The following is a 72,089-nucleotide window of genomic DNA, read 5'->3' on the forward strand; positions in this document are numbered from 1 at the left end:
GCAAAAGCATCTGTGAAAGAGGGGGTATACATATATCAGCTGAATGATTATGCTGGTGAAGTTGTAAGCGGCAATTTCTACACAGAGGAGTTACAAAAGGTGATCAACGATCCCCAGCGTCTTTATAGGGTTGAGAAAATTATTCAGAGTAAAGGTAAGGGGTATAAGAAACAGCACCTGGTAAAATGGCACGGTTGGCCTGAGAAATCCAACAGTTGGGTCAACGGGGCCTCTCTAGAGGATCTAAAAAGCAGAGACGATCCCTGAGAAGAAGAAGAAGATGGAAAACACCGGCTTTTATATCACCTTGCCCAGTAACGCCTCTTTAGATATATTCCCCAAAAACGAAATATCGGATTATTCTGTTAAACTGGCTAAACCCGTTAATTTACAAGGTCCGTGGGAAGCGGGGTTGATGGAGATTCAGTACCCCCATACCTGGGACACCCTGGACAAAAGAGATTCCTGGTATACCATCAGACGTGGAGAACCTGCTGAATTGATAAATGTGGGTTTTTCTCACGGCTTCTACCCCACAATACAGGCGCTGCTAGATACTATCAACAAATCAATCGCGAGTCTTGAGCGCTATGCAGATATACACCTGTTTCTAAATAATTCACGCCGTAAAGTATTTGTAAGATCACCCGATCTTACCGTGGAGTTTATATGTAGCGGGAAACTCTCGATGGTGTTGGGGAACGTTCAGCATATAAAAAATAATACTAAAAATACGGACAAAACATGTGCAGAGATTGATGGTGGATTTTACAGCCTCATGATCTACATCGATATAGTAGAATACCAAAGGGTTGGTGACTCATACGCCCCCCTGATGCGGACCGCACAAGTCAAGGGTGAAAATAACGGCATTGTTAATATACAATACATGAAGCCTGATTATATTCCTGTTTCTAAGTGTCATTTTGATACCATCAACATCAAGATAAGGGACGATCAGGGAGATCTGGTCTCATTTAAATACGGGAAGGTCCTGGTGAAACTACACCTGCGCCCTAGACGCGAGAGAGACAATTAGAACATGGTAATCATGAAGAATTACGGGGAGCCGCACGCTTATAGGGATTATTACCGCAGACAGGCCGGTTATGGAAATCAGCCCTACTTCCAAGGTGCGCCTGTGATGTATGGTGAGGGGCTAGGAAGTATTTTTAGAAGTCTTTTTCGGAGAGCCATGCCCTTCCTGCGCAAAGGGTTTGAATTAGCCAAGCCGCATATGAAAACAGCTGCTACAAACATTGCTAAGGATGTTGTGTCTACTGCAACAACCTCCATCGCAAATCGTTTCAACCAACCAGCACAAGAGGACTCTGGTCTGGTTTACGTGGGTAAAAGTCCTGCAAAAAGAAAAAGGCGAGCTTCGCGCCGGCGGGGGCCTCCGAAGCCGCATAAAAAACGAAGAACAACAACCAAAGCCGCGCACAAGAGAAAACGCACGTCAAAGAACAGACGGGTCAAGCGAAATAAAAACAGACCCGGCATCAATATTTTCTAAAAGATGGCCTTTATCCACTGTGCCTCGGGGGAATGTGTGAAATCGGAACTAGATCTGTTTGTCGTGCCCCCGACACAGACAAGCATCGAAAACAGTTTTTTCATGGAAGTTGCGCCCCTCGCGGCACTATCCCCATTAGCCCCCATCGAGTTTTACATATCGGGCTCAACAGAGACGTACCTGGATTTGAATGACACCTTGCTCTACCTAACCTGCAGAATAACAAAAGAGGATGGGACGGCTATCGGTGCAGTGGCAAAGGTGGCCATGATTGCCTATCCGGTGGCCACCCTTTTCAACCAGGTGGACATCACTCTAGGTGATCGCATGATTACACAGAGCGACAATATGTATGCCTATAGAGCGTATATTGAAAGTGTTCTGAACTACAGCAATGACACTTTGGACACCCAGCTGACTGCAGGGCTTTTTTATAAGGACACGGCAGGGCATATGGAGGATTATGCTCTAAATGGAAAAAACAAGGGCTTTATAAAGAGATCAGCGTATGCAAGAGGTAGCAGAAACTTTGCTTTACTAGGGCGTCTACACTCGGATCTGTTTTTCCAGGAGAAGCTGATGGTGAATGGTGTTGATCTGAAAATTAAACTCTCGCGAAATAAAGATGCTTTCTGTTTGAACAGTGATGATGCCGAAGCCTACAAACTGGTAATATTATCAGCGAGTTTATTCATTAAAAGGGTCAACGTGTCACCGACGGTCAGAATCGTGCATGCTGATGCTCTACAAGTATCTAACTTGAAATACCCTGTGGAGAGGACCTCCTTGAAAATCTTCAGTGTACCAGCGGGCAGCCGTGTCGCCAGTCAAGATAACTTATTCTTGGGACAGCTACCTAAAATAATCATTATTGTCTTTGTGGATAACACCGCTTTTTCAGGGGATTACGCAAGCAATCCTTTTAATTTTAAACATTACAACATTAACTACGCCGCCCTTTTTAAGGATGGGGTCGTCATCCCCGCCAAATCCTACAGCCCTAGTTTTCAACAGAAAAATACAATTAGGGAGTATCTGGGACTAGTCTCCATCAGCGGCAAGCACATGCACGATAAAGGATTTGTGATACCACGTGACGACTATGATGGTGGCTACACCTTGCTGGCTTTTGATTTGAGACCCGATAATGCATCATCAGGACATTATAGTCTGATTAGGAATGGTAATTTACGACTTGAGGTCCGGTTTGCTGCAAATTTACCAAGTACTGTGAATCTCATTATTATGGCCTTATTTGACTCTGTCATAGAACTCAACAACCAGCGACAGGTGCTGTAAGATATGTAATGGATACCTACCAGATCATGCGTTTCCTGCGAAAAGACAAACATGCTGTGAAAACATTTCGAGGCGTGTATTTGTGTGATAACATTCCCCGGGGTATACCGGGGGAGCTGCCCATCAGCTTTGTTGTGAACACCGACCCCAGGCATCAAGAAGGAACACATTGGATAGCTATGTTTATAGACACTGTTGCAATAACTGTTTTTGATAGTCTGGGGTGTTTCCCAAGCCACCCTATATATGACGGAGATCTACTGGACTATGTTAAACATATAGCACCCATAGTACATTATAATAGAGCCCAGGTGCAGCATTCTGAAGCCATGACATGTGGGCAGCATGCTTGTTACTTTGTATCTAAAATGTCTGAAAAACAGACACTGCGGGCTGTTATGCAAACCTACTCTCTTGATCTCAGGCAGAATGATCGGATGGTGACGGATTTTGTGAACAAACGTAAATATAGCCGGCCACCTGTAAATGTATATAGTTTTTGCCAGAAATGTAAGTGTGTTAATAATCAGTAGATATGTGTACAGGGCTATATAAAAACATCTTGTACTTTTAAACAACTGTCTCCTTCTTACTTGTGTCATGTTTAATATATATATATTTTTTTAAACAAACAAAATGTTGTACTAGCCATGCTTGAAATAATTAGACGCAAAATGTATGGTTGGTATAAATAATAATGTTATTTTATTACAAACAGAACCTTTGTTTATACAGGCTATAGTGGGTATAGATATAAAGACATTTACATAAACACGTATTTTATTACAAACAGCGCATTTGTTTAATAAACAGGTGTGCGTATACTTATAAAAACAGATACATAAACCATATACATATACATATGACAAAGGTTAAAAACTGTTCTTAAAATTAAGAGAAAAAACAGTTACACACTAAACCAGGCCTCGCGTTTGGGTTTATTTTTCTTTCTTCTTCTCTTTACGGAAATATCTAGGGACTCAACATCCTCGGACGTGGTTTTAACACCAGTGTCTTTCAATGTCTCAAGCAGCTCGCGATGCCCCATGTTTCACACTAAAGTGGCAGGAATGTTTAAGTCTGCAGCAGATTGCATGAACAGATCCCAGCCTCTAGGCTTTTTGTGTCTTCCAAAGGCCTGTGGGTTGGTAATGCTGCGAACTAAATCATGGACATTTGAACCTTTGACAGGAGTACCTTTATATACAAACTCCCCCTTTGCGTTCCAGGGTACCAGTCCCTGCTCACCGGTCATCTTGTTGAACAATAATTCCGCATTCTTACGATAACGGGGGTTAATGGTATTCAGGATTTCAGAGACCAGGGGATCAGAAACGGGGTGTCCGGGATTTGTGTTGCCGAGACTCGTAGACTCTTCAGGGGGCATGTACAATGTTAGTTTGTTCTTCTCACTGTTGGCTTGTCTAAAATGTGTTAAGTATTTCTGGAGAATAGATGAATAGAGGGTAGCTTTGTCGTAGTCTGATAAATCATTCCTGCGTAGGACATCTTGCATTTCAGAATCGATCCGGAGGGTTGCTGATTTTTGAATATCAGGCTCTTCCCGGTTATGGGTGCTCAGCCCATCCAGCTGACGCTTGTCAACCAGATACATCTTCTGACTGTGCTCCATTAACCACTCCCTAGAAGCCGGGTGATCAGAGGCAATGCAAGGCCTAGAAGCGCTCCTATGAAACCTCCGGATTGTTTTAAAAGTTTTCTTTTAACTTTTATGGATGCCCGCTTGTTACCCAGTTTCTTGAGTATTAGCTTCTTCTTTTTTAAGACATCTAGTTGACGGCCAGATAGCGGTACGTTCCCCCTGACGGTATTGAAGGCAATCTCGGCTATAGCCGATACTAGATCATCAGAAGCCGAGCACAGAATGGCCCTGCGTTGCTGGGGCGGTGCCGTTACTAGCATTTTAAGGAGAGCATAGTTCTGACGTATACGTGCCGTCATGATGGTCGGTCGCTGGTACTAATGAGGTCTGCTTTGCACCTCACCAGGTTTTTCTAAAGGGCTTCTGTATGTAGACGACCAGTAAATCCGGATGTAAAATACCCGTGCGCAATCGGTAGTCCTCTAAGGTGTTTGTCTTTAAATCCACCAATAAGTAGCCATAAGGTTTACGGGTCGCGTCTTCAAAGGCCTCCATGAAAAATTGGCTGTTACCTGGATACATCTGGCGTGCTAGAACCGAGAGTTGTTGTTTATCTCTGGGGTTCTTAAACAGAATGATATAACTGGCGTTTAGAGTTATTGAGTGGTTGCCCTTGCCCTTGTAGAATAAATTCTGTACAATGTAGCAGATACTAAGGCTCCTATGGTGTGAGTATTGGGTAAAAGCCTTTTCCAACTCGGCGCTCTGACCGCCCTCCATCATGAGATCGTCTACGATAATCATGTTAATAAGGTTTGGTGGTAGCAAACGATCATCATTCAGAGTCTCTGGTAACCCCTCCACAAACTTCAGATGCGGTATTTTAGAGGCTAGTTCGTTATACAAGTTCTGCCAGCTTGAATAAAACCAGATCACATTATCAGGTGGGGCCGACATGGTGGTGCAGGCATTTTCTAGGAGCTCTTTAATAAAATAACTTTTACCGCAGCTGGAAGGACCCGCTAGCACGCATGAAAAATGGTGTTGAAGGCGCGTGTCCATCATGCGCGATGGTTCCTTTTCAGTAACCGTAGGGTAATGTTTTGTAGTCGTTTGTGAGCACCCTTTTATCAAACACCACCCTCAAAGTCTTCTGCAATGTCTGGGTGCTGATCTCCCAGCGTTTTTTCTCCCGCACTATGGATGGCTGCTGCACCACAATAGATTTGATGGTGTTTTCTAAAGTGTACTCGCGCACCAGCTCTTTCAAACTGTCAAAATTGATCTTCAAGCTGTTGCTGACGTTCAAAGTGATGCCTTTCACTTTCATACAGACAGCCCCTGAGGATGTGCGATAAGAATATGTTTTGGGCCCTGCAGAAACAAACTCTGTAATGTGCTCACCAGCTGCTAATTCACTTGTTAGATTACCCAGATAATCACCCAGTGGGGGATTCTCCTGGCCGGGGGCGCTAACAAAAATGACCGAATCGGTGTCGTGGTACAGACACCTCTCCTGAAGAGCATCCATGACTGTATAAAGTTCCAGACGGGCATGAGCCGTTGTGAAACAGGCGATGAATATGTTTATATTATTGGAACACGTAGGGTACTCCTCCGCGTATTTCCAACAGAGGCATGCCGTTTCCTCATCTATAAACTGCAGACTTGAAATGTCATAACCTGCGTCAAAAAGATAGGCTGTCAACTTGTCAGGGTCGGTTATAATAGATGTGTTTGGTAAATTTGTTCTCTGAGCAAATTTACCCCATAAGGAATTTAAGCACAGCTTGGCTAGCTGCCATCTGGAAGGGTTATTCTCGATGAATTCTGGTCTTAAACGGATACCCTGATGTGTGTAATAGACATCTATGTACTTCTGGCGGGCTGCGGGGTCATCGCAACCCTCGGGGTATCCTGAAGATTCTTGCTTGCTCTGCAGGAACATACGAATGTACTCACAAAAGAGTTCTACCGTAATGTTCTCAAAGTGCCATATTTCATGAATCTTCCCCAGACGGTACCCTTTCTGCAAGGCTACTTCTAACTCGACGGTACACCAGGTACCCGTGATCGAGCGTTCCTCATCGCTATGTGTGCATTTTTCAGTCTGTTTTGACTCTGCACAAGCCATGCACAATGGGAACATGAGCTTACCAGAAATACTCTGAGGGAGGACCGGAAAATAAAGCTTCTTGGGGGGGTACACCTGGCATTTGATCATTCCAAAATACTGCTTAATATCCCCAAAATGTTCATAGATGATCCGTGGGTGTCCTAAAGGATAGGGTTTTGAATGATTGATAAAGGGGTAGAGGCTGGTGAAGTCTAAGTAGTGTACCTTCTCACCAGGGGCTGTTTCGTGGTAGAGCTTGATGGCATTAGTCCTACCTCCAAAAAGAGCATCACGCGGTTCTAGGGGTTCTGGTAAATTCTTATGCTTGAGAAAACTCTTTAAATCAGAATCTTTTTTCAACATTTCGGTCCACTCATGCTCCCAAAGCGTAATAACGCGCAGACCCCTGGTCTCAAGAAAATTATTTTTTAAAAGAGTTCTCCTGTAAAGATGATCATACGTACACGCGGTCAAGGTGTTATAGTCATCTTTCTTATAACATTGTGGACACCCGTGATAAAAACACCCATTAAACTCATAGGCCATCTGCACACCGTTTAAAGAAGCATAGCCGTCTAGAAAATAGGGGCTGATCTTTTTCACTCCTCCCCGCAGGGCATGCTGTATAGGTGTCTTGATGTGTTCAGACATATACATTAGCCACTGGATGGATGGTGTGGAAAATCGTTTCTGGCGGCCATGATACTTCTGGGGGTATGAGGGCTATTGTTTCAGACTTTAGAAACAGTTGCTTGTATATATGCATACACATGCTAGCCAGGGTGATGAATGTAAAGGGATCTACATATGTAACAAAATTTATCTTCATCTCTGGGTTTTCAGGATCATCGATAGTGTGGACCTGTCGGGTCATGTCTATGATGCCGTCTCGAAAACTGTTGCAGGCTGTTCTCAAAATATTGATGTCTTAGGTTTTTAGTTCTCTCTTAAAATCAAAAACCTGTGTTCGGGCCTCCGTATACCATTTAAGAAACGCCTCCTTGTCATCAGGCATCATGTATTCCGACCCATAACACTCCATAGGGGGGATGGCTCCCACATAATTCTGATTCTGAACCGTATTGAAGAAATGGGGGAAATACCCTTTGGACCCAGGGAAACCAAAAGCCTTAGGAAGTTTGCTTAATTTCATGGGTAGAAAATTCAAACTGTCGATAAAACGGATTTTAAGGTCTGTCACCGCAAGGAGTTTCAACTTTGCACCCTGAGTTATCAGCTTGACGTCGACTCATCGTAGCCCTGACTGTTGTGTGCCAGAAAGCTATACCCGTGGAATTTTTTTGTCAGAAATGTTGTAATGAAGCGGCTGACGCAGTCAATTTGCGCGAATGACCAGCTGTCATTACGAGTGAGATGCTTGGCATAGATATAGTTGGGTATGTGTATGCCGGTCTCCTGCATGCACTCCATATCAAAGATTATGTAATTCTCGGTTTTGACTATTTCTTTTGGGTGTGTCATATAACACTGGTGCTCATCCACAGAGACCATTTCTACATCACAGCGGGGACATATCCGTCCCTTACATTCATGACTGGTCTTTATAAAACGGCCGCAGGAACTGCAGTCTGTTTTAAGATGACATACGACTGTACCTTGAGCCGCCTTTTCAACGTGCTGTTGAAGACAGTCTTTGGATCGGGCAAATGTTTTACACCGGGGACATTTAAAACCTGATTCACTGGTCACCACGGAACCGTCTCTCTGACACATGTTGCAGTGTAAGTGGCATCTGTGAGCGGTTTTATTGCTGTATATGTGACAACAATGCAGGCATAAATTGCGAGCCCCTAGGAAACTCTGAAGGTTTAAGATTCCATAATAGTGCTGCTCGTGGTGTAAAATATATATAGTGTTCTTATTCACATTGTCACCTGCCGGGAAGTATTTCCAAACCCTGTCCTCATTATACAGGATTTTGATAGGCACACCAAAGTGATCCTCAAATAAACGCAGATCATTAAAACCAACCATATCATCAGGCGGTATACCAAATAGCTGTGAACCTCCATAGCTCTTGCCTGAATGTATCCATCCGTAATGGTTCTAGGCTCTAGCAGGACTATAATGCTTGCAGCCATACATATGTTCAGGTCCCCGTAATTAAAATCCAAGAGCCATCATTTCTTCTTGGAAACCACCATACTGTAAAGGGTTTTCTTCAGGGGTCTGTACACACCACCCTCTCTAGCCCTGACAACCACTGACACGAGTCTCAAGGGCTCGGTTACGACCAGTTCTGCCTTACTTTGTAGCAATTTTCCAATGTTTTCTAGAAACTGCAAAACATCAAAGGTCTGCCGAAACGACCGCCTGGTGAAAAGAGGCCTGTTTAAAACAGTGCTGTCTAGGCGTATCTGGACAAAATCGTTAGGCCCAACCGTTTCAAGAATCTGAGAGATGAGCCTTTCAGTAGTTTTTGTGATCACTAAGAGACCTTGACCGGTTGATCTTAACCTATCCAGATTTATAAAGCGGAACACCTCATAGTGTTCAATGCTTCGAAACTTTGGTAGATCTCGCTGGTATGTGCCCATACTCTGCAAGAAAACCGTGTCAGTTTCATCCTGAGGGGGTGTGTTTTGGGGTTGAGCCTCTAAATCTTTAAGGGCTCGCTGCATGATTATCATTTTAGCTTTTCTTCGGCGTTTGAGAAACATTTTCCGCTGCCTGAGGGTTTGAAGCCATTTTAAACGGCGTGCTGGTAAATCTTTTAAAGAGAGACCTCGATTTTTAACAGGGTTTGTGTTTTCCAACACTGGCCGCAGTGTCTCGAGCGCTGCTGTACCCAGCCCGGGGTCCACCCCTAATCTTAAAGGCTCTGGGGATTCTGCAAAACCAGGCCGGGGCTGTATATACTTTTGTAGCGCCGATTTCTTTTCAAGTTTGTTTTTAAGAGTTGGTGGTGTGTTCTTTTTCATCATTTTATTGGCTACGGTGTTCACCTGGTTTTTAGAATCCCTAGCAAAAAGGGCGTGTTTGGCCTTAGACACGCACTTACGCATGTCGACTAGATCTTTTTAACCAAACAGGTGTCTCAAGCGCCAGGCCTGGCGTCATAATCTAGAGCTGTTATGTGGGCCTGATAAGTGTTTTTCCTTTCGCAGTTTTTTGAACCGGGGGTCCGAAATAACTCTTTTACAACGTGACCCTTTTTAGAAGCACGGATATTTACAAAACTGTTGGCTGTATGGAGATTCACAGGTGTTTGAGTGTTTAAGGGCTGTATATTAGAATCTGTACAATAAATGACGGGTGTACGTCGTTGCTGGTTTATGCCGTTGGGCCCCCTGTAGGACAGATCAAGGGGTTTCGGGGGATAGCCTGTTTCACGGATGACCGCAGCATATTCGCAGTTTTGAGACCCTATTTTTATGGGGGAATCTGAAATTATTATAATAGGAGCCGTCTCTGGGCCGACCCTGGTGTTAGGTTGAACACCCCCACCTTCTATAGCTTCAGAAGTACTAATAGCAACCGCAGTGTTGGGGACCGTAGGTGTGTATGCCTGGGGGGGTGTTATATCTACACAGCCGGGGGGCCACGGGAGCTGATGACCAGAGCCTATGCGGGTGGGGATTGTTGGAGAGTACACAGGAGGCGGCGTGATCTCACCCCAAACGCTGGCCCCCTGTGGGTGACTATCATAGACTATGCGGTTGGGGATCGTTGGGGAGTACAAATGAGGGGGTGGGCTCAAACCACAGCTGGGGGTCCACGGACGTGGGCTAACCACCCCTCTGTCTAAAAGGTTTTCGGAGCCCACTACCGGGAGACCCGGGCCCGGTGTAAGCGCACCCCCTGTCTGTGTCTCCTGGGGAGATACAGCATTCACATGTGCTACAGGTATGAGTGATTCAATAGGAAGTGGTATATGGTTGTTGGGAACAATAATACATTGGGGGTTAAGGGGTACTACAATGTTTGCAACCCCTTGAGACACCCGCCCCCTTTTAAGCGATAAGCCCCTCTTTTTATTTAAAATGAACTTGTTTGCAGACCCTTGAGACACCCGCCCCCTTTTAAGCGATAAGCCCCTCTTTTTATTTAAAATGAACTTGTTTGCAGACTCTTGAGACACCCGCCCCCTTTTAACTGATAAGTCCCGCTTTTTATTTAAAAGGCGCTTTACCCATCTAACACATCATTACAAACAGCGACTTTATACAACAGCGGTGTAGGCGTCTGACCTGCAACTGGCGGGGTTCGAGCTGTCGGGGTCACAGAGGGTGGCTGCGCTATAACTTCTTTCTCAACCGTAACGCGCGCCCCTAAAATAAAAGAAAAAACAGTTTCAGTTTTATATTAAAGACCAAGTAATACTTTACAGTACATTGTTCAGGTAAAACTCAAGGTTTACGAGCCCCTTTAAAATATTAAAAGAAACTGTTTGGTAGAAAATTAGGTCGGCGCAGCACTCTAGAAGAACATGAGCGGGCCGTTATGGGGGTTTACAAAGACACGCTGAAATATTAACAACCCCTGTTAAGGAAAACAAAAACAAAAAAAAGAAAGGAGGGGTTCTCCGTGATGCATACTTACATTCTGGACCCTTGGTAGGGTGCTTCCTTTTTAATGACGTGTTAGCCGCAGGTGCTGGGTATCTGGCGTGGGCCCTGGGGGTGGCATCAGAGGTTGATGGTCCAGCAGACTGGGGAACTGACGGGGACCGTGCAGGCGTTGGTCCTACAAGAGGTGTATCTGCAATAAAAACCAAAGAAAACATTTACCACCAGGTTCTACATCAAAGAGTCACATGGCAGACCTATGCTTCAAATACATAATCATGTTTTACACTAAAGACTCAATTTGTGGAAAGCATCAGGACTCCTATAAAAACAGGGTTCGACCTTTAATGAACATATCTAAAGTGAAAGTAATAATTACCTGCTACAAGAACCGATGCCTCTCGCACATCTGCAGAAGCGGCGCCCGCATGGATCACCGCTAGAAAATAAGGAAACAACATATGTTATTGTAATTACCCAATATTAAATAACTATAATCATCTTATGTTAATGCCATAAAACTACATTATGTATATTAATAACAGTTACTAGTAGCATCTGTATTAAAAGTACACACCGTCGGTATCCATACTAGGAATTCCGTATTCTGCCAAGAGGTCGATAAGTGCTTCGGAATTTATACAGGCGTCTTCCAAGGAGGCATCCCATGCAGCATAGCCATCTGCTGGAAGCAATAAATAAAATAAATAGATAAATAAATAAGCCTCGGGTCTCCCATACTGCAAATGCCCAATCCTTGGGGGTAACAGCCATCCACACGTACAAGAAGCACAACAACCCCTGCTTGGGGTCCTTACTAGCTGAGGACCCCTTGGGGGTCAACGCGCTGGTGTACTTCACTATGTGCCTAGTAGTTTTGACCATCATTGTTAAATAAATAATCTTCAAATGTACAATATGACACACATTTTATCAAAAACCTTATCCCTGGTGTGTAGTTCAAACCTTGTCACAAAAGGCATGAATTATCATTTACTCCTGGGACCCCTGTGGGGCATTTTGATGGGCTACCTCCCAATGCAGCTTATAGTCCTGGACAGTGTTGCTGAATAATTATTCTTTAAAATGTATAATCTGTATCACATTTTATCAATAACAGTCTCCTTAGGGCCTGTTCAAATAGTGTCACAAAAGAAATGAAATGCCCATCTGCAGTTGGGGGCACTTTTTCAGTTGGTGCTGAGACAATTTTACACCCTGGGCTTGCCCCAGGCATGTCAGGGCTTGTAGTGTTGCACTTGGGTGTTAGATAAGCATGTTTTAAACTACAGAAGGAACCGGCTGATAATTACATCTGTGGTTTCCTTCTGTAATTTAAAGCATAATTATTTAACAATACAGGCTGGTGCTGTGTGGGATCCTTATTTGCAGGGCTGCTGTCACCTCATGTTGTCACCTGCACATACCTTCCCCACGTTATCTTTTTTTTTTTTAAATGGGCTTCTGCTGGACTGACCCAAGATGGATCAGTTTGCCCTGCTCAAGAGGTCAGGACCCATTAACGCTCACAAAAGGACGCATATGCCGATGCCAGACCCCCAGGCAGTAACATTTAGTCAAGGCTAATTAAATGATACGGCCTGGGGGTCTGGCGTCGGCATCTGAGCCTTTGTTCACCCGAACTCAGTATCAAGAGCCCGGCGGCAAGCCGCAGGGGCCTCTTGATGCTGAGTTCGTGTTCGTATTTTATACAGACACACACCTTTTATTCAATGAAATACAGACGTGTATCTGGGTCAGGATGTCCCTGTTTGCAGCTCGATGCAGATACAAATCTGTATTTCATTAAATAAAAGTCGTGTGTCTGGCCCCAGTTTGCCGTGCTTCTAATGCAGATAAACATCAGATCCCGAAAACCCAGATGGCATCCCGCACAGTCCTGAGGGATCGGGTTGCATCTGGGGCTGCAGGGACCTGTGGCCACAGCCGCCTCTGCTGCAACCACCCCCCCCTACGGAATATGCGGGATGGCATCTGGGGCATAAGTATGCTTTTAAAACACAGGGGGCATGCCGCCTGTATTTTAAAAGCATACTTATGGTTGTATGTTTAAAAAAGGGAAATGCCCCCTTTTACATGTGTGCCTCTGTGGATGAGATGAACACACACCTTACCACGGCAACACGTGTTTGAAAAAGACTTTCATTTCAAAATCTGCATTTTGTGTGTGTTCTCTTGATCGAATCGACGGATTACATATGCATATACCTTACCTTAAACAACCCCATTGGAAAATAAACATACTCATCAGAAATGTCTCAAGCCATGCTTTCTTTAAAAGCATGTCAAACTTGGCTGGTCATCCTGCTTGGGTTTTTTTTTTGCCCCCTGTATTTATTTTGCTGAATGGATGCCTGCCTCGCATTGTTAATTTACTTTTCAATTTCAATCCAATCTCGCTCTGTGCCATCTCTTTCCCCATCATCCTGTCAGTTTCACGCCCTGCATAAAACCATTGGGCCATCTTTCATGGTGTTAGCCACTTTACTGATTATGTTTGCAACACTACCAAAACATGCCCTTTTCAGCCTGTAAGATAGCTCAGCGGGTTGAGCGATCGCTGCTGCGATCTGATCGTGATCTACAGGCAAGCCAACTCAGACTTTCATCCTTCAGAAGGCGATAAATGAGTACCAATCTCGGATGGTTGATATTGTATGTAAACATGTGCTATGTAAAGTGCTTTGGATTAAGGCGCTCTATAAATAACACAAAAACAAACCTAGCTGTTGAAAGGGGGTGTCCAGACCCTACACATAAGGTGCATTTGGTGTAGCGCCTAGACACCCGCTTTCAAGAGCTATGCCTGCTTTTTATGAAAAGCAGGCATAGCTCTTGAAAGCGGGTGTCTAGGCGCTACACCTAAGGAGCATTTGGAGGAGACTGGGGGGTTTAAGTGGTACTGCTCAAAGAAGCACATATTATAATTCATTCATCACTGCCTAAAATGCGCTTAAATTGTAAAAAATAAAAAACATTTCAGATGTGCGCTATTGTGCATGCCTGGCAATGCCCCCCTACTACAAAAACAAGATAAAACAGGGAACACTGCAGTTTCCAATGGGTGCATAATCTTGACAAGGGGACCAGAGCCCCAGATAGAGACAAAGAAACCCGCAAAACCGGGACACCTCAGCACACCCCGCCACGGGGGCCCATGGCTATGCATGCACAATACAAAGGGCCACATTATTATTATCATTATTATTATTATTATTTTTTCAAAAGACAGGCCAGACTGGTAATTGTTTTTTAAAAAGCTAATACGGTGCAACTACACATATGTCTTTAAAGCACCACACGCTGACCATTGTTTTAAACATAGCGGCCCCCAGCATTTACCCCAGAGTCTAACAAAGAAACATATTTTGTACCAATGCACATGTATATATTTTTAAACACAGTGGCATGTCAATAATTGAATATAAAAGATAGTACCTGGGGCAGGACTAAAATCTAGCACAGCCCCTAGTGAAAGGTCTGTAGATAACTTAGGAAAATTTAGCATTTTACATAAAACTAATGGAGGCTGCAGCATGTCAGAGTTTATAGACCCCTTACCTGATAGTTTGTCTGATCCTGCTCCTGCATGGTAGCTGTAATGAGCACGATGACTTCACACACACACACGCTGGGTCTGCAGCTGGTTAATTCTTAACAGGCGTGGCACAAGGGCTGACAACAGTTAAGCCACCCCTCTTTATAATGGTATCTCAAAAGTGGCGGGCTTTGCAGATATCTGTGAAATTAACTCCAGATGGTCACCAGCTTCTGCCACTCAAGATAAGGCCCTAGGTCTTTGAGCCCGGATCTAAGGGTGTTGGGGGAAGGGGAGGGCTGGGGGATGCATGGTCAGCCGGATACCATCCTCTCGGAAATTTCAAGGGCTCCTCCACCTCCTGGGGCTGCATGGGTGTGGCAACATCCCCCGGAAATTCAAAGTGATCCATCAGAGCTGCCCCTCGGGGCTCAGACCACAGCACTTCCACCCCACCCATCCTTCTGAGGGCTGCAAGAACAGACTATGCGGACACCGAGGCCATTTCCGGCCTCCCCTGGAATTTCAGAGATCAACAGCATGTCCGCTGGGCCTGTTCCTGTTGAATTACAGCTGTAACACCACGGGGCTGGGCCCAACATCTTCTTTTGAGCTCTCTTTCTATATATATAGACGGCTGGCAGGGGTGTGGGGTGAACATGGCTTGCGCAGACCCTTGTGCATGTCATTTTGCAGCCTGAGTGCCTTGAAAAGGACAGAGAACTCCACCGATGGCCCAGTATTCACACATGGACCCTTGCAGAACCATAGGGTCTTGCTTCCCAAGCCTGTTGGACTCAGACCCATCACCCCAACATTTATTATGAATATTCTTATTCATAAATTATTATTATTTAAAAAAAAAATGTTTTCTCCCCAGCATAACCGGCCGGAAAATTATAAAATATTAATTTGTATAATCATTAAAAAAAATGCATATTAAAAATTAATATTCAATAATTTCCCATTTTTTATATAATTACAAATGTATTTTCGATTTTTTTATTTTTTTTTATTTTTTATTTTTCTAATTCTTACCTGTCTTATTATAAGTGTAGACACCCTGCCACCCTATACTCAAGACCCTCTTTAACATAGCCACCCCTGGTCAACGACCAAAGCTTCAATCTTATGTATACCTTACCGCACCTGCCCGGTCGCGCTGATGCTGTTTAATCAGATTTTCAACCTGGTCCTCAGGATCGGCTTTGACCTACAGCCAAAACACTGCTATATATATATACACCCTGCACGCCACGCCCCACCCTTCAAAACCCCGCTCCACACTTCCGGTTCTTTGGGGGACATCCGGAGGAAGTCCCCTTGGGGCCCCAACCCTTGGGGGGACCTTCCCGATAGCCCCCATGATGTCACATCCGGTGGGACACCCCCGCTAAGGACCCAGGGCCTGTTAAACACACCTACATCACTTCCGGGACAGGATTTTGCCCAGACAGAACTTACGGGGGAAACACGAGGGGGCCACACCCCAGATATGACATCATAGGGACCGGATATCCCACCCTAAAGGGGCGTGGAAAGCTTTCAAGGCTCGTTTGATGAGGAAAGGTATCATTGTATACTACTATCATTGTATCATATATGCAAGCATTTCTAAGCATACTATGGGAGCGATAGGTAAAATGATGTTCTTATATAATCAGTGGTCTGCAGGTTTTGAGTGTTCTCTCTTAACTAGTCAATGGGCCTCATTACACGGATGGCGGTAAGGATTTACCGGTACCGGTAAAATACCGGTACCGGTAAATACTTACCGCCTTACTACGAGGTCCCTTTGCGGGTTGGGGGATTTAACGCCTGCTTTTTGCAGGCGTTAAAAACCAACCCGCAAAGGGACCCAGGGAGCTAATTACGGTACCGCAATTTGCGGTACCGTAATTAGCGCCTTCCCCATTCCCATTATGCCCTATGGGGCAAAAATGGGAATGGGGAAGGGCAATGGTGGAAGGGGGAATTACCGCCCCGCCAACCTTGGAATGGGGCGGTAATTCCCCTTTCCGCCAAGGCGGTGCCGGTATTTTACCGGCATGAACCATGGCGCTAATGGCGCCATGGTTCTCCGCCATCCGTGTAATGAGGCCCAATATCACCGGTGTAAAGGCTGGTTGAAAAGGAAATTGGAAGAGTACAGCCAGGAGTGTCACCTTGGGGAGTTGGCCATGAAAGAGCCATAGTGGACGTTATTGCCAATATAGGATGGCACGTACAATGTTGCCTCTTTATATCATGGCAAATCCTAAGCCACAGATTTTCGGATAGACCTAATGCTGAAATGTAATAACTGTGAAGTACTAGAGATCAAAGGGGCGAGATGGGATGTGAGTCGCTCGGAAAGATTGTGTCCCTTATGTGGGTGCTCTGAGTTGGAATATTTAGAGCACCTTTTTGTGTATAGTGATAGTCTCGATTCGTACCAGCTTCTTAAAAATCTTTTAATAACCTGTTTGACCATAGCAATGTGTCATTGATATGGTTTAAATGTATGCAAGGTGATGACATACATTTTATCTTTTTGATGGTTACATTTTATCTGAAAATCATTGACATTTTAAATTGTTTAACTGAGGATGTTTTGATCTAATTACGTTGGAACGGCACCTTATCATTTGGCTGTGATTATATGTATTGTGATAGCTTAATTAAGGGTAGCTATATGTATTATTGGACATCGTAATTGGATCTTTGTACTGTTTATGTATGTAATATTTGTTGTATATGCAAAGCCGTAAGGCTAAAAGTATACTATGAAAGAAAACAATAAGTAATTTTATGTAAAATGGCTTCCATTAAGCACAGTCGGTATGGTGTGATGCTGCGTGCACGTGCCTGTGTTCCACTGAGCACACTGTTACACTGGGCCCTAAGACTAATGTACTCCGTTATACAGTCTAGGTCCAGGAGCATAATATCAGTTATATAGCGTGTGATTTCAATGCACAGTATGGGGCGGCGACAGGGCCTTGAACTGTTTCAGTTGAAATGGGGCCGAGGACCCCTGCTGCTGCTATATTATAAATTATGACTTGTTTAACGCTGAACGTTAAATGACACATTAAACAGGCCTCACTAACCTCAGCTTGGTGGCATAAACAGCAGCTGCTCGTTTACTCACCTCTTTGCCATTTCACACAGGGAGTCCAGTACATGACCATTTGGATGCAACCCCCTGGGAGGTGGTAATCAAGCCGCTGTCCAGCTGCTCAACTCTGACACCTCTTTGTTATTCTTCCATGCTAGCTCCCTGATGTCAGTGCTGGTCGTTAGCCCCTCCATGCACAACTGGGAGGTTTGCAGCACAGCGGGGCTCTACCTCCCTTCTCTCCCTGGACTTAGGGGTGGGGCAGTTTGGGCTTGGTGGCTTGCCGGATCAAGAGTGCAGAAATGCGGCACTCCACAGGTCTGACTGTGAGGCATGGAAGGGGTGTTCGTAGGGGGAAGGCATCGGAGCAAATACATTTTGATGGCCAGTATAAGAGGCTGACCCGCCGCCGAAGGGGGCGCTAGAGGGACAGCCTACATAGGGGGCTGCCCCCCTGGCTGTCCCATTCCGTGGTTGGTCAAACTCTACTCTTCCTCCCCATGGAGGCAGAAGAGGCTTCCCCCAGGGCCTGCCATCTAGTCTCAGGTGCCTGGAGGGTGCTTATTAAGGGGGGAGGAGGGGCTACAGACCTACTGTCTTTTGTTTTGCAGCCCACCCACATTGTAACTCCCACCCTCCCTCCCCCTTCATTGAGTAGTGTTGTTTGGAAATTGTACGATTAAGGATGTTTCCATGATTTAAGTGGTGTCACAATTCATAGTGGGGCGGTCAATGGGGCATTGCCCCGCTATGAATTGTGGCATTATTCCCCTCTTGACTGAGACTACAAATACCAGAATTCAATTGGAAAATGCAAAAATTGACTTTGGGTTTGGAAATGCAATTGCAAGGCGAACATCGACTGTAATGTGGAACAGGTTACCTCATGTGGTTCAGTGTTGGACAAATGAAGGTTTCATTTATGATGCGATGGAAATATCACATTCCACCAAATAAACTCATTTGTATGTGAAATATGAGCATCTGAAAATCAGTTAGCACATTCGAAAGTGTTTGCTTCAGAGCGCAATTGACCTGCAGGAGAGCTAGTTAGGAATCAAAACTGGTACGGTGGTGTTCCTTTTGCGTTTGTGACAGAGAGCGGTTACAAACAGCTCCTCCAATTAAGGGCCTCTTAAATGGGCCATCAATTGTAAATTTCCCCCACTTTAAAGCACTGGTGTACATTTGGTCAAGTGTTGATTTATGTCATGTTAAGTTATTTGGCATTTATATAGTGCTCTATATATATATTGGCCGCTGCCCTCCTTTTCTGCACCCAATGAGAGCCGGCAGGCGAGAGCCGGCCCTCAACACGAAGGCCGAAACACAAAGTTAAGCTGCCCCTGTCACGAGCCTGTCTGAGCCTAAAGGAGCCTTGGGCCAGAACTCTGATCCCCACACCACCAGAAGGTAAGAGTCTACACACCCCAGGTGCGTTACTCTAAAAGGAACTGTATGACTCTCTTCTCCTTTGCACAGACTATCCATTTCATATAAGAAACTTTCACGCAAAATGAGATAGTAGCCGCCTCCCAGTTTCCTACTTGTTTACCTATGCACCTTGCTCTAGCATATGTTTATGACCCATATCACTGTTCCCAATCTGTAAGTGTTCCTTCACTGCACCTGTACCCATTAAGTTCTTAGCCTCTCTGAAGGGTTATCTCACATAGGATTGCATGTTTGCCTAAACGTATATGTAAATGTATATATGCCAGTCTTATCTCAATATGTACACCACCCACACACAGCACATCCTCACAGGTCTAGTCTACATCCTACTTACTAGTAGTATTGCTTACCTCGTGCCCAAAGTGCAACCCAACAGCCACATTATGGAACTAGGGCAAATTACCACACACGCTACTCCCCTCAAAATGCTCAAGAACAAACGTAGGCAGCACAGACTCAGAACACGCACACTCCCCTTAGCATTCATCTCCACACCCATGCAGGTAACACTTAGGAACTCACGCCTATGATCACGCACTCACGCTAAGACCTGCCACCTTCCCTACGCTAATGCCCACAAGCGCCTAAACAAGGCCAAGACTCTCTCTCCCCACAGACATCACATGACCAATAAGCTTACTCACACTACCAAAAAGCTTACTCCCACTACCGACCTCAGGCCACCTCAATCTAAGAAGCTCCAACATCTCAAATGTGCTCTATTAAATGTTCGCTCACTCAACGCCCACGCTTTAGAAGTCAATGATATTATTACCAGTCAAGACCTAGATATATTAGCCATTACAGAAACATGGTTGCATTATGCCTCTGGCCCCTCTATCAGCCTAGCTGTACCTTCAGGTTACTCGATTTTGAGACAGGAAAGACTAGCTAAAACGGGAGGTGGGGTCGCACTAATTTTTAAAGACACCCTAGCCTTAAGACAGACTCCCACCACCGGGGAAGACACCACTGACATCCTCTCAGCCAAACTAGCCCTCTAGTTACAGTAAACATTCATGTCATATATAGACCCCCAGGCCCAGTCAGTAACTTCACAGGCATAGTCAACCATCTCCTTGGAAACAACAACAAAAAAACTTCCAAAACACTGCTCCTAGGAGACCTAAACCTTGGATACAATGACAAACTAGACAAACCAGCTACCACTCTCGCCAGAAACCTCACAGTTCTAGGATTCACTCAGATAGTTACTGCCCCGACCCATAATAAAGGCTGTATCTTAGATTGGGTGGCAGATCACAACTGTGGCTCCACCCTCAACTCCAACACAGCCCTTCCATGGTCTCATCACAACTGCCTTCAATTCTGCATTCCCATTTCCTCGTACTCCAAACCGCCAATACCCGCACCGGCCAAGCTAGCCAGAAGTGCCAAAAAAACATACAGCAGACAATATACGTCCCTTTCTCAACAATCCCTGCCTAGCACCTCCTTTCTCAACTGACCCCAACATTCTAGCAGAGATCTTCAAAGACACCCTCACCCATGCCATCAACGTCGCAGCTCCTCTTGAAAACAAAAAAGAAAAAAAATCCTTTCACTCCAACTCATGGTTCTCGGAGGACCTATTAAATCTACGCCAATGCAAGCGCCAAGCTCTCAAAACATGGCAGGCCAATCCCTGTGATGCCACTGACGTAGAATTTCTTAGCATTTCTAAAAAATACAAAAGTGCCATATTTAAGGCTAAATCAGAAACCTACAATAAATGTATCACAGAAGCCAACTCCCACTCAAAAGAGCTATTCACCATCTTTAACGAGTTCACCGTTCCCCCAATCTGTACAGATGAGATTGTTAAGGATGAAGCCTGGTGCAATAGCATCCAAACAGCGATGCTAAAGAAAATAGACCTTCTCCAAAACAAAATAGCAGAACACTTCAAGGCTCTTCACCCCCATCAGACCCACTCCGTCAATACCCCTAAAGATAAGCACTCCTCTAAATTTAATGTTTCTCAAATCACAGAATCGGATGTTCTTCACATCCTCAAACAGCTCAAACCATCTCAATGCAAAGGTGATATATGACCCCCCAACATCATTAAAAAGTGTGCTGCACCTCTCACACTGATCACCACAGCATTCATTAACACCTCATTCAAGACAGGCAAAATCCCAGACAGCCTTAAAGAGGTGTGGGTGCCCCCACTCTTAAAGAAACCCACTCTGGACCCTGCCCAACCTAACAACTACCGGCCCATTACAACGGTTCCATTTCTCCTACAAATCCTAGATAAAGCTGCACACATGCTGATACAGTCCTACCTGGAAAACAACTCTGTCCTAGGTAAAAGGCAGTCTGGATTCCGCAAAAGTCACGGCACTGAAACCGCTTTACTAGATTTGAAGAACCAAATCACCCAAATTCTAGATAAAGGCAAGCTGGCCCTCCTGCTCCTCCTAGACCTCTCTGCGGCATTTGACTTGGTCGATCATGACATCCTCACAAGCCATCTCACTCAGGCTGCACATTTCTCCAAACAGGCCACAAACTGGATCACCTCCTTCCTCGAAGGAAGAGTGATGAAAGTGGTTTCCAATATAGCAAACGCAGAGCCTACCACCATCAGGTATGGGGTCCCTAAGGGCTCATGTACGGCTCCTACCCTCTATAATCACTTTACCAAACCTCTCTTTGATAAACTGGACGCACTTGGGATCACATACACCAACTACGCTGACGATACCCAAGTGCTCCTCCCGCTCACAGGACTCTACCATCAAGACGCGGCCACCCTCCAGAATATATACGCCACCATCCAAGCATGGATGGCCACGAACGGTCTATGTCTTAATGGAGATAAGACCGAAATTCTCATCCTTGGTCAAAAATCCACTCTCACGAACCTCGACTCACTCTACACCAACTTCTGCATAGACAATTGTATCATCCCAGTTCTACCTTCTGTCAAAACACTAGGAGTCCACATTGACGCCTCACTCTCCATGGACAAGCAAGTCAATTCCATTGTTTCTGCCTCCGCCCTGAGCACTAAGCTTATTAATGCCATCAAACCTTTCCTAACCAAAGATAACTGCCTTTCTATTGCCATAGCCGCCATTGGTGCCAAATTAGATTATTGTAATGCGCTATTGGCCGACACCTCCAATTCCAAGTCTTAATAAACTCCAAACAACACAGAACAATGCACTAAGAGCAGCTCTCAATATACCAAAAAGGGACCACATCTCGCAAGCCAGAAAGGAAGCACACTGGCTACCTGTCAAAGAGCGTATTACCTTCAAAATACTTACCACCACACACAAATGTATCAACCTGTCTGCCCCCTCATACTTGTCTGATACGCTAGCCAGATCATACTCCACCAGACCCACTAGACAATGCCACACCAACCAACTAAGGGTCCCACGCATCAAACGAGCTAGAGCAGGTGGAATATGTTTCCCCTACATTGCCCCTAAGCTATGGAATGCACTACCCAGCATGCTCAGAGCAGAAACCTCTCTCTCTGCCTTCCGCAAAAAACTAAAAACCACATTGTTTAACTAATATCTTCTTCCCTCGTGTTGTCTACTCTCTTCTCCTCCTCTCCTGTAACTACTATTCTTCTCTTGTAACTAAGTAATGACTTCACTGTATGTACAAGTCATTTTCAACTCTGTACCAAGCGCCACAATGCCCTCTGGGCTGCCTGTGCGCTAAACAAATGTGAACAAATAAATAAATAAATAAATAATATATATCATTGGTATGACCTCAAAGCACTGGTAGGTTGAAAACCCTTGGGGACCGTAGTCCAGGTCAGTTGAGAGAGTAGGGTGTCGAAGGGTGCTTGGGTTCACCAGTTAAGTGTGCAGCTGATGTAATTGCCTGAGGGTAGCTGCATCCTAGCTTTAAGTGTGATGGTATTGATATCAGTTGAATGTGTGCAGTCTGGCGGGTGGACACCAAGACTGGGTTCTGGCTGCGTTAGGCCTGTGTGGGCTGCTTATGTGTGCAGCTAGGCCGGTTTGTCGTGGGATATAGCTGAGTTTTATTAGAATGATGAGGTGTTCATGGGATCGTGTTCGTATGTGAGCAGCTGGACCAACTTGATCGAGGGGTATCTGCACTCTAATTGTGTGATGGTGTTTAACAGCAAGAATGTGACGATTAACCATCGCACTCAGCCTAGCGACACTCCAGACAGTGTAAGTGCCAAGATACAGACATGAAGGAACAGGAACAGACAGGCGATTACCGCACCTAGCATGACAAAACCTCAGGAGAATCACACGAGGTGAGGGAGAGGGGAGGAGAAAGGAGAAAGAAGGGAGCGGATCAAAACAATCAACCATTGCACTAGCCCCTACGACACCTCATGCAGTGCCGGAGGGGGGGCAGTAACAAGTAAGGGTGGGAGGAGAGGAACAATTCTAACCATCATACCAGGTCCAGGGACAATTCCGATAGAGCAAGTGCAAAGTAAAGTAAGGGAGGGGAAAAGTAAGGGAGGGGTGAGGAGAGAGAGAGAGAGAGAGAAGGGGGGGAGAGAAAATGTAATGGGGGGAGGAGAGAGTGAAGGGGGAGGGACGGGGAGGGGAGGATAACAGAGAATAAAACACTGGAAGGAGCTAAGAAGCAGAGGAGAGAGCAAATAAAGTTGAAGACGTCAGTAGAACACACAATGTTGAAAGGGAACAGACATTGTAGGCAGGGATTTACAGTGAGGATGGTATCACAAAGGTCAGCAATGTCCTCTTCTTCAAAGGAAGTCTCAAACCCCTCCCCCTCCTCCTCACCTCTGTCTTTTCTCCTGATCTTCTTTTCTTCCTGGTTTCCTGGTTTCTCCTTTTTTTTGTGAAGATAGGGACGGCCGCGAAAGGACGCCACCGCGATACCGTATAGGTAAGGCGGTGAAAGATCCTCCGCGACCGTCGTATGAGGGGAAAAAGCCAAAGGCACAAAAAACCCCTTACGGGAGAGTTCAGGTGGTGGTCCGTAAACAGACGGAGTATACTTGAAGGATCGAAGTCACCAAAACGGAAGGCAGAGGCAGTCCAATAAAACAGGCAGGGTCGGAACACAGGATGATCCAAAGTTCACTACAACGGGAGGCAGGGGCAGTCCAATAGCAGGCAAGGTTGGTACACGGGAAGGCAAGATTGAACAGCAGCGGGAGGCAGAAGTAGTCCAATAGCAGGCTAGGTCGGTACACGGGAAGGCAAAATGTTAAGCAGCGGGAGGCAGAGGCAGTACAATAAGTAGGAGTGAAAATTAGAAAGGAGGGGACAAGAAGAGAGAGAATGGGTTAGGTAAAAGAGGGCAGAACGGGAAGAAGGAAAAGCGAAGGAGAGAAAGAAACAGCAGGAGTGAGCGGAGGATACACAGAAGGCTTCCTAGCAACGCAACGACAAGCGAAAAACCAGGGAGCGTTGCAACGCGTACGCGACCCGGAAGCTGAAGGCTAAAAGCTCCCGGTCGCGTACGCGATCGGAGAAAGACTAGACCTGCAGGCACGTAGGGGGAGGGGAACGTGGCGGCAGACTCTACGACAGACTACGTCGATATCGATCCCAGACTCGCCATCTGCCCCACGATGTGACAGTATGCCCCCTCCGAAAACATCCTCCCCCCGGTTTCCCCGGATGGAAACGGTGGAACTGGCGTAACAATCGAGTGGCGTGAATGTGGGATTTGGGCTCCCAAGTGTTTTCTGAACAGGGAAATCCTTTCCATCTTACCAAATATTCGAGGCTACCCCTATGATACCGTGAATCGCATATCTGAGCGACTTCATACTCTTCTGGAGTAGGATCAGTGGGAAGAAGATTGGATTGAGACTTACGGGACCAGGTATCTTCTACAAATGGTTTCAATTGGGAAGTATGAAATACTGGATGCACCCTTTGTAGACTAACAGGAAGTTGGAGACGAAATGCCACAGGATTTATCTTGTGCGTAATCTTGTAAGGACCTAAGAACTTAGGAGAGAGTTTAGAGGGATGAACCCACCGGGGTAGATATTTGGTAGAGAGCATGACTTGGGATCCTACTTCCCACCCTGGAACCTGTCTACGATGTTTGTTAGCCTGGATCTCATAACGATCTTGCGCCTCCTGAAGGCTCAACTTAGCCTCTTCATGTACCTTCTGTATGTGAGAAAGAGAAGAATCCACCGAAGGTGTGTGTGAGGGGGTTAAAGAGATGGGTGGAATGGAATGGGGATGATAGCCATAGGTGCAAAAGAAAGGACTTATACCAAGTGCAGAATGAACGGAATTGTTATATGAGAACTCTGCCAAGGGTAAAAGAGGAACCCAATTATCCTGTTGTCGGTTGATGAAACACCTTAGATACTGTTCGAGGGTTCCGTTAAGTCGTTCCGTTTGACCATTGGTCTGAGGGTGAAAACCCGAAGATAAGGCTCTCTCTATGCCCAATTTTTCACAAAAGGTCTTCCAGAAGCGTGAGGTATATTGACTCCCCCGATCCGAAATGATCTTAGCGGGTATTCCGTGAAGACGAAATACATCTTTTAGAAAAACCTCTGCCATTTCTGCAGCGGAGGGAATGCCAAGTAGGGGGGAAAAATGGGCCAGTTTGGAAAAAGAGTCCACCACCACCATGATACAAGTGCAACCCTGAGACCGGGGTAACTCTACGATGAAATCCGTGGAGATGGTGTACCAAGGTCCTGCAGGAACGGCATCGGACTTCAATAATCCTATTGGTCTTTGATGAGATACTTTGTTGCGAAGACAAATAAGACAGGACCGTACGTACTTCTTAGCGTCCTCCTTTAAATTTGGCCAATAAAAGTGCCTTAGAAGATATTCCTGGGTACCTCTGATGCCTCTATGTCCTGCAATCTTAGAATCGTGACACCATAACAGTGCCTTCTTCCTCTGTTCAAATGTGGGTAGATACAATCTATCTTTTACTAGATAGAACCCATCCTTGATGTTATACTTGGTATCTATGGGATGGAGATCCCCTTCGAATTTTTCTTTAGAAGTATCTCTGACTTGCTTAAGGAATGTAGACAGTTCTCCGATTTGTTTGGTTTTCGGAAACATCAAATCTCGGTTGCCCTCTGTCTCTGTAAGGTAATCACTGCGACGAGAAAGTGCGTCCGCCACCAGGTTCTGTTCTCCAGGAATGTATGTGATGTTGAAGTCGAACTGGGCAAAAAAGTGTGCCCATCTTGCTTGTCGGGTGTTATAACACTCAAACTGTTTCAACACTTGTAGATTCTTGTGGTCAGTCCTGATGGTAAATGGATAAATGCCTCCTTGTAACAGATGTCTCCATTCGACACACGCTAGTTTCATGGCAAGTAGTTCTCGTTCGATGACCGAGTAATTCTTTTGACTAGAGTTGAGTGTTTTTGAGAAATAAGAGACAGGATATTCGAGATTGTCATGAGCTTGAAGTAGAACTGCCCCAACCGCCATCGCCGACGCATCAGTCTCCAGTATAAAGGGGAGATCCTGATTCGGTTGTCGTAGAATGGGAGCAGAGCAAAAGTCTTCTTTGAGAAGATGAAAACTCTCCTCGGCTGCATCAGACCAAGTAAACGGCATAGAAGACTTCTTAAGTAAAGATGTAATGGGTAACACTCTTTGGGAGAAGTTTGGAATGAACTTCCGATAGAAGTTAGCCAATCCTAGGAACTTCTGTACCTCCTTTACTGATCTTGGCGAAGGCCAATTTAGAATAGATGTGACCTTCTGTGGATCCATCGAGATACCCTTACTAGAAAGGATAAATCCCAAATAGGAGATAGAGGATGCAGCAAAAACACATTTGTTCAGTTTGACGGAAAGATGATTATCTTTGAGACGTTGAAAGACTTCTCTAACATGTTCCTTGTGGTCTTCTGGTGTTCGAGAAAACACTAAAATGTCATCCAGATAAACGATGGTAGTATGGCATAGGAGATCTGAAAACAGGCGATCCATGAAGCGTTGAAATATGGAAGGAGCATTGACTAAGCCGAAGGGCATTACCTGATATTCGAATAGACCGTATGGAGTCCGAAAGGCAGTCTTCCACTCATCTCCTGCTTGGACTCGAAGTAAGTGATATGCATTTCTTAGGTCAAGTTTTGTAAAGATGGTGGACCCATGTACAGCTTGGATTATCTCTGTTATAAGTGGCATGGGATACCGGTCTTTGATGGTTACTTTATTTAAACCCCGGTAATCAATGCAGGGACGTAGCTCTTGTGACCCTTTCTTTGGTATGAAGAATAGCGAGGCCCCTGCCGGAGACTTTGAAGGTCTGATGAGTTCATTGGCTAGATTCTTGTCCAGGTATTCTCTGAGATAGCGTCTTTCTTCCAGAGAAAGGGGGAACATCCGACAGAAAGGGACCAGAGCCCCTGGCATGAGATCTATCCCACAATCTTCAGGACGGTGAGGAGGTAAATCCAGAGGTATCTTTTCTGTGACTACCTCGGTGTATTCCTGAAGATCAGTGGGCAAACAATGAACAGATCTGGTCTCACAACAACTTGATGTCTTGACAACTTCATAACTAGGTTCAGGCAGGCACTCAGACTTGCAGGTAGCGGAGTGAAAGCTAAGAAGGTTCTTTGTCCAATCTATTTTGGGGTTGTGTTTTCGTAGCCAGCCAATCCCAAGGATGATGGGGAAGTGAGCCGCACGGATAAGGTCAAATGATATCTTTTCAGTATGTTGTTGGACTGACATCACTAGTACTTCCGTGGTGTGTGTTATCAAGCCAGAGCTTAAAGGTTCGCCGTCGACCCCCTCCACCTTCTGATCCTCCTTCTTGGCAATACGAGGCACACACTTCTGAGTGGCCCAGTAGGTATCCATGAAATTGCCAGCGGCGCCACAATCCAATAGAGCCTGAGCCTGAATCTCCGAGTCACCCAGTAATAGAGTTACTGATAAAATCATAAGGCGAGCATCTTCTGGGATCGCAGGGGTAGAGACTGAAAGAGTAACATATGGACTATTCGAAGCCCCTCGGAAGTTAGTCCTGACACTCACCGAGGGCGACCGTTTCCCGACCGTCTTGGAGGGACATCTGGGCAGTCCCTAAGGAGATGAGTCGAAGCCCCACAATACATGCACAGGTTTCCTTCTCTGCGCCTCTTACGCTCCTCAGAAGTAAGTGGAGCACGAGTAGTCCCTATCTGCATTGGTTCTTCTCGAGTGGATCTTGAAGAGGATGTAGGGACGGGAGGAAGGGGAACCAAAGGAAGAGACGCATAGGGTTTGGATTTCCTTTTCTCCGCGCGTCGTTCAGCCAAACGGAAATCAATACGAAGTGTAGCAGTCACGAGTTCATCAAACGTTGTTGGACGAGCGATACGGGCCAGTTCATCCTTGAGATCCTCTCTCAACCCCCGTCGAAAGATGGCATACTGCGCTTGTTCCTGCCATCCTGCTTCTGAAGCAACTTGTTTGAAGTTCGTGATGTAAGTAAGCAATTCTGACTCGCCCTGGCGTATATCCAGCAGATCTTCAGACGCCAAATAAGTACTCTCGGTTCGTAAGAAGGTTTGTTGTAACAAAGTCCTGAAGGCGTTATAATCTTGCAGCACTGGATCTGTTCGGTTCACTAGGGGGGTGGCCCAAGCAAGGGCATTGCCAGTCATATGAGTAATCATAAAGCCAATTTTGGCATGATCGGAGTCAAAAGTATGTGTACGAAATGAGAAGTGAAGATTACACGCATCCAAAAATTCCTTGACCCTTTTGGGGTTCCCATCGAATTTGCCGGAGACTAAAGGAAGAGGAGGTAGATCTGTTGAAAGGCGTTCTCTTTCTGTCACTCGCTGTAGCAATGTTGCGTTTGCACTTTTTAAATTCTGAACCTCCAGGTTCAGGTTCTGTACAGCGGCTACTAATTCTTGAATCTGTTGGGGAGTTGCCATCTTGGTATTGTGGCGTTGCAAACTATCACAAAGGTCAGCAATGTCCTCTTCTTCAAAGGAAGTCTCAAACCCCTCCCCCTCCTCCTCACCTCTGTCTTTTCTCCTGATCTTCTTTTCTTCCTGGTTTCCTGGTTTCTCCTTTTTTTTGTGAAGATAGGGACGGCCGCGAAAGGACGCCACCGCGATACCGTATAGGTAAGGCGGTGAAAGATCCTCCGCGACCGTCGTATGAGGGGAAAAAGCCAAAGGCACAAAAAACCCCTTACGGGAGAGTTCAGGTGGTGGTCCGTAAACAGACGGAGTATACTTGAAGGATCGAAGTCACCAAAACGGAAGGCAGAGGCAGTCCAATAAAACAGGCAGGGTCGGAACACAGGATGATCCAAAGTTCACTACAACGGGAGGCAGGGGCAGTCCAATAGCAGGCAAGGTTGGTACACGGGAAGGCAAGATTGAACAGCAGCGGGAGGCAGAAGTAGTCCAATAGCAGGCTAGGTCGGTACACGGGAAGGCAAAATGTTAAGCAGCGGGAGGCAGAGGCAGTACAATAAGTAGGAGTGAAAATTAGAAAGGAGGGGACAAGAAGAGAGAGAATGGGTTAGGTAAAAGAGGGCAGAACGGGAAGAAGGAAAAGCGAAGGAGAGAAAGAAACAGCAGGAGTGAGCGGAGGATACACAGAAGGCTTCCTAGCAACGCAACGACAAGCGAAAAACCAGGGAGCGTTGCAACGCGTACGCGACCCGGAAGCTGAAGGCTAAAAGCTCCCGGTCGCGTACGCGATCGGAGAAAGACTAGACCTGCAGGCACGTAGGGGGAGGGGAACGTGGCGGCAGACTCTACGACAGACTACGTCGATATCGATCCCAGACTCGCCATCTGCCCCACGATGTGACAGATGGGCACAGCATGATTCGGGGCCAACCTGAGTGCGTGATCCAGGGGAGGTCCAGCATGAGAGTAGAGGAGTGAAGTGTCACAAGTCAATGTGTCCAAAAGTCATAGCCAAGCGTTGGCAAAAGGTTATTGATGGTGAACCCTTCGTGAATCAAGACAACTCCTGCAATGAATGGGACGGGGAAAGGGAGAAGGGATAATGGGGAGCGGAGGAGAAGAGATCAGGGAAAGCGGGGGGGCATAAGGGGCCAGAAGGGGGGCACACAGCAATATTGCAAGGAACCTGAGGGGGCTAAGGGCACACAGCAACATCACAGAACCACAGAGGGTTGGGGCACACTGCAATATCACAGGAAACCGGAAGGGGCTTGGTGGCATACAGTGACATCACAGGGAACCAGAGGGGCTGGGGCACACTACAACAACTTCGGGGACCAGAGGGTACTCAGCAAAATCACAGGGAACAGAGGGTTGGGGCACATAGCCAGAACCAGAGGGGGCTGGGGGCACACAGCGACATCACAGGCGTCCAGAGGGCGGGGGCATATAGGAATATCACGGGGACCAGATGGGTCACACAGCGACATCACGGGGAACCAGAGGGGCTGGGGCATATAGCAATATCATGGGGACAGGAGGGTGGGGGCACACAGTGACATCACGGGAACCAGAGGGGGCTGGGCACACAACAACAACATTAGGACTGGGCACACAACGACAACATGGGGGACCAGCGGGGCTGAGGGGTACACAGCGACATCACAGGGACCAGAGGGGCTTTGGGGGCACACCGGGACATCACGAGGGACCAGAGGGGGCTGAGAGTACAGTGCAACATCACAGGGTACCAGAGGGGGCCGGGGGCACACCGCAACATTACGGGCCCAGAGGGGGTAGGGGCATACAGCAACATCATGGGGGACCAGAGGTGCTGGGATACACATCAACATCATGGTGGACTAGAGGGGCTGGAGGCACACCGTGATGTCACAGGGGCCAGAGGGGGTTGGGGCACACAGAGACATCACAGGGGACCAGAGGGGGCTGCGGGTACACAGCGACAACACAGGGGACCAGTGAGGGCTGGGGGTACACAGTGACAACACGGGGAACCAGAGTGGGTTGGGGGCACATAGAGACATCACAGGGGAATTATAGGGGGTGGGGCACACAGCAACAACACGGGGGACCAGAGGGGGTTTGGGGCACATAGAGACATCACAGGGGACAGAGGGGCTGGGGGGCACACAGCTACATCATGGGGGACCCGTGGGGGCTGGGGCATGCAGTGTCATCACAGGGGAACCGAGGGGGCTGGGGGCATGCAGCAACATCATGGGGACCAGGGGTTTGAGGGCACACAGCGAGAAGGGGGACGAGAGTGGCTTGAGGCACACAGCAATATCACGTGGGTCCAGGGGGGTTGGGCACACAGCAACAACACAGTGGACCAGAGGATGTGGGGCACACAGCGTCATTACGGGGAGCAGGGGGGCTGGGGCACCAGAGGGGGTTTGGGGCACATAGAGACATCACATGGGACAGAGTGGCTGGGGGGCACACAGCGACATCATGGGGGACCCAAGGGGGCTGGGGGCGTAAAGAAACATCACGGGGACCAGGGGTTTGGGGGTGCACAGCGACAACACAGGGGACCAGAGGGTCTGTGGCACATAGCAACATCATGGGACCAGAGGGGGCTGGGGAGTAAAGCGACATCACGGGGGACTAGAGGAGCAGTGGGGCATACAACATCATGGGGGACCAGAGGGGCTGGAGGCACACAGCGACATCATGGGGAACCAGAGGGGGCTGGGGGCATACAGTGACAACACGGGAGCCAGAGTGGCTGGGGGCTACATAGCCAACATCACGGGGGCGGGAGCATGCCTGAAGCAGACAGGGAGCAGACAGAGGCCTGTGTTGGGCTTCGTTTGGTGAAAGGCAGCAGGGATATTGGCAGGGCATGTGAATACCAGTAAGGAGAGAGTTTGCGTGGAGTTATGATCCAAGGAGGTCAGTATTCTGTATTTCTGGCATGCGGTTGCTTAATAGCGAATGGATGAGCGTATTCAGTGATGACATTGTTGGGAATCTCATTGAGCAGTATACATCAGGTGCTAGGGTTCAATTGCTTTAGAAGGTCGTGGTAGGTATTACGGAAAGAGCCACATTTTTAGAGCTTTGCGGAATGTCATATAGTCTTGGGTGTGACGAATATGAGGGGAGAAGCAAGTTCCACAGAGTTGGGGCCAAGGTAGGGAAGGCGGCTCCTCTGATCCTGACAGAGTTAGAGGTTGGAATCGCTAGAAGGAGGGCAGTGCTTGATCTAAGGGTGCGGGAGGGGAGGTATGGTTTTATCTTTTCTTGCAGGTATAATGTGCCAGTCTTGTGCACTGCATAGTCAGTGATGCACAAGGTCTTGAAAGTGGCCCTTTGTCCGACTGGGAGCCAGTGGAGGGTTCGGAGAGCTGGAGAAATGTGGTCTCTTTGACCCAGGGCAAGGAACAGTTTTGCAGCCACGTTTTGGGCTCTTTGGAGTTTAAGTTGGTATGCCAGGGCTCCTAGGTATAGGGAGTTGGCATAGTCCAACATCACAATTGACATAATTGCGGCAAGTCTGTTAGGAGAGGTAGGGGAAAATGCGCCTGAGAAATTTGAGATGGTAGTGACAGCATTTTGACATGTTGTTGATCTGACGGGAGAGGGTCAGGCCTGAGTCCATAGTGCAGCCTAGGTCTTTTACTGTATCGGAGGGGGGAGGAGGAGGCCCAAGGGATGGCCGGGCATGGGAGTGTGTGTGGTAGCAGGGTAGTGTTCCCACACACCATGATTTCAGTTTTAGCCGGGTTCAAAAGAAGGTGGTTTATTGTCATCCAACGATCAATGTCACAGAGACAGGCTTCAAGGTCGGGAAGGGGGTTGGTGCCTGTTTTGGGAATTCTTAGGATCATTTGGGTATCGTCAGCGTAGTTGTAAAAGGAGATGTTGTGCATGCAGATGATTCCTAGTAGAGTGGTCCTATAGAGGTTGAACAGGAGAGCAGACAGGCAAGTGCCTTGCGGTACTCCAGTGTTCACCTAGCGAACAGTTGAGACATAAGGGGAGAGGAGGGTTATTTGTTTCCTGTTGCTTAGGAAGGAGGCGATCCATTTGAGAGCAGCGCCACAGATTCCTAGTGAGTAAAGGCGGTCAAGATGGATTAAGTGGTTAACTGTGTCAAAGGCTGCGGCGGGATCAAGGATAATCAATGCTGTGCAGCATTCGGAGTCTGCAGTGACTTTGAGATCATCCCAGATCGATATCAGAGTGGTTTCAGTTCCATGTTGCGGTCTGAAGCCTGATTGTGCGGGGTCGAGGAGGCAGTTGGATTCTACAAAGGAGTTGAGCTGGGAGTATGCAGTCCGGTCAATGAGTTCCACAAGAAATCTGGTGCTTGAGATTGGTCTGTAATTCTTGGGGTCAAGCAGGTCAAGGGATGCCTTTTTAAGAAGAGACCTGACATGGGCTATTTTGAAGTCATCAGGGAAGATGCCAGAGGTGAGGGATTCATTTAGAATGGCTCTTGCATATTCTCCTGCACAGGTAGACAAGAATATTTCTTCCAGGACAGAGGCTGTGCAGGGGTCGAGGGGTGATCCGGAGGGTTTGCTGGTTGATAGTATGTCAAGGAACCCGTCACTGAAGATGGGTTGGAAGGAGTTGAAGGTAGGGACATTGGGCATCGAAGCAATGGTATCATGAGTGGTGGATGATGGGGGAGAGGGAAGGTTGGACAGTTTGGTGATAAGGGATGCCGTCCTGTCTAGAGCAGTCGTGTAGAAGTGTAAGGAGAGGGAGTCGCAGAGTGATTGTGAGGGGGTAGATTGGGTAGATGAGCAAGTGGGATTGACGAATTCTGATATGACCATGTGGAGTTCTTTGCTGCGGTTGGTACAGTTGAGAATTTGTTTGTTGTAATAGGCTTTTTTGGCCTTTCGGATTTCTGCTTTGTAGTTACGGTGATGCAGGGCAAAAGTGGATCTGCTGAGATCGGTTTTTGTTGCTCGCCATTTGCGATCATGAGAGTTATTGTGTTTTTTGGTATTCCTCAGGAAGGGCGTGAACCATTTGGGGGACGGACCATTGCACGAGGAAGCGGGGCGCAAGGGGGTGAGAGGTGTTAGTGGGTCATTAAGCCAGGAGTGGAAGGAGTCGATGGTTAAGGCTCTATCTGGGGGGGGAGCGTTGCAGGGGGGCGAAGAAGCAGAGCTTCGGCTAGGTCGGGAATTATCTTGACTTTGTTTCAGCATTTGAGATCACAGTAGGGTGGGGAGTTGTAGGGGGAGGGGCAGGGGCGTGGAAAGAGAAAGGGATTGCAAAGTGGTTGGTCCAGATGACTGGTTTGGAACGGGATAAATAAACCAGGTCATGGGAGCTGAAAATTGCATCAATGGTGTGCCCACCAGAGTGGATTGGACCAGTCGTATGGTAGGAGAGGTTGAGTGCATCAAGACTATCAACCAGCGGGTGAGTCATGGGGCTAGAAAGGATATCGAACCAGATATTAATGTCTCCTAGGAGTGTAAGAGATGGGTGATTTATTTGAATGGTAGCAATTGAGTCACAGAGGTTGTTGACAAAATGTCTGTCGTATCCAGGGGGTCTACAGATGAGGAGGAAGCTGTGGGTGAAGGTCGTGGTAGAGATAGTTTTACTAGAAGGGATTCACAGGAGACAGTGCAAGTCTGGGATTCAACAAGTGAGACGGAGAAAAGACAGTTGAAGAGGACTGCCACTCTGCCACCTCTGGAGGGTCTATTGTGGGCGATGAGCGAGAAGCCAGGGGGAAGGGTTTGTGTGCTACAGGGGCAAAGTCATCAGAGAACCAGGTTTTGGTGATAGAAATGAGGTCAGGCTTGTCAGAGGATAGGAGGTCAAAAATGTCGTGTCTGTTTCTTGCTATCGAGCAGGCGTTAAAGAGGATGCAAGTGACTTCATGGGGGGATGTGGGTTTTGTGGTGTTCATGGGGGCTTGAGAGACATGGCTTCCTGGTGGGGTGGTGGGAGTGGTAGGGGCATTCAGGGTTGTTGAGACAGGATGAGGAGTGGTACGGGAGGGGCTGAGTGCTTGCAGAGAGGGTTACGTCGATGGTGGCGGGAAGAGTAGGCGGCCGGAGGTAGGAGTTTGAGAGGCGAGGGGTGGAACAAGGGTGGTTGGGAGATTGGTGGAAGGGTCAGATGGTGTAGAGGGGTTAAGGTGGGCAGAATTTGAAATTAGTCTGGGGCGACGGGGGATCACACGTACAGGGTGAGAAGTCAAGAGAAAGGGGGTGGAAACTGGCAGAGGGAAGAGGGGAGTGCAACGGTGTAGTGGATGGGGAGGGTGGGCTGATGCAGAAGTGGTGAAGAGTAGAGGGTCGAGGGAGACGACCAGTGCCATTTTTATGTGGAATTAGTGCCATAAGGGTGTGAGAGAGGGTCGGAGGGGAATGGAGAGGAGGCTATTGTTCAAGCAAGGGTGAGACGCACTACATTCAGCGAGGGGAAGGGATATAAAGGGGATGCTTTGTTGGAGGGGGTTTAGTAGGGGTTATGGGGGTTTGAAGGGGGTATGGGCGGGTGGTCGGGGGGTGTTGTCTTCCTCAGTTGGTTGAGGGGGAGGGAGTGGACAGCATTGGAGGTTGGTACAGAGGAAGGGGGGGTTCCTCAGAGGGCTCAAGGGTGGAGTGGAAGTGGAGGTGAGATTGCGCTGTTTGGAGTGCCAGAGCTCTCCCTGGCTTGGGAGTTTGATAGAGAGCGCGGTGTAAGGGTGGGGTATTACGGTGTTCTCAATAGATGTCAGGGTGAGAGTGGGAGTTGGTGTGCTAGGGTGAGGGGCAGGTGTTTGGCACGCCAAAGTGCTCCTCTGATATTAGAGTTGGACATGGGATGATGGTAGGAGAGTGGGTGGCCGGTGTCTGGGTGTAGTGATGTATGGGGGCAGTGGACATGGTTTGTGATCGGGTGGAGAGTAGAAGGGCTGATCGTGAAGTTGAGTGCTAGAGCTCGGGTGATGAGCCGCGAGGGGTGGGGTATGGGGGTGGATAAGGTGCGGGGAGGCTAGGGATCGAAGCGGGTTGGAGAGAGGGTATATCAAGAGTTGGGCTCTCCATCCCGGGGGAGGTCAGTACAGTACCTAGAGATAGGTGAATTAGTAACAGTAGATGTATAGGCCCAAGATGTACAATTTGCGTCTGAATTCTGGTCACCGGGGAAGTGGGAGAAGGCGAAAGATGGTAGCGGTAGGGGTTCTAAATGAGTGGCAGAGGTAACTAAATCACAGGAATATTACAGAGTGCACTTTTTAGAAGTGTATCAATCAAAGTGGGCACTTTCCAGGTGTGGATCAGGTCGTCAGGAGCAACTCTAAGGGAGCACCGTAGGCAAATAGATAGGGGGCACTCTTTAGATATGAGTCAAGCTGCCAGGGACAATTTCTAAGTCACAGAGGGCATTTTCTAGAAGAGAATCAGTGGAGCAAGAGCGAAAATGTCTAAGTGTGAGGAAAAAAATAAATTGCAGTGATATCTGAGAGGGCACTTCTTGATGTGAATGAAGCCCACAGGATCAATTCTGAGTGTGTACTTCAGATACGAAACAGGTCAACAGGTACGGTTTCTAAGTATGCGGGATAGCCAGAATAAAATACAGTAATAACTCAATGGGTACTAACCAGATGCGAAACAGGTCAACAGAAACAATTCTAAATTTTAGATGTGAGCACTTTAGATGCGGAAACAGGCTAATAGGCACAGTTTCTAAGTATGAATGATAGGAAGAATAAGATACGGTAATAATCAGCCAATAGGAACAATTCTAAGTATGGGGGACCAGCAAAATAAGCACAGTAGTATCTCATGGGGCACTGTAGATGCGGAAACAGGTTAACAGGTACGGTTTCTAAGTATGTGGTATAGGCAGAATAAAATACAGTAATAACTCAGCGGGCACTTCTCAGATGCGAATCTAGGAACAATTGTACGACCTGGAGGGCACAGTCTAGATGAGAATCAGTGTAGCAAGAGCAAAGTTTCTAAGTGTGTTGAAAAATAAATCACAGAACTATCCCAGGGGGCACTTCTAGATGTGAGTCAAGCTAATAGGAGCAATGCTTAGTGCGAGGGACAGGCAGGATATACACAATAATATCTCTGGGGCTAATTTTAGGTCCGAAACAGGCTAAAAGGTACAGCTTCTAAGTATGTTGGATAGGCAGAATAGAATACACTAATACTCTGTGGGCAATTCCCAGATGCGAGTCTGTTCAACAGGAGCAATTCTAAGACCTAGGGGGCACCTTCTAGAAGAGACTCAATGCAGCAAGAGTAATCTCTAAGGTGTGGAGCAAATTAAATCATGGTAAATGCAGAATAAAGTGGGAAAGGCAGATTTAAATGGGAAAGGCAGAATCAAATGGGAAAGGCAGAATTAAAATACAGTAATAACGCAGGGGGCAACTTCTAGATGCGAATAGGGCTGACAGGAACAATTCTAGGACACAGATGGCGCCTTCTAGGTGAGAGTCAATGCAGCAGAGTGTGGAAGAAATAGATCACAGTAATATCTCGGAGGGCAATTCTAGATCTGAATTAGGCTAACGGGAACGGTTTCTAAGTGTGTGGGACAGGCAGAATAAGTGAGGAGCGTTTGGATGTGGGCAGCAATTTGTTTCTCCTTTCGTTTGGTCAGTGGCAGGCATGTTTCGTCCATATGGTAGTCTGCAGTACATCATGCACACAGAGTTACGGGAAAAGGTAGTGTAAGGCCGGCATTATAGGATCTTCACTGCAGTACATATACCATCAGCAATAGTATCGGGTGGGTAGGGGAGCCACCTAAAAGCCAACAGTGTGGTAGATAGGAAGGGAAAGCAGATGCACCAGCCTAAGCAGGGTGTGCTAGAGGGGCAGTTGGCATAGCGGCCCACCCCTCTGGCCCCCCTCCTTTCCGTTGGACTCGCCTCTTCTTGCTGAGGGGGCGGAGGTGCGTGCCGCCCTAGGGTCCGGCCGGAAACAGGCTGGCCTAGGAAGGCACTTAAATAGCCTGGGCTGAGAGGGCCAGTTCTCTTTTCCAGCCCTGGCACCAGCAGTGTTGCAGTTATGCAGCAGCAGCACTTCCAGGTTTCCAGTGTTGCAGTTTTTCCGGCCTTCACACCAATAGAACCGTCTTTACCCACAAAGGGTAAGGGTATAAGTGGAGACAATGGGGCGGGCGCATTGGGGCGCCTGCCCCTGCCTGGACGCATGCATGCAGGTCCTCAACATTTCCTTCACGTTGTGGGGAGAAAGGTGTCAGGTTTCTTGATTGTTGTGAAGAGTATGATACCTCCGTCCCCAAGTACCACAGAGAGAGAATACAAGATTACTCCCTATACGATCATTGAGGCCACAGGTGGGTAGTCCTCAAAGCCGGGAACCACAGAACATTGATAACCCCAAGGCTGCTGTAAAGGAAAGCCAAATGAGCACAGTACAACCAAAGAGACAGAATAAGGGTAAGTGCTTACCTAAACTGGGAGTTGGTGTAGCCCTATATCCTGTGCTTGGTGGTAGTTCCGTGGAAGGGGCACGTGAGCTGGTTTCCCCGATGGCAGTGGGGAGAGGAACAGTGGGCTGGGTGTGGACCCCAGCCTGCCCGCCTGTACCGAGTGAGGAGAACCGGAATCAAAAGTACTTGATAACTTGATGAAGCAAGAAGACCAAAATGCCAAGTCCATGCAGGGTAATCCGAGGTAGTCCAGAGTGCAATCCGAGGTCGGGTGATCAATCAAGAATGCAGAGCCAAAGAGCGTAACCAAAGCAAGTCCGTGTAGAAGTCCTGAGTCGAAGAGCCGTGAAACAAAGTATCCTGAACGCTGTACAGAGTCCTCCAAAGTGAACAGCTGTGAAGTGCGGAACCGCAGGAGTTCAGTGCTTAAGTAGCGGTTGCTTCCACGTCACATGATCCGTGAGTGAGACGGGCAAGCGTGTCACGTGACCCGCGAGCGCGACACGTGAGCGCTGGTTCCATCTCAGTGGTCGCGGAAGCGGCTGTCTGCGCACACCATACTGCAGACGCCGTCTGCGAGCACCATCCTGCAGACGCCATGGAAGGCGACAGCAAAGGAGCGGGGAACCCCTGCACTTGCGTGTCTGGCCCCTGGGGTAAACCTGCTCACGTGACACCCTCCCACCATGAGTGACAGGAAGTGAGGCTGTGGATAGTGTGACTGAAGTAGTGTGAGTGTTGCCTGGCCTAGGTACATGTGGAATGAGAAGTGAGGGAAGCATGACAGAGCCCCCCCCCCCAAGGGCCCATGACCCCGTGGGGACAGAGGATTGTCCCTATGAAAATGAGAAGCCAACCGAGGGGCATCAACATCCCTGGCAGGAACCCAGGAGCGCTCCTCGGGTCCATAGCCCTCACAATCCACCAGGTACTGCAAACCCCCCCTGAAAACACAGGAACCCAGAATAGCAGACACCTCAAACACATCCGGGGAAGAAGGAGAAACCGGGGCAACCGGGGAGCGAAGACGGGTAGAACCAGGGCAAGGCTTGCGAAGGGACACATGAAAGACAGGGTGATGCCGCCACGAAACTGGGACACAAAGGCGATAGGCCACAGGGTTGATCACCCGGGAGATCACAAAGGTACCAACGATACGGGGCAACAACTTGCGGCAACCCTGCAAATGTAGGTGGCGAGACAAGAGCCAGACCCAATCCCCCACAGCAAACGAAGGGGCAGTGGAACACTTCCGGTCCGAAGCAGCCTTCATCGAGGCCTGGGCTTCCCTGAGATGCAGCAAGGTCTGCATGTGGACGGCAGAAACGTCTCTGATGCAAGAGGAGGCGGCCGGATTACCAGAAAGTGAGAAGTCGGGGACGGGCAGGATTTTAGGATGCTGCCCATACAAGCCATAGAAGGGAGAGAAACCAGTGGAGGAATGTACCGCATTGTTGTAGGCGAATTCAGCCAAATGCAAGATGCGAAACCAGGACTGTTGATGCTGAAGCGTCAAACAGCGCAGGTACTGCTCCATGGTCTGGTTAACCCTCTCAGTCTGCCCATCCGTCTCATGATGGTAGGCCGAAGAATAACGCGAGTCAATCCCTACCAACTTGGTCAAAGCGCGCCAGAACCGGGAGGTAAACTGAGAACCCCTGTCAGACACCAACACCGAAGGCAAACCAAAAAGGCAGACGATGGACCTGAAGAACAACCCCGCCAAGACCGGAGCAGAGGGAATGCCCGAGCATGGGATAAACCACGTCATCTTGGTAAACGAGTCCACCACCACCCAGATGGAGTCAAAGCCCTGTACCTTGGGGAGGTCCGTTACGAAATCTATTGTTAAGGAATGCCAAGGTCTCGGGGATATGGGTAGGGGTTGCAGAAGTCCTACCAGACGCCCTTTCCGATGTTTACATTGGGCACAGACAGAGGAGGTGCTGACGTAACACTCTACATCCCTCCTCATGGAAGGCCACCAACACCAGCGTTGTAAAAGTGAGAGAGTCCTTCGCTGACCGGGATGTGCATTAACAGGGAGATCATGAGACCATTGAAGAGCCAGATTGCGGGCGTCAGTGGTAGGCAGAAACAACTCGTTCTGAAAGAAAGGCAGACCGTCCTGTACTACCAGATCCCAGTCTGGAAGCAAAGACGGGTGGGCAGAAGCCAATGTGCGGACCATATCCAGGAGAATCAGGGACGGGGTACAAAGACAAATAACGTTTTTCTTGTCTAGTAAGGTTTCGGGGTAGATAGGTAACGAGACCCCACCAGGAGAGCGAGACAAAGCATCCGCCTTTCCATGGACGGTACCAGGACGGTGTGTAATCTGGAAATCATATGCGGCAAAGAACAGGTGCCACTTGACCTGTCTTCCATTTACGCACTTTAGTGATGCCAGGTCACGGAGATTCTGATGATCCGAAAAGACCGTCATGCGGTGCCTAGCCCCTAGGAGGTGGTGATGTCATACTTGAAATGCCTCTTTAACAGCCAGAAGCTCCTTCTCGGTCACGGCATAGTGACACTCCGAGGGGGTGAATTTCCGGGAATGAAAGGCGACTGGATGCAACCGTCCAGTAGTGGGACACTCCTGAGACAAGATCGCCCCTAGGGCGAACGGGGATGCGTCAGCCTCAACTATGAAAGGTAATTTGGGGTCTGGGTGCTGAAGGACAGGAGCGGTGGTGAATGCTGCTTTGAGGGTATCGAATGCAAGTTGCTGTTCGTCGGACCATTTGTATGGGACAAGAGGACTGGTTAGGATGGTGAGAGGTGATGCAATGGAGGAAAACCCAGAGATGAACCTCCTATAAACATTTGGGAAACCCAAAAAGGACTGCAATGCCTTGAGAGTGGTAGGGACCGGCCATTCTAATACTGCCTTGACTTTGGCGTGATTCATAGCGAGGCCGTCAGGGGTGATATGGAACCCTAGAAACTCAATGTTGTCAGTATGAAACTGGCATTTTTCGGGTTTTGCAAAAAGGGAAAACGTGCGTAATCGTGTCAATACCTCTCTTACATGCAGGACGTGTTCCTCTTGTGTGCGTGAAAAGATGAGAATATCCTCTAAATAGACCACCATGAACACGTCCAGAATATCACTAAATATCTCATTCATGAAGCGCTGAAATGTGGCAGGCGCATTACAAAGGCCGAAGGGCATGACCAGGTATTCGTACAGTCCGTAACGAGTGCAAAAGGCCGTTTTCCACTCGTCCCCTTTTTGCACGCGTACCAGATTGTACGCACCCCAGAGGTCTAGTTTGGTATACACTGATGCATGTGTGAGGCGATCTAAAAGGGGCATGATCAGAGGTATTGGATACCGATTCTTCTTGGTGATGGAATTCAGGTGTCGATAGTCAACACATGGGTGGAGGTCTCCCTCCATCTACGGGACAAAGAAGATGGGACTGGCAGCCGGGGATGAAGACGGGCGTATATGTCCTTTACGTAGGGATTCCTGTATGTATGTCTTCAATGTCTGTTCCTCCATAGGAGATAGTGAGTATATGCTACCCGTTGGAACAACAGAACCCAGTAATAATTCAATGGGACAATCGTACACCCTATGGGGTGGAAGGACCCCTTATCAAACACGTCCTGATAGTCCCGGTAGGCCTCTGGAACAGCCTCTGTTACAAGACCCACAATGTGTGTATCGGCCGTGGAGACTGGAGATGTCTCTAAAGAGAGTTGTGTAATGGTGCTGAGGACTTGGGCTGGGGAACTCTCGCCAGTGGGTATCGAGAGGCAAAATTCTTGACAGACGTCTGATTCAAAGAGCACGGTACCTGTCTTCCAATTGATTAATGGGTTGTGCAGAGGCAACCAAGGAATGCCCAAAATGAGACCATATTGTGGCATAGTTATTAAGTCAAAACTGATGGTCTCCTTATGTGTAGTTTGTATGACCAATGTGAGGGGCACCGTCTGCTGTTTAACCGGACCAGAAACCAATTAACTCTTGACTATAGTCGGCACGGGTTCTGGTCGGGTCTTAGTGATGAGTGGGAGATTGAGTGAGAGAGCCAAGGTGATATTCATATAATTTCCAGTGGCACCGGAATCAATGATGACGGTGACTGTATGTGTAACATCAGTATTGAGTTGTAATAGAGCATGTACCATAATGGGTCTGATGGTGCCAAAAGCAGGTACGAGGTCTGGGGAATGACAAAGAGCGCTCGATCCCGTATATGATCGAGCTGCCCGAAAACCCTGGGACTTAGGTTTCGGATGACGGGGACATTCTTTTACGAAGTGACCAACCAACCCACAGTAATAACAGGCATTGTCCACCCTCCTGCGTTCCCTTTCTGTGGATGTCAATGGACTAGAAAGCCCTCCGACTTGCATGGGTTCCGAAGTGGGCTCGGAGTGGAAGGATGCCATAGAGGAAATGGGACCAGAAAACCCAGCTTCAGCTCTCCGTTCTGAACATCTGGCGTCAACCTGAAGAGCCAGATCCACTAGGTCGGGGAACAACTTGGGCAAAGAGGGAACCACTGACAGGGCATCTTTCATGGTGTTGTTTAAACCCCTGTAGAACACAACGGCCCTCTTGCTCTCGGGCCATGAAGTCTCAGCTGACAGTTGATTGAATTTCGTGAGGTATTCAATGAGGGTTCCCCTGCCCTGGTGTAGTTCTAACAGTTCTAAGTCCCAGGATTGTACTTTGTGGCGGGTGTCAAAGACACGTGACATTTCGGCTCCTAGGAGGTCAAAGTCATACAATGTAGGGCTATCATTCTCAAGAAGCGGGTTGGCCCAAGCAGCTGGTGTACCAGATAAGTGAGATAATAGAAAGGCAGCCTTAGCGGTAGAATCGGGAAAGGTAGCAGGTCGACACAAGAAGTGTAGCTTGCACTGGTTGATAAACGTGCGGTATTTGTTGGGATCTCCCTGAAACCTTTCAGGTGCACCCAATGGAAAAGGAGAGGGAAGAATTACAGGTGCGGGAAGGGCTGGTCTCGGGGACTGGGGCAATGGAGCGGGTGGTGCTGCGTCCCCGAACTCTGCATCTGCAGGTAAAGGATGGGGGGCACTCTGGATAGAATCCAGGTGCTGGTGAAGGGCTGCGGTAGCCGCGGCCATGCCCGCTCTTAGTACTGTGATCGCCTGAACCATAGCCGCCATGGGGTCATCCGTGGAACCCTCCATACTCTGCACGACAAACTGGCTTCACAGTCTGTCAGGTTTCTTGATTGTCGTGAAGAGTTGAATACCTCCGTCCCCAAGTACCACAGAGAGAGAATACAAGATTACTCCCTATGCGATCATTAAGGCCACAGGTGGGTAGTCCTCGAAGCCCGGAACCACGGAACGTTGATAACCCCCAGGCTGCTGTAAAGGAAAGCCTTTGTTAGCAATCAAATGAGCACAGTACAACCAAAGAGACAGAATAAGGCTAAGTGCTTACCTAAGCTGGGAGTTGGTGTGGCCCTATATACTGTGCTTGGTGGTAGTTCCGTGGAAGGGGCACGTGAGCTGGTTTCCCCGATGGCAGTGGGGAGAGGGACAGTGGGCTGGGTGTGGACCCCAGCCTGCCCGCCTGTACCGAGTGAGGAGAACCGGAATCAAAAGTACTTGATAACTTGATGAAGCAAGAAGACCAAAATGCCAAATCCATGCAGGGTAATCCGAGGCAGTCCAGAGTGCAATCCGAGGTCGGGTGATCAATCAAGAATGCAGAGCCAAAGAGAGTAACCAAAGCAAGTCCGTGTAGAAGTCCTGATTCGAAGAGCCGTGAAACAAAGTATCCTGAATGCCGTAAAGAGTCCTCCAAAGTGAACAGCTGTGAAGCTCGGAACCGCAGGAGTTCAATGCTTAAGTAGCAGTCTCTTCCGCGTCACATGATCCGCGAGTGAGACGGGCAAGCGCGTCACGTGACCCGCGAGCACGACACTTGAGCGCTGGTTCCATCTCAGTGGTCGCGGAAGTGGCCGTCTGCGCGCATCATCCTGCAGAAGCCGTCTGCGAGCACCATCCTGCAGACGCCATGGAAGGCGCCAGCGAAGGAGCGGGGAACCCCCACACTTGCGTGTCTGGCCCCTGGGGTAAACCTGCCCACGTGACACCCTCCCACCGTGAGTGACAGGAAGTGAGGCTGTGGATAGTGTGACTGAAATAGTGTGAGTGTTGCCTGGCCTAGGTACATGTGGAATGGGAAGTGAGGGAAGCGTGACAAAAGGTTGTTCTTGGGGAGCCTAGAAAAGTTATTTGGGGCCGGCAAGCGTTTACACAGGTTTTTCGGCAGAGAGTTTAAAGGGTGTCATTTTAAGGTTTAGCAGTGAGTTTTGCAGATGCTGATTAAAAGCTTGGCGGGCAATGTTTTTACACATGTTTGCCGGCATGGGTATGGCATTGAAGTTACTATGTTGTTTTAAATAATATCTAACGTCGAGTTCTCCAAATGCCAAGTAAATCCAGATGCCGATTATATGTTTGCAGGGGCGTTGCTAGGGGGGGGCTAATCTTTTGGTTGTAGCCCCGGATAGAATCTCAGGAGCTACAGGCAAAAGACTAGCTAGCCCCCAGTCCCAACAGTTCTGACATCAGCTTAGCCCCGGGTCTTTTTCAGACCTAGCAACTCCCCTGTATGTTTGCAGTGTAACGCCTTTACACACGTTTGCCGAAATGTTGCAAAGTGGTATTACATGGCTACAGGAGAGTTCCACATGCGGTTTAGTTTTCAGTTGGGCCTTTCTGGGTGCCACGCACGTGAGGGCTGAGGGAATGTTTAAGGCCTAGCTGTTACGGTTTCGCAGGCTCAACCTTTGGAACGCAAATTTTAAATGAGGAATACTTTTTTAGGTTTGAAGGTCTGGTACTGTGTGATGGGCTCAACTTTTGGGAGGCAGATATTTAAACCCGTAATGGTCTTGTTTAAGTATGTGTAGAGTATGCCGAGGAACCGTGCGTTTCTCGGCCTTCTCGCACACGTTGGGGGGCCCACAGTGCTTCATCCCAGCTGGCCGCGTGGGGTTCGTGAATTTCACTCACTCGAGGGACGATAAATGTTACAGGCCTGTTAACTAACGGGTTTGGGGCTTTAGAAATGAGGTTCAGAAAAATGCTATCCTAAAGCAGCTGACATGCACATGAAAGGCCCTAGTCACAGCAGTGGGGTCGACTTGCTTGCGGGAACTGCGGGGATAGCCGCACCGGGGGCGGTTTTGCATGACAAGGGCTGGCATTGTTCCGATCACCAGCACTGCCGGGTGGGGGGAGTTTTAGCGTGAATGTCCAAATATGACATCTTTCCCCAAGAGGGAAAAGCGACGCAACACCTTAAAGTACTTATAATTTACGGAAAAAAATGTAGTTTTTAGGGATATGCCCGCATGCCCTAGGTATTAGTGCTGCCACCGAGGCTGGCGAACATACTTGTTTAGTTAAATTACAGCGCGGTATGCATGTGTAGAATTACATCTTTTTTAAAATTATTATTATTTTTTAATTTTATTTAGTTCATTACAACTTTTAAAATATAAGATCGCATCCTTTAAAAAAAAACATCTAACTGGGGCGTGGCTTTGAGTCATGGCGGTCGGTTTGGCTCTGTTAGAGCTCCCGGCTGGCGCCACGCTACCAGCCACAATGCCCGGTGTATACGGAGTTCTGAAAATCTGAAAGGCGAGGCAGTGCGGCGTAGATGAAGGAGCACATTTCGAGACTTTCCCGACTCGAATCCGTCATGTTTATCGGCTGATCCTCCTGGTCCGGAGTCACGAGGAGCCCACCCAGAGAGCAAGCACAAAATGGCGGACTTGGCTTTATCCCGATAGCGCCGTTGGAGGAGCAGCCCGAGCGGAGCTCATGACCTATATGGGGCACTGAGGGGCGCCGGGGCCTGGCCGCGGCCCGGTGGAGAATCTGCTGACCCCAACAGACCGAGTGAGGAGCCCCCAGCAAGCGGCGCTCTCCACCTTTCCCGCGCCCTGCTCTCTCCCCCCCTTCCCGCTGAATAATCCATCTGAGGGCTGTCAGAGGATGTGAGGCATAGCACCTCAATTGCAGGCGGCGGAGGACGCCCTCCAGCATTGAGTTCGCCGGCGAGCCCCAGCGGTCCCTGGGTGGCAGCCTCTGATGTGGGGCCATCCCCGGATCGGCTCTCCTCCGGTCGCGGTGGGCCTGTCCCCCCCACCAGGAATCTACGATCCTCCGCCGGAGCACCGCAGAGGGGGTCCCGCTTCGGAGAACTCTGTCTGGGATACTGCAAGCCCACGAATCTGCTCGCGGGAGGGGGCCCCTCCAGATGTCAACCCAAGACACAATCCTCCCTCCCTCCGGGACACAGCATCAGAGGGGGGCCGGCGGCCGGAGTCGCTCGGGTCTGAATGGCCCTTTCTAAATACCGGACCGGGTCTCGGGGGTCGGCTGCCGCAGAGGCTCCGGCGCCCTCTCCGGCAGGCAAGCCTTCCTGGGGGAGTGCCGACATCCTCAGTGGGCCGAGTGAAGCTCCGGTGCCTTCCCGTCTGGCGGAGGCGGTCCTCTGGCAGGGGCCTAGTGGAGCACGGCTCGCTCACCCAGCAACGCAACCCTATGGCAAGCAGTATAAGCAGGCCTCCGGAGCCCCGGCGAGCCCAGACAGACTCCACGGGGACCCCCTCGAGCACTTCTCCTAGCAACTGGACACTCCTGCCAGACCAGGACACATCAAAATCGGATAATCTGTGGCCTCTAACGAGCCTGCCTCTGAGACCTCTGCACTCCTCTCGGCCCCGGACGGAGACACTGCAGGCTTGCGGGACCGTGACAGGGGAGGTCTCAGCCATTGGCGCCCCGGGGCCCTCCACGGCACCCAAACCAACCACAGCTAAACTGCAGGGATCCTGCAACAGCATACCTTCGCCTCCTGGGGGGTGGACCGGGCTTTGAACTGCGCTAGAGGGGAGCCTACCTGGGGTCTTCCTGCCCCAGGGCCGACAACGTATTGAAACTGTGCCAGCTTACATAACCCTTCCCTGGGGCGGGTTTTGGCTCCCACCACCAACCTAAAATAAGGTAAGGCGGCACCTGCTGCACTGTACTCAGTGGGATACCACCCCAGTGGGCCAAGAACTGTTGAACCACCGGTGGATCCCCCCTCCCGGGGCCAAATCCGCTCCCGCCGGAGCACATCACCTGCTTGGACCTGGGCTGCGGGCACCCCTGGATGCTCTGCAACCTCCTGGGACTGGCCTGGGCTCAGGAGCTCGGCACTGACCCCGATTAACACCCTGACAGCAGGAGTCTAGTGATCAAGCCACACCGCTTAAGTACTATCCGCTAGACATAAAGAGGGAGCCCGTACTAACTGTCACCACTGGAGATCAGGGATGAAGAGCTAGATCCCTCCTCCCACTTTGGGCCACTGGGTGCTCTAGAACCGCATGGACCACCTGCCGCCACGGCCTGCTCGGCGGCCTCCTGTCTACAACCCGAGGAGCTAACGAGTCCCCTCCCCTCGAGGTTCAAAGCGGAGTGAAGTACCACGGGAGGAACCGCAAGAATCTGACCGGCACAGGCTTCCCCCTCCTACCCTATCTGTACAGGGGCGCACTGCATCAACATGTCCAAATCCAATAAGGCCACTAAGCAAACAGACATTTCAGCGCTACTAAATATGCCTGTGGGGGAAAAAACAAGAAGAGTGAGCGCAACGAGGGTGGGATGGGAAATGTTCCCCCCGAGTGCCAGGCAGCCATGGCATCCCAATCTGTCACAAAAGCCTACTTGCATGACCTCCTATCAGCTCTTACCAAGGAATTCCAGAAGGGCACTGAAGAAGTAAAGAGTCAAATTGCACGACTGGATAAGAGAGTGGGGTAGATCGAATCAAGAACCGAGGAAATCAAAACTACACTGTGTGAACAGGACTTTGAGATCGGAGAAGGAGCGGACAGAATTAGGGCCCTGGAGTGCAGATGCGAGGCACTCGAAGCCAAACAAGAAGACGCAGAAAACCGCTTGAGGCGGAATAATATCAGGATACGGGGAATTCCAATGGCGATCTCAGAGAAAGACCTCCCATTCTATGTATCCGACCTCTTCCGCTTTATTATCACCCTTCCAGATGACGCCCCCCTGGAGCTCGACAGAGTGCATAGAGCAAGACCCAGACAAAGTTCCACTGGGGCAGCAGACGTACTGGTGAGAGTCCACTTCTACCATCTCAAGTAGGAGATAATGCAAGAAGCCAGGGCCATGGAACACATTCACTTCTGTGATTCACCAATACCCATTTCCAAGATTTAGCAGCACCGACACTAGCAAAACGAAGAGCTCTCAAGCCCATGGCTGACTGGCTGCGAACGTAAGATAACCTACCGTTGGAGCTTTCCTACAGGCCTCGCCTTCACTTGGGAGGGAAAAACACGGCAAATCCCTTCCCCGAAAGAAGCTGAACTATTCATGAACCCAGACACAGAGGACGAGGTCCCCGGGAGCTCGAACCACTCTCCCGAGGGGGCTAGCGGGGAGTCTCTCTGCGCATGGTCCCGGGTGACGGGCCGACGTAGGGTACGCGGCCCGTCCTCCAGGGGTAAGAACATCAACAACCGCTGAAGCCCCCCCCACACTGTAGAAACTCCCCCTCGGTGGGTTGTATTCATCGAACTAAGCCGCCCGGGTCTCCCTGGGTGAGGGCACCCGGACGGACGACCAATTTCCTTTCGATCACCTGCATGGAGTCCAGAACTGCACAAACGAACTGGCCCCCCAGGGCCCAGCGGGAATAATCTTAAGGCAATAATCTCATTCGCCAGAGTAACCAACTGCGCTCTATCCCACACTGCAATAATTTCGCCGACACAGCACGAGACCCTAGGGTCTCCTACCTAGCTGGTAGCTATGGCCCAGCTGACAGCCCCGTTGGTAAAAGGCTGGTCTGGATACCGGTGTTTGTTTTTTGTTTCAGGTTCTGTTCTCGTTCCTTTTGTTTGTTTACCATGGTCAGAGAGAGGGGGGGAGTTGGAGCCAATGAAGTGGCCGAAAGGGGGGGGGGATCCGGGTAACAGGGAGCACTCCGCAGGGGGGCACATCCCTCTACATGGAACCGCCACAACAATAGAAGCTCAGCCCACCGGGGAAGGGGAGACTACAGTCTTGCAGACGGATAAAGGCAGGATAAATCCGCCAACCAACCTAATTACAAATGGCCCTGCCAGATAGAGAGCTGTCAATGTTGACCTGGAACGTCCAGGGTCTGAATGCCCCGCGGAAAAGGAAGTCCGTAGAGCACAGGCTCTCCCAACTGGCGCCCGATATCATCTGCTTGCAGGAGACACACCTCCTCAGACAGACGAGCACCGCATCTCCTTCCAACGCTACCCAAAACGATACTTTGCCTCTGCGGGCCTCAAGAAAAGAGGGGTTGCCATCTTGATGAGCCGAGACTTACTGCTAACGAACATCACTATCAAAAGAGATCCAGAGGGACAGTACATACTGCTGAAAGACCTACTAGTGGAGCTCTCCATCACCGTAGCCGCCATATACTGCCCAAATGTAGCATAAAGCATATTCCTTCGTAACCTCCTTCCCATACTCATAACCTTCACTGAAGGTCAGCTGATCATAGGGGGCGATTTCAACTTGACACCAGACCCAAACCTGGATAAAACGCTCCCTCCATCTAAGGAGGACTTTGGCAAGGCTCTCGCCATGGCAGAATTCCTGAGGGAAACCGACACCATAGATGTATGGAGATTGGCCAACAGGGGGGCAAGAGATTACACATTTTTCTCCCATGCCCACTTGGGGCATTCGAGGATCAACTTGCTGCTTCTCTCCAGTGCTCTCATTCCCTGTGTTGAAACCATCCAAATAGGACACAGAGCCCTGTCGGACCACGCACCGGTCATAATGAAACTGAGGGTACAAGGCTTTCCAGAACCGATTCAGCGACAATGAAAACTACAAGACCATATCTTGACAGATATAGCTATCAGAACGGAAATGGCAGAAGCCCTCAAGAACTACTTCAGGGAGAACACCACCAAGGGCACATCAATATCTACTATTTGGGACGCCATGAAACCTCTCATCAGGGGTACGGCAAACGACTGCACCGCCCGGCTCCGACGTCTACACAAGCTACAACAGGATAAACTCGAGGCGGAGGTGACGGAAGCGGAACGCATCCTCAAACAAGGACAGAACAGGAAAGCGAGCCGCGCGCTTCCAAAAGCGAAAAGATCTCTAGAAATGCACTTAGCAGACAAGGCAGCCAGAGCACTAACATACACCAAACAGTTCTACTATGTGCACAGCAACAAAGCAAACCGGCTTCTGGTCCACACACTTAAAAAGCTGCACTCGAGAAACACTATCCAATGTCTCCTGGATGCACAAGGGTCTCCTCGCCACTCTACCACAGAGAAAATAGAAATCATGACAGCACACCACAAGGGAATCATGTCGGGTTCCCCTACGGCCACACACGCACACTATAAATACCTAGCAGGAGTGGAGCCGGACACCCCGCACCCTCAACTGACAGTCCTAGAAGACCCTATCTCGGCAGAAGAAGTGAGCAAGGTCATGGCAAAACTGAAAAACTCAACTCCAGGTCTGGACGGGTTCACGGCCCACTTTTATAAGAAGTTCTCATATATACTCGCGCCCCATCTGGCGGCCCTCTTCAACTCTTTTCTATCATCAGGAACTACCACCCCCTCGATGGAAGAGTCACTAACTGTGTTGCTACTGAAACCTGGAAGGGACCGGAGCCACTATGCCTCTTACAGACCCATCACCCTCCTGAACAATGACGCCAAAATCTTTTCCAAAATCCTAGCAAACAGGTTGGCCTCCTTACTACCAGATATCATACACCCGGACCAAACCGGATTCATTCCTGGCCGTAGTACTCACGACAATATAAGGAGAACCATAAACATTATCGAATCGGCCAGCAGGAAGGGTTTGGAATTGATGGTGCTATCGCTCGACGCTCATAAAGCTTTTGACATGCTAGATTGGGGCTATCTCCAAAAAACGTTAAGGCACTATGGATTCGGTCCTAATTTCATAAAATGGGTACTAGCCAACTACCAGCACCCATCCACCAGACATAGAATGAATGGGACCAGGTCCGACATAATTAACATTTCAAGAGGCACAAGGCAAGGATGTCCCCTTTCCCCCCTTATCTTTGCCCTCTCCATGGAGCCGTTCGCGAACAGGGTTCGTCAGAATGCAGCGATCCAAGGCCTGGTAATCAAAGACCACATATATAAAGCCGCCCTGTACGGCGACAATGTCCTCTTAACATTGACCAAGCCCAGGGAATCCATGAAAGCTCTGTGGATTGAACTGAAGGATTTTGGGGAGGCATCAGGATTCAAGGTCAACCTTTCCAAGTCAACAGCGCTGAGCACCAACCTCTAACTACAGATTTGGAAAACGAATATCTTATACCCTGGGTGAAAAAGCAATTGCCATACTTAGGGGTCCAGCTGCCAGGCACACCCAATAGACTATACAAAGCTAACTTCCCGCCGATCTCTAACTACAGATTTGGAAAACGAATATCTTATACCCTGGGTGAAAAAGCAATTGCCATACTTAGGGGTCCAGCTCCAGGCATACCCAATAGACTATACAAAGCTAACTTCCCGCCGCTTCACAAAGAACTCAAGAGTGATCTGCTACGATGGCAGAAACAGGAAATCTCTTGGTTCGGGAGAATTACGGCCTTGAAAATGAACTTAATTCCTAGACTACTTTATCACTGCTCAGCTTTACCAACTACCATCTCGAAGCAAGCTGTACAGAAACTGCAAAGGAGCATTATGAAATACATTTGGGAAGGAAAACAGCCACGAATCCCAAGGAGACTCATGCTCGGAGGACGGGCGGTGGGAGGATTGGGAGCACCTGATGTTGCCAGGTATATCCTGGCAGCGCAGCTCTCGCATGCGTTCGCCTGGCCACCCACCACTCCGAAACCCCGCTGGCTGGAGCTGGAGGAGGCCTGGAGTCCAGTTCCGATAAACTCACTACCACACATGAAATCCCCCAGCGACCGTGCAGGCATGGGGCCTCTGACGGCGACCGTAAACATGGTGGCGAGCTGGAGGAAGGCGGCGTGACTGTGGAAAGTCCGCAGTATAACAGGCCCACTCACCCCGGTCTGGATGAATCCGGAATTTTCACCGGGCAACAACCCCAAGAACTTCATGAAGTGGAAAGAAGGAGGACTGGAGAGGGAGCAAGACTTTTTCGAGGAGGGAAACCTTCTGGACTATGTGCACTGCAAAGTGAAATTCAAAGTTCCGAAAAATGAGAGATTCAGATATACGCAGCTAAGACACAGGCTCTCAAGCAGGGTCATAAAACATCTCAGAAGCAGAGACCTTACAGCCCTAGAGCAAACCCTCACAGCGACTCCCCCAAAGGGCAGAATATCAACCCTCTACAAGATCCTCGACAGAACTGACCCTACCCGCAAGGAGCCATACATGCTCAAATGGGAGAAAGACATTGAGAGGCCCATTGAACCAGAGGAATGGGACCACATCTGGATGAGAGCACATAGAAGCTCTAAATGCGTATCCAACAAGGAGGGGGCATTCAAGGTATGCTACAGGTGGTACCGAACCCCAGAAACGCTCAACAAATGCAATCCGGCAATTCCACCTTCGTGCTGGAGAGGATGCCCAGACAAAGGCACACTATACCATCTGTTATGGCATGTCCCAAGGCCACCCAATTTTGGAAAACCGTGTTAGATCAAGTCAACACGATAACAGGCTTGACAATCCCATGGGATCCGGGTATTGTCCTACTAGGAGCGAGCAGCGAGGACCAATTCCCCCTATCAGGTCACAGAGCAGATCTATGTGCCCACTTGTTGACGGCCGCTAAAATCTCAATGGCAAGGCCTTGGAAAAACCCAGAGGGACCGGCAGTCCAAATGTGGTGGTCTAAATGTTGGGACATAATAGCGGCTGAAAAAATAACTGCCCTCCGGTTTGGAAACAGAGACAGATTCTTCCAAACTTGGGCCCCTTTCCTGGACTACAAACAAAAATACCCAGGCCTGGCCCGACAACCTCCCTCTCTACGATGGATGGATAAACATGACTGAAAAGGAGGGTGGAAGAGCAAAACAGAGGTATTGACCTGGGGAGTTCCTCACCCTCTCGCAAGAGCAGATATGAAATAACGAAGGCCTAGGACTATGTAGATCCTTTCCCCCCACAATACAAACTTGAAGCATGAACAGCCTCCCTGAGCTCTTACCCCAACTATGTGTTTCTATCTGCTCACTCCTCCCCCGCCCTGCCTTCCCCATGGACATTTCTCTGACCTGTTGTTGTTGTTTATGTTTTTTTTTTATCACCTGTATTAACAAGCATCGTAACGCTGCTAGCAGTGCTCACAATTTAAAGCCACAATGTATAATTCCCTTGTATAAAATCAATAAAAAGATGTTTGGAACAAAAAAAAAACATCTATCTATCTATAAAAAATGTCCAAGACAAACTTCCTTTAATGATTTTCCACAGGGTGTGGTGGCCCTTAGTTATTCCATAAATCTATTTTCCAGTTGTTTCAGGTAAAATATTAGTGCGAAAGTCAATTTGCTTTCATTTCCCTCAGCCATAACATACCACCATTCATCTCCACTACGATTTTGCATTTTGTTAATCTTTGTACCCAAATATTTGGTTCTCAGATGTCTGAGATTTCTGCAGAATAATACTAGATGTTTCAGTGTTTTATTTTTTTGGCCACAAAATCTACATAGAGGATCGACTTCACCCCCCCCGTAAGTCTCACATTAAGGACCTCTTTTGTTTTGAATGTGTTCAATCGTAGTTTCATGAAAGTTTGTCTTTTGCTGTAACACAGACAAAGTTCCAAGTATTTCGGCAGTGTATTCCTTGATCTTACTTCTGATGTTGCATTGGCCATGCATCTGTGCTTTCATCTCTGCTCTGAAGTTTCGTACCAATCTTGATCCCACAGCTTCCTTTTTACTGTATTCAGATTTCCTATTAATTCTTCGTTATTTGCACTTATTTGATGTAGCGTTAGATCACATGTTTGTTTCCATTTTTCAAAAACAGACCCACTTGTTTAAATCGTAGAGGACCTCAAGATGTTATAAGGGTGAAGCTCATCAGCTCCAATCACTCTTCTTTATATGGATAACATATTCCACGTCACCCTAGCATTGATTGAAGTTAATCCTAGTTCGAATCGAATACAAGCTGTCGGGGTGCCCTTAGGCAAGTGTAGAGTTCTGGTCCAAAATATGTTTTCACCCGCACTCCACATTTTATAGGAACAGCCTAGCACTGTTTCACATCCATAAATCAGGCATGGTAGTATGTTCTGGAAGTTGGGTGAATAAAGACGTTGATCAAAGCACCGTGGGTCCATCTCTATTTTCCATGGTGCAGCGCGTTCAAAGAATGGTGATCCCTCGAAGCGAGACCCAGGTTGTTACTGTGGCGATGAGGTGCACAGGAGGCGCAGATGAATCCTCGCGGCAATCAAGCACTGCGGGGTGTGAAAGACGGATGGCAGCGAAGCCACCCGGGCTGCGGCGGTGAGAGAGGTGCCCCGCCCACGCATCTGACGGCAGGAGGATGAAATACAAAGCCCGGGCTGCGGCAGTGAAATGTTCAAATGAGGCGCTGAGTGGGGGGACCTCTGGAGATCTGTAGGAGAATGTGCTCGTGCCTCAAGGCAGCCTTCCACACACTACAGACTTCCAACGCAGTCCTCAGGCCTCATTAGCATATTTCCACTGTGCTCATGCCTCAACAGGCAGCCGAGAGTTGGACTGGGCAAGCAGAGATCATTTAAAGGGCCAGGACAAGGACATAGCAGAAAGGAAACATGTCCAATGCGGATGACCCCCGGGTGGTCAATCAGGATGCACAGGGGCAAGGTCAGAACCCCCAACAGGCTGTTGCATCCCCCTACAGAAATCCTGAATCTCTGGCAGTGCAGCTGCCAGGTGCATTAGATGTGTGCGATACAAGCAATATGGGCCCAAGATGGGCCAAATGGATCAGGGACTTTGATCTATGCAAGGATTAAATTCAAAACTCTCTGCATTGTCCACAAGGCTTTCTGGGGCCTGGGTCCAAAATACCTTTAGCTATCCCTCTGCAAATACCTCCCCTCTCGAGCTCTTCGCTCCTCTACCTCCAACTCCCTCAGGGTCAGTCGTTTTTCTAAGAAATGAGCTGGGGGTAGATCTCTGTCTTCGGCTGGGGCCTCCCTCTGGAACAGCCTCCCTGCCACTCTAAAACTTGAAGAGAACCATCACCGGTTCCGGAAGAACCTCAAGACCTTCCTCTTTTCTTCTGCCTTCGCTCCCCCTCTCCCCTGCTGATCTGTTCTCTCTTGGCACCGTGCACCTGGCCACCCTCTGTCCTTCGGGCCCAGGTACCTGCTCATCCTGCCACCATCCCGCACTGCCTCCGGACCACCCCTTGCACTGGGGTCTGTATCTGTACCCATACAGCCCCCACTTTTTCTTCCTGCACTTATCAGACCTACCCTGTCTGCTGCCTTAAACCTAGCACTTGCAAATTGCTGGCTGCATTACCACTGTTTGTTGCCTTTGTTATTTATTTATTGTTATTTATCTGTTTCTCCTCTGCTTCGCACTTTCCACTTCTCCCCCCTTCCATGACTTTTCCCCTCCCCCCTTCCCATGCACTTGCACGTTCTCAATGTCACTGGGCCTAGTAAGATCGCTGTTTTGTTCTCCCCTGTTCCCCTCCCTTGCCTTGTCGTGCTCTGAAACACTTGTGTACGAGCACGATAGAAATAAAATATCAATCAATCAATCAATCTATGCATGGGGCCATGAGACCAGTGGATGAAGAACGACATAAATGCTTACAAAAGCTGGCGGTGGGGACTGCCACAAAGGATATCATAGACAAACTGCCGGCTGAATCTATAGACTCGATTCAAGATCAGAAAGGCGCACTGTCAGCATACTTCACACCGTATACTAACGTAGACTATGAGCGCCATATTTTTCACAGCACAAAGCAGGCCAAGGGTGAAACCATGGATGCATATGTTATGCGTCTGCACATCAAAATGAAGCACTGTGACTTTGCCAACTATTCAACAGAGGCCCTCAAATTATCGCAGGTTGCGAGTCTCAAACATTCAGGCAGAAACTACTCCAAAAAGCCCGGACCCTTGACGAGATTTTGACACTGGCCAGGGCTGAACTAGCAGTTGAGACGCAAGTCGAAAGCTTCAACACAAGTGCGCAGGCAGAGGCCATTAATCGGTTGAAGTACGACAGAAGGCAGGATGAGCCCTTCTGTTATAAGTGCGGGTAGAAGTATCCACACGATGGAACTTGTCCAGCCATAGGACAAAGGTGCTCTACTTGCGGTGAAGAAGGACACTTCAAGGCGGTGTGTCACCTGAACAGAGAGAAGGGCACGATAGAGGAAGAGTGTCCGCGACTCAATACAGAACAAGACCACCCCCTACAACCTCACAGGCTCTGCTAGTGACACCATCATCACAGTACAGACCAAGAGAACCCGAACCCAGAGAGCAGGAATCGGGTGATGACAAAGCCCAGAAAGAGAGGTGAGAGAGAAGTAAGTACGTCACCCGCCCTCGTCCAGAGCGGTGATCAAGATGACATGGGAGAAACCTTGTGGAACAATCATCATCCGATACAGAGGTTAGCTCATCAGATGATGATCAAAGGAAAAAGGACTTCATATACATGCTAGGAAACCCCCTTGCGACAAAACACAGCCCCACATTGCTGGTGAAGCCGAACAAATGCCCAACAGAATTCCTAATAGACACTGGAGCCACAGTGAACGTGATAAGTGAGGAAGCCTACAAAGACCTACAGCATCCTCTGAAGCTCAAGCCAGCCACAGTGGATATTTACCCATATGGAGCGACATCTCCCCTGAAATGTTTGGGGCAGTTCGAGGGCACATGTCGCTATAAGCTACAGGAGAAGAGAATACCTATACACATATTGGCCACAGAAAGCGAAAGTGGATGCATAATTAGCTTTCAAACAGCTATCGACATGGGCTTAATACACGTACTGCACAAGCTGATGGTACACAGGTACATTGACCCGGTGCACATGATAAAAGAACTATATCCTTCTCTATTTAGAGGAACAGGCAAGCTGCGCAACAAACAGATCAAGCTACATATAGATGAAGACGTGCCACCAGTAGGACTGCACTATCGAGGAATACCAGTGAATATTCAACAGAAGGTGGAAGAAGAATTAGACAAGTTCCTGGAGCAGGAGATAATCGAGCCCGCCACGGGACCCACCCATGGGTGTCCCCCATCGTCCCCATCCCCAAAAAACGATCGGACGTGATTAGAAGGCCCAACCAAGCCATCAGAAGAGAGAGACGCATGACACCGCGTATCACCGATATCATACACCTGCTCAACGGTGCAAAGGTATTTTCAAAACTGGACTTACAAAAGGGCTATACCAACTAGTAATAAGCCCAGAGAGCCGGAACATCACAACCTTTGTCACTCACTTGGGCCTGTATAGATATAAAAGATTAAGCTTCGGTGTGTCTTCCACTGTAGAGATTTTTCAGGCAGAGATTCATAATGTTATCAAGCATATACCCAAATGTATGAACTACACTGATGACATTTTGGTATTTGGGGCTGATGCAAGTAAACACGATGAGACTCTATACAGAGTGTGCATGGCCTTGGAGGCAGCCAATCTCACACTCAACCCAGAAAAATGTAAATTAAAAAAAAAAGGCACATTGAAATTCTTTGTGTACATCTTTTTGGAGAAGGGCATGAAACCGGCCCCGGAAAAGTCACCGCGCTGAATGAGACACCACCACCAACAAACGTCTCTGAGCTACGGTCATTTCTGGGCCTTGCCCGTTATTGAATGAGCTACATCAAGGATTTTGCCACGGTCAGTGAACCCTTGAGGACCCTGACCAAGCAGGCTGTTGCATTTAAGTGGTCTGAAAACTGTCAACGTGCCTTCACTGCAATACGTGACAGGGTGGCTAGTGCAGAGAACATGTCATATTTTGATGCCAACCGCAAATCAGAACTCACGCTGGACGCCAGCTCAGTCGGGCTGGGGACTATTCTAGCTCAAATAAACACAGAGGACCCTAGTCACACCTAAATCGGTGCCTACGCTATTTGGAGCCTCTCCACCATGGAACAGGCATATTCTATAGCCAAGAAGGAAAGTGTAGCGCTTGTGTGGGCGTCCAAACACTTTCATATTTTTCTTTACAGCAAGCCCTTCAAAGTTGTAACAGATCACCAAGCCTTACTGTTCCTATTCAGCAAGCCAAAATGCCGCCCCGAATTTCCAGATGGGGTCTCAGGCTGCAGGACTATTCATTTGAAATTGTGCACCGACCGGGCAAAGAGGAGAACCCGGCTGACTTCTTATCCCGTCATCCAGTGAATGGGAGCACTCCAGAGCCTTCAGTGGCGGACCGCTACCTTCGCTATCTCATCCAGCAAGGCAGACATTGCATGCCAAATAGTGTGCGAGGGACTCCGATCGGAACAGTGGAGAAGAGCCAAAGAGAGGGGTCGCCTCGAGCCGGAGGCCGTTAGGAAGGAGGTGGAGAGACTGTTACAAGTAAAAGAGAAACTAGCCCAATCAGAGGACAACATCCTTCTAAAAGGGCATGAACCGGGACAGCCGACCCAGCCCTTTAAAACGAGGTAGCAATACTTTGAGATGAATGGGGATGCAGAAGTTACTCAAACATCAATAATCAAAATGACTCAGGAAGTTGGCAAAGTCGACTGTTTTAATATCAATTATCTAAAAAAGGGAGTACAACGGACATCAACGGACGTCTCATAGCATGGTCTCTCAATGCATTTCACAATAAACATCATACTTATAGTAAAAATCCATCATAGCTGATGTCAACCTACGTATTTGCTAACTTCATCCTGTGTGGCAAACTACATAAACCTAGTGGCAAATGTGATAGGCTCAAGGGGAACATCTAGGTATACGTTCCATACTAGTCTACGAAAGTGGTAGGCTCCTTAACATCAGGTGGGGTCAACTAAGCTCTCCTCTCAAACAGGTCGCTATGAACGTCACTAAATACAATGGCCCTCATTACGACCTTGGCGGAGAACCATGGTGCTATTAGCACCATGGTCCATGGCGCTAAGTTGCCAACTCCGCCATGGTGGTTGGCGGACTTACCGCCCCATTCCGACCTTGGCTGGGCGGTAAGTCCCCAATCCCCATTTACCCTTCCCCATTCCCATTTTTGCCCCATAGGGCATAATGGGAGTGGGGAAGGCGTTAATTACGCCACCGTAAATTACGGTGGCGTAATTAACAACAAGGTCCCTTAGCGCCATGGATTTTAACACCTGCTAAAAGCAGGTGTTAAATCCGCCATGGCGCTAAGGGAACTCGTACTCAGGCGGTAAGGGTCGGCGAAGTTTACGCCGGCGTAAACCCCTTACCGCCTGGGTCGTAATGAGGGCCAATGTCCCATTGGTTAATCAAACTATAGGGCTCTTAATTACGCAGCCCCCTACAATTGGTTGTCACTCTTACATCTGCCAGTACCTTTCCACCCACGCTAGCAGCACGCAGGCTGGACTTCAAGGTGCTGGTGAGCTGGTCATAACCATACGTTCCTACTAATTAGCATATCATCTATCATCACCTCAGTGGTCTGTATGTCAATTAAGCCTTTGAACTTGGCTTTGAAAATGTTCATTGCTCTGGAGAATACAGGGAAGTAAAGGCACGCTCTGCCTCTCTGCGTAGGAGTGGTTCGTCATGTTGGTCCAGTTCCATCCCTCCATGTGACTGAAGACCACTAATTTGAGCTCTGGTGCATTTAAAATACTACTATTTAATGAAACTCTGACATCTTCCTTGTTTTGGTCCATGCCTTCTGAACAGGAGTTTCATTCTTCCACTCGATTGTAACTAATGTCTGCTCATCCCAGTCCGATAAGACCTTGGCTTCTTGGGGCTGATCCAGCCTTGCCTTTCTGAGATTCACTTCTGTAATTCAATTGTTTTTTCAACTGCGACACACTGGAAAAGGCCTTCCTTCTCTGGTCCAGCTCTGCTACAACACATCGTGGAAACATCCATTCTTTATTTTCTCTTATATATGTATACGTTGGCGCATGCCGCAATCTATTCACTACATTGCTAGCCTCAAGAATACTTAGTCTGCTTGTGTTTCTTTGCATCTGTACACGTGTAAAATAACTTGATATCTTCATCGTTTTTGTAGCATACGTTTCTTCATCTCGAGCCCGAGAGGTCACTTATCTTTGATACTGTCTTGATGCCTTATAGACTATATTCACTTCTCTTGTCTCTGCATCTCTTCCATGTACATCAGTCTGGCTTCGTGTGACGTCACCAATCTGCTCTTTCATTCACTGGTCCTGCTTCCTCTGGGATTTCATTCAAATGGCCATCATACTGTCTCGTATGCAAGTGTGGCTTTCTCAATGGGAATCTTGCCTTCAGGATTCTCCTTGGTATTGGTATTTTCACTGGTACTTCACGTGTTTCAAACTCTGGTTCCCAACATATAGGCAATATGGACGAGATGGTTGAGGTGGGGGTACTTGGCTCCTTCTCTACAGGCACACAATGGTGATCCCGACATCGCTGAAAAGAAAAGTGGTGGAGCTAGCCCATGAGGGGCACAGAGGAATCAATTCCACAAAACGGATGCTCAGACAAAAGGTGTGGTTTCCGCTCCTGGACTCCCTCGTGGAGGAAATCTTGGGGGAATGTCCCACATGCTGCCTCATCTCGCCAAATCAACTTCCTGAGCAACTACACATGTCCGACTTCCCTGAAGGGGTGTGGGAAGCAGTGGCTGCTGATTCTTTGGACCTATCAAAGGGGGGAAATATGTCTTAGCCATCATGGATGAATACTCCCGATACCCAGAAGCCCAGCTGGTATCCTCAACAACAGCGCATCACATACCTGTCATGGACCACATATTCACGGCATATGGCATTCCCCGGGAACTAAACACAGACAACGGTCCTCCGTTCACTGGTTAGGATTTTGCTCGCTTCAGTGAGTATATGGGTTTCCATCACCAAAAGATCATGCCGCTGTGGGCGCAGGCCAATGGCATGATTGAAAGATTCATGCCCAACCTAAAACGGCCAATATAAGTGGCCTGACTCACCGGTCAACCTTATGAGCAAGTTCTACATTAATTGTTAAGAGACTACAGGAGCACCCCACACAGCTCCACCGGGAAGAGACCAGCTGAAGTGATGTTTGGCCGAAACGTGCATACCTGTTTACCTCAGATGGGACCTCAGGAAAGGGATCAGCTTGAGGACCCGAGCTGAGAACACATTACAGAATGGCCAAACAGCAAATGAAGGAAAATGCTGACGCTCGGCGAAGGATCAAAGACTCCACACTGGAAGTAGGAGAAGTGGTGGTCGTCAAACAGCCTCAGACCCACAAGAGCACTGCAGCGTTCAAGGACGAACCCCTAATCGTCATGGACAAAAAGGGCTCAATGATCACGGCGCAGGGAGATCATGGACACACTACAAGAAACTCGTCGCACTTCAAAAGACTTCCATTAAACAGCCCGCGAAGAACAAGTTGACGAGAGTATGATTACTTGTCCGATGAGTCCTATCAGGGAGATCAGGAAGATTCTGCCGCGTCAAGTGCCGAAGATAGAGGACGATCAGAGAAAAGGGGTTCACCAGTGACCCTAAACTCCAGACCTCAGAGAGCGAGGAATATACCTCACCCACTCTTTGAAGAAATGGGTTGATCAGACCACATTCCAGTTCATGTTACGGCTCTAAGGGGCAACTGTTTAATTTGGGATGGGGTATCATGTCGACATTCGGGTTCCGGGGTTTGGGGCAGGACAGGGACGCAGGTCAGGAAGTGACAGGGTGCGGGGCTGGGGCAGGGTAGTATGTTCTGGAAGTTGGGTGAATAAAGATGTTGATCAGAGCACCATGGCTCCGTCACTATTTTCCATGGCGCGACACGCTCAAAGAACTGTGATCCCTCGGAGCGGGACCCAGGTTGTTACAGTGGAGGAACTTAACTGTATTATCACACGATCGGAAGAGGAGCAAAGTGAGGCAGCAGAAATGAAAGTTTCGCTTTTGGATATTTTAATGGAAATATTTAAATAAACAAAACGCAATTGATGCAAATAATGTGATTTGAATATCAGGGTATGCTTCGCATTGCTACCCTTTTAAGGAGGTGAGAACTAAGGGCGGGCGGGCACACGGAAAGAGTATGCAAGGGCGGGAGAGTGATTTTACGAAGACATAACATAGAACATCCTCAATTTTTCAAATGGAAGCTGAAAGTTAGCACTCCATAGGTGCCTACGGAGCACTAATGCCATGATGGGGGGCAATGAGGGGCACTGGCAACAAGCCTGCCGGGCCGGGAAATTATGTTTTACAATCGTTATCGACACCTTGGTCAGCAAAGCCTTGTTTGGGTTTGTGTCAATGCACATCTAGAGGGCAGACGTCCGGCCAATATGTTTGACAGTAAACGGGGGTGCAGGGTCTATTGGAAGTTTGGCCAACGTGACACATCTCATTCGGGCCCACAGTTGAGTGTTTTAAGGGATAGGTCGTGGTTATGGGTTGTTTGTGTAAAACAAAGCACAAGTTTGTTTTTACTAATGTGCTCACATTTCACCGATTGGGCAAGGTGAGTATGTATTTGTACCTCGAGATATGTCTCAACAGGGACTTCTGACACTCCTGAGCAGCCTTTGACCCGGATGTCTGTATTCTCCCCACGAGAGGGAACCTCTCAATCAGCATTTCTCAGACTCTCGGGAACCCTTCAGAACCTAGTGCTCCTTTGGAAGGAGCCACCAGGCCAGGCTGCTGAGGAGAAAGGGGAAGAGCTTATCTCAAAGTGTTCTTGGACTTGCTGTTGACAAAAAGCAGACTTCCTGAACAAAGCCTACCAATGTACTAGACGAGTCTCTAACTCCTTCCATGACAAGGAGTTACAGAAGATGCAGTGACCCAACAATTGTCGGAAGACTCAGATTGAACAATAGGGCACTAGAGGAATGGCCGAAGTGCAGGCCCCACATACTACTGTGGGCCCTGTTTATGGTCAAAGCGGTCCAGTTTTAGTTACTGTACCCCCAGAAGACACATTTAGATAGAACGTTTGTGAGAGGAGACCACTACACCAGCACCAGCACCCAAGGAGGAGAATAGACACCCAACCCACATTAATCAATCCATCAGCATTAGAACACCTACAGAGCTCGCTAGAATAGAACGGCGAGGATCAATCAGAACACTTACAGAGCGGGTTACAACAGCACAGGGAGCGCCTCACACAAACCAAAACCCAGCCAGGCGTAACCCCTTCGCCCACCCTGATGAGATTGGGAGGATCGGCGAGTGCCACACTCGGACAGAGTTCTGAATGTTAGCATGTTAAACTTCATACAACCCAATAACAAAAAACTCAGCATTTCTGCAGACTTATCTCACTCAAAAATCTCACACAACCATCTTTCACACTACAACCCGCACGCACTTCACAACACTGCAACAACACATAAGCAACACCAACAGCACACGAGGACTGACATCGATCCGATACTCGCATCAAAGCTCAGCACCCGGTGTATACCGAGTTGAAGCTGCCAACAGAACACCACTCCTCTCACTATCCTACTCCCGCTTCACCTACTAACCCATCCCACCTTCTCGTTTGCAGATCCGCCAGAGCGTCTGGGGACCAACTCCGTTGGTGACGGTGCGCAGTACAAGTACCTTTAACATTTAATATTTTAACATATGTGAATTAAGATAAGATAAAAGGTCCAATTTATTACATCATTGAGTGATTGCCACGTTGATTACTTCAGGGTATAAGTAGGCCCGCAAGCCAAAAGCTCCCATCCCGGTTTTGGGAAAAGGTACACTATCATAGAGGTATTTTACATTAAGCTGCCAAGAGACAGCCTCAAAAACATACAACCTTTGGATGCACAGGAACAAGCATGTAGTGATTGTGCCACAGACACTGTACATGTAATGGCTGCATTAGTAAGACCTAAAATAATGGTAATAGTAATCAGAGCAAATGTTGCTTTGTTTTCAGCTTGCTTGCAGTCACAACCAACGTTTAAACTTTATTTCCAGGGGAGTGACTGGACCCAACACCCCCCGCCCCTTCATTATCCCACTACTGATGGGTATTCAAGGTAGTCACTTTTAAATGGAAGTCCTATTTTTATGTCGATGCCCTGACCTGGTTTCTTATTTTTAAAATCTGGTCCTCCTAGCCTAGGCAATGGTCAAAGTGGATAGAGAAGAAGGCGGAGGGGGAGGGTGGGGTATGTGACTCACCCAAGGGAAGAAGTAGAATCAAAAAACCATGAGAGCTGAACAGCAGCCTCAACTGGAAAGAGCACCCTTCAAACCCCCCCCCCCAACCACCCACACCCGCCCCTCCGAGGCTGTGAAATAAAAACAAAGAGCAGACGGGCTCTGTAACCTTCTGGGCTGCAGAAGTACCTCTTCAGCTCTTATTAGCTCTGCCATAAATTAGCGGTCTAATGGAACACTTGATTTCTGAAAACCTTACTCGTCTTTGGCACAGAGAACCCCTTCCAGATTGGGGCTGCAATAATATTTGTCGGGGGAGTGCAGTGTCGGGTACGTCTACATATTTCTTTCCAACTGGAAATGGAGGTGGGTGATACCATGGAGCCAAGATTCAGTGGGAAGGAAACAGATGGAACCCGTGCCTCTTGTCGTGTTTTGTTAAGTGGTGTTCGTGCATCTCCCTGGCAATATTAAACATTACCACTCCAGGCAGCCATTCTAAAGAGGCGTGTCTCCATACATGGTCTCAGAAAACATCGTGGCCGCCCGGTGGGAGGGGAGGGGGGGTGGTGGACGAGGGTGGAAGCCAGCACTCTTCTCAGGTGACTGCCTGGAGGCTGGCCCTCTTTGTAGGGAGTAGGAGAGCACCAAACAAACAGCTGTTGCCAGAACGCCTCCTTCACAGCGTACGAGCAACGTGTGCTGTAGGGCCCCGGGATCACCCGACGGGCTCCCTCAGTGCGGCGCGCACGCCGCGGATACATGGGTGGGGGTCACCCCACCCGTTCCGGATCACCGGAGTGACATGTCTTTAATAGAGGGCCCCGTTGGTGACGGGCCCGCCTTCCAATGGGGGGGCCACCTCACTGTTGGGCGGCTCTTGGACCGGGGCCGCCTCAACTGTTCGGCAACCCCCCTTTTCTAGCAGACTGCACCGCTCGCTCCCAAGCGGAGGATGCTACTTGCCTCCTGCAGGGGAAGGGCAGCTCCACATCATCCTTCGTTGCACGCGGGGCCCATCTCACCTTTGTCGCCATTGTTGGGGGGCCTGCCCTGAGCACCGGGCAGGCCCCATACGCATGTCGGGATCACCCGACGGGCTTCCTTAGTGCGGCGTTCACGCTGCGGATGTATGGGTGGGGGTCATCCCACCCGTTCCAGATCACCGGAGCGGCCCACGTGGCCGGGTGCACCCAGCACACAGCGGCCCGGCTCTGGGGGCACCCAGGCCGGGGTCGCACCAGTAGCCATGGTCACATGGCCTTGGGATCACCCTGGGACGGCGTTGCCCAGCAGGGGCACCCTCCTCGAGCTGGGCCCCGTCCTCTGGCCTACAGCGTGCAGTGTGGCACCAGCATGGCGCAGACCATGAACAACACCGGAGTCAGTTTGGTCTTGACTGACGAGCCGGAAGCAGCTCGTACTTTTTATTAACTTGGTCACATGGGGAACCATGTGACCAATACACACACACATACACACACACACACACACACACTGGTAGAAACCATGTCTCCCTCCAGGGGGTGACATGCAACAATTCCCATGCACTGCCTGCCAAAGCACACTTGGTGTAGGTGAAAGAAAATAAACTCTTCTAAGGGCCGACCCCCTGCCCCCTATTTATTTGGCTCTCTTGCTATAAGAAGGGCCTGTTTAGGACGACTTTATTTATACTGAAGACAAATTGCAATTTCTGTCGTGCATGCGAGTCCAACTTCTGTTTGCATATGCTATTGTGCTTTGATGGGCACTGGGAGTGGAGAGAGGGCCTGGTTGAGAGGACCCCCAGACACAACCCAGGGCAGTTTCCAGTCAACTTGGTGCCCAGGGCAAAACAATAGAATGTATCTCCCGCCTCCCGGACGGCGCACGTCACTCCCAAACTACCCTCCTCAATATCAACAAATCATTGCTATATAAATGAAGCTGGTTTCATTACACTGTAATTCGAGTACTTTACAGAAGAAATTGAATGTGACAACACAGCTGTTGCTGCCCAAGTAAATGACTCTTCTGTCACCTGCTCTTAGGAACTGCTTTGCCGGAATGCAGTTTCAAATGGTCAATACGGGCACACTGCAGTCGGACCAGCCTGCCAGGGTCTGAGGGCCTACTGACCACTGTCACTGTGTTGCAGGCATTCTGTTTGTACCACCTTACTTGCATTTCACAAGTGCCAATATTAGTAATACGTTTTGAAGATGGACAGTTTGGTAGGCTCCTATTGTGCTCTTTCAAAATACCTCTATGAGATTGGGAGATGGGACAAATAGCACCAATGAGTGTTCCTTTCTGCTTTGCATTAAATCACAGAGCCTTTCTGATATATAACAGTGATCAGAGATCTCTATATATCAAGTCTGTGGTAGAAGGGTTGTATGTGTGAATCTCTAAATGCATAACAAACACATGGCTTGGTGCTCACATCACTGTTCACAACACTCACCCTAACATTAACATGTTTGTAACCATGAACCATACATACTCATTCGGACAGCTTACACTTTGGATTTGAGTATAACATGACTGCAACATCAGCCATTGAAATGGGAGTCAAGGCCTATTTTGCTTCTTGTTTCTGGAGAAATGTAGATGGAGAGAGGCTGGGTCTCGGTGTGAGCATGCCCATCCCCCAATACAGAAACCACTTTAGGGAATTATATCTATAGACAGTAAAGGATACCCTGCAAGAGCCACCCAATAAACAATGCAAAGGAGGATACACAAAATGGAATGTACCTCTTACTTTAGTCTGACCAGAAACAAGCTGATGAAGTGTTTTAAACAAAACCGGCTTCTAATGCACGATAAAGGGTCCGCAGTTCCTCAGCCACTACCTCCTCAGGAAGAGCCTGGTTACATTCATACCAACGGTGACCAGGAGCTCCCCACCCCAACTGGGGTCAAACATAACATTAGGACAGAGGTATACAACATTTAAAAGTTGAATGGTAATAAATGGTGGACACAATGATAGGTTTGCATGTTATGTGAAAGTTGGATGTATGGAATGCTATGTGCTAGCGCCAAGTTCCCCGGTGGTCTCTCCTGGTCACTGGAGGGCTTGTAGGTGAAATCAGACTAGCATTATTAAGGAAAAACGCTGACATTGGTGCACATTTTATGTGAGGGACGCAGGGGGTATCCCCGTGTACTGGTGGATGCAGCAATGGCAGCACGGTTTGAAGGGGTACAGAAAGAGGTAATTACAGTTTACAATATGCAGGGATCTATACAATAGTTAAAGGGGGAGGGGTCGAAAATGGTGGACAAAGTGAGAGGTTGGCATCTTATGTGAAAGTTAGATTTAGATAATGATTTGTGAATATGGGCTAGGTACAGCCGTAGGACGGTATGAAGGAAATAACTAACAAGGGAGCAGCATTTGCTGAAGCATTACTCCCCTGGGCACCAGGCAACCTACATCAAGATTGCGGGTAGCGTGGTGCGAGTTAGCAGCTTCATACGGACAGCTACCAGGACGTCGACTGTGACTAGATGCTTATTGGATTTTAACTCTGTGCATTTGGGACTATCTAGACATAAGGTCTAGAAAAGATTGATACAACAATTAAGGGCGTAAGGAATATATGGCGGACAAAGTGCCTGGTAATACATGCTGATTGCAAGGAGAACTCCCGGTAGGTCTATCCATAGGGTCCGGGCACAAGGGAGCAGTGAAGGTTTTGGCATTACAATTTTGTTGGGGCAAGTACTGTCTAAACTACTCATTTTGGAATTTGTGTTACAGGATCAAAGGACCGGGCAGAGGGTCGCCGGGAAAGTGATTCAGTGTGGCAACAGCTCAGAGTGGTTGGTAAGAGTAGCACTGGTAAGGTGATCTAGTGCATGTGAGGTAAGACACACGGTTTGTGAGGGGACCTCCCGGAAAGATGATCGATGATCCGTAGTGTCATTGAGAAAGGGGAGCAGTTGAGGGGTGCTTGGACCCAACATTCTGGGACTGTTGCAAGCAGACACGAGTGCCAGGAGCGGATCCAGGTAGCAGCAGAGATACATGACGTTCTTTTACATACGGGAGTGCCACGTAGACGCCATTAACCAACATGGTGATGGCTTGTGCAGTGCATAAAACATTGCTGCACACATATCACTGCATTGATTTGCCATGGACTACCGTCTGCATGGTGGCACAAGTTTTGGTGTGTCAAATAAAGAGACGTGAAAATAAAGAAAATAGTTTTAAACTTTTTCTGTGTGGCATTTTGATTCTCTTGGAAGAAAGTATAGGTTTGGTCAGCTATTACTTGTGCTGGCCCAGTGAATAAAAATGCCCCATATTCAGTTCTTAACACTGAAATGTTAAGCACATACTGTGTAAAAACAATGGCTTGTTAAATGAGCCAAAACGTGATGGCAGCAAACTCTCATCTCAAAGTGGGAAAAAACCACAGAACAGGTTATCATGCCACGTTCTTCCTGGAGAGGAGCGCCTGCTACCTTTTTTGAAATATTTGCAAGGAACTTGGGGTTGGTCACCCTGCGTTACCTGGGGGGAACCAGGCGTGGACTCCCTGCTCACTGTGCTCAGAGAAGCACAGCTCCATCTCACTGATGAGGCCCAACAAGGCTGAAACACGTGTATGGGGTTGCCGTTGTGTATGGGGTTGCCGTTGGTACTCTCGTTCAGAAGGGAATTGCCATAGCATTTCAGTACTGGACTGCACCTGTGGGCGGGACAAAGACTGATATGCAAATGGATATTTCCCATCTTTGAAAGGTACAGTGAGCAAAACTCTCATCTGAAAGTGGGAAAAAACCACAGAAGAGTTTATCATGCCATGTTCTTCCTGGAGAGGAGCACCTGCTACCTTTTTTTAAATGAGCCATCACGTATAAATTGCCTCACTTGAAAGGCTGTCAACACAAAGAATGAGAGGCACTGGGTGTGTGACTCCAGAACATCTCACACGCTGCGTTTGGAATATGCATTCCTTCGTTTGCATATTCCGAATGCATCGCAGTCATACAAAAGTCGTCAGAGAGCAACCAGACGCACAGCGCAGAGGAGCACCCACCTGCACAGCAGACTGCCTAATTTTTTGTGCGGCCATGCTAGAGTCAGCTTTCAGGTTGGGCCCCTTTCTGCACCTCCTTCCTAAGCTGTTTAGCTCTGCTCCCCGGGCCATTGCCCGCTCCGCCCAGGCCAAAAAACGTGGCTGCTTCATCCCCATTGTTGTGACTGGGCCTGTCAGCACACAAGTTAGGCAGGCCGGTGATAGGGTAACCCACACACTCTTCATTTGTTGTCTTTGCAGGCTGGCTCACAGACACACGGGCCAGCCCGAGGGATGCTGGGGGCACCCAACACACACTTATTGTTACAGGGATCACCCTGATGGCCATGGTCACATGGCAAGACATCAGTTCTGAGGCACGTGCGTATAGAGGCCCCTTTTATTAACATCCTGTCATGACACATACTCTTAAACGGGCAATACATGTTCTTAAAGGGGATACACTGCAGCACAGATTGAAGGTCTGTGGGATGCAGTACCACAACAAGGTTTCACCTGTTTTGCTGAAAGAATGGGTTGTGGTCTCAAGGCAAATTCCAAGGCATGGCACGCAGGCTCCTATAATGCATTTCTCTTTTCTTTATTTTTGTTAGCAGAAAGAAAAACAAAGCAAAATAACTTTCCCCACTTCCCTCCTTCCTCCACTCACTACATTTCCTGCCATGTAAGGGCGCCTGCTACTTCATTAATGTCCAATGTTCTTGCTCCTCCCAAGTAAGGTAAGTACCTCCTTTCTGTGGATGTTTATGTTTGTTAATGCAGTAGCTTGAGGGGTTCACGTGGGTGACACAGTGGTGTAAATTCTGGGGTTGATAGCATTTGTTTTCCTTTCAGAGTAGTCATGACACACTCTATCTCCCACCCCTCTCCTTCGGTAGTTGCTAGTGACCTTGGGCTAACACTCGGGCTCCCCGTACCTAGAGCATCCTGGCATTGCAACGTTATGAATTGTTTGTTGGAAACATGTCATTCAAGGTGTGGCGCTGACATGTTAGGGAGCCAATTTCCTCATACCCATAGAAAGAGGACGGATATGTTCAAGTCAGTTTCATTTTTGGACTAAGGGAGGATGGATGTCTTCAGGAAGGGAGAAAAATGGGCAGATTCCCCCTGGTCAGACACATTTACCTAGGGATTTGCTGAGTGGTAGTCTCAGCTGGCCTCTTTTATCAGTAAATCTGTATCCTAAGCATGTGAACAGACTATTGGGCCAAGTGTTGTTACAGCCATTAACGAAGCTATGGCAGATGGAGCTGGTGATTTTGCAAAGTCAGTGTCCATGGCTGTACGACAAGGCCTGGCAACGTGGGGATACCATCTACGTCACACAAGGTGTTGCAAAAACAACACCAGGTCCCAGATGGACCTTTACCGGTGATGTCCAAGACAACTAGCCCAACATCCCTAGGAACGTGAAGATGAAGGAAGCGTCAATAACAGGTAGCTTGGGGTCACAGTTTTGGCCCCCGGGCGTAGGAGATGACTTAACTGCGTATTAAAGGGACACATTCCCAGCCCTGGGCTCGTTGGCTGGGGTTGAATGATGGAACTCAGATAAGGGTGAAACAGATTCTACCCAGTTGATTCTCGATCCTATAATAGACCCCTGTGAAGATTGAGCAGATCTGATGGAGGTAGAGGATCCAGCTACCTCGGGGATGGTGGACCAAATGGGTGAACAGATGTTCAATCCCTTCAGGGTGGCTCACCCAAATTCCACAGACTGGTTTGTGTTGCCCGATGTTGAGAGATTGTCTAGACATTTCCTCTGAAGGAAGTTGGATAACGGGTCCTGTAAAAAGATGAAGGCCGAGTGCCCAAAATCATCCATGAATGGGAAACAACATAAAGATAGCTGTCTTTTTTCCCCATTGCGGGAAAGATATATCAAAAGGGGTGGGCAAGGCCTGGGCAACCTGCTAGGATCATCCTCTAAATACTGTGGGTCCTCTGATGAAAATCCTGAATCTTGAGGAGGAAGCCTGTGTTACAGAGCAACCCCTGGATCCAGAGAGTGTTTCAGGTTGGGCCCAGATAGTGTTATTTTTAATAGGAACAGCCTTAGCTCCCCACTCACCTCCTTCACGGTTGGTGCCCGCAAAGGCCAGTCCTGGGTAACATTTCTTCACTCTCTACACCTCTACTCTTGGCACATTGATATCCTCTTATGGCTGCTCCTATCAAGTTTTGGCTGATGACACTCAGA

Source organism: Ambystoma mexicanum, chromosome 1p (genome assembly GCF_040938575.1).
Source record: "Ambystoma mexicanum isolate Mex_15411 chromosome 1p, UKY_AmexF1_1, whole genome shotgun sequence".
In the NCBI taxonomy this organism is placed as follows: Eukaryota; Metazoa; Chordata; class Amphibia; order Caudata; family Ambystomatidae; genus Ambystoma; species Ambystoma mexicanum.